The following is a 72,089-nucleotide window of genomic DNA, read 5'->3' on the forward strand; positions in this document are numbered from 1 at the left end:
TCTCCATACCGCGCACATCTCCAGCCCTTTACCTTCTGTATCACCCCATTATTTGTAGTATGTAAACTCGTTGGAGCAGGACCCTCACCCCTACTGTTTCCATCAATTGATTACTTTTGTTTCTATTTCCCTTGTCTTGTAAGCGCTGCAGAATATGTTTGCGCTATATAATAAAAGATTATTATTATAATCTATGAATTGAGTGTGTTAAATTGTGACTTACTGTTTTATTGGGCTGTATTGAAATTCTATCTACCTTGTAAGTGTTGTGCAGTGTTAACCTTGTAATTATCTGATATGCTATTTCCTAGTGTGACTATAATCACAATTATCCGCATGTAACTTTTGTAATTTCTGTAATTTCCGTATAGTTTGTGTTCCCCATGTGCCTCAAAAGCGCTATGGAATAAGTTGGTGCTGTACAAATAAAGCATATTATACGAAGAGCGAAATGGTGTTATTTCCTAGTGTGCCTATAATCACAATTATCCGCTTTAGTTAGCAGTAGTCAGGTTCGCGTAACGATACAGTGTGCGATTGCAATTGTGTTTTAAACTATTTCCTAATCTGCATAATATGCTTTTCTTTCAGTTCTTCATTTAAAATAAAGAGCTTCCTGTTTTGCAGCTCTGTAGTGTGCATTGTATTCTGCAAGCTGTGTCGCATCCACCAGCAGCGACCTCGGGATGTAATGGTTTGGGTGCCTGGTGTCTGCGTTTTTAAACCATCCACATAAGTTTACTGGCTGTATGCACTTCACTCGATTGCAGCATTTCTGAGTGAGGTTTACAGCCACCACTGTGAGCAGTAGCCCTCATTATATGCAGTTGTAGGCAATGAGGAACCAAGGTCTTGTACAATTAGTCTTTGTGGTATCTTAACTTCCCACTATATTTATCCCCTGATGAGTCCCTTTAAACAAAATATGTAATTTTGAGACATGTACTGTATGTATAGGGGCTTGTATAGATTAAGCAGCAGTAGGGCAAGTCTCCAGGTGGGGTTACACTTGTCTGGATGGGTACCCTGTGGTTAGGTGTTCTAAGGTGAATGCTAGCACTCCATCAGGGCTTATCAGGGATAGTGACTGTCCTGACATCCCTTCCATGCTTACCAGCTATCTGTGAGCACACAGTACCTGATGTTCTTCAGGCCGCGAAGGGTATGATAGGATTGTTCCTGTTACTACCATATGGCTTTTTTTGTCGATTTTTCCTAATTCCCACATCCTGGATTTGTTTGCTACATGAAGTTGAATATGGTAAGTGATTTATAGCTGGAATATCACATTATATGCTTCAATAAATATTTTACTTATGAAGAATAAAACTAAGTTTTAAAGGGACTCTACGCAATTTTTCTCATATATAACTGCTGATGGAGATACATGAGGGTCTGGTGAGCAAGGAATGAAGATGTTTTATCTTTAGTAAAGCTGTGAGTAGCCACATCACAGGGAAATTCATCTTTTAAACCTCGATGCACGCCCACCGGAAGTACTCTGCAGATAGGCCCAGGAGTGCGCATAGAAATCATAGGGCCCATAGCAAAACATAGATTTGGGCCCCTCCATGAAGAAAAAAAATACATATTAGAGGCAAAATATTCAAAACGCTAGATACAGTGGCTCAGCTCTAGGATACTTCTAAATAATGCAGTCACCATATAATAGTTAGATACAAGTTCTACACAGTGATAGTAATTACAGTGCAGTTGAACTTAGATGAACATGAAGATTTCCTGCAGGTATGACTTATCTCTGCTGCCATTACCTCAATGAATCTCGTAGTAACCCCCCATAGTACTGGTGTTCCCTCTGTGGCCCATTGTGCCCCCTCCTAGTTCTAGTACCTAAGTAGGTTCGAAAGCTCGCATTAACATCATGTATTTTTGTTAGCCATTAAAAGGTATCATATCTACAAGATTACTTAGTTTCTGTTGTAGAGAACAATCACATTTTGCTCTACTGGCTAACATGGTACCAAACTTTTTTCTTAGTATCTCCTCATTGACCCCACAAAGCATTGTTGTCCCCTCTTTGTGGTCCAGCAAGGTAGTAGAGACCCTTTCTTGTGGCTTCCCCTGAATGTCCATTAGCACAAGTTTCATTTACATTCTAGCTGCTCAGCGTGCTGCTGCATCAGTCAGTGCAGACTGCGCCTTCCTGCTCTCATTGCAGTACAGCCAAGAGAGGGCGCAGGAGCTGCCTGCACTGACTGACACAACAGCACCCCGAGCAGCTACAATGTAAGTGAAACTAGTGCTGCTAGATGTATAGTACATTTCATTTGCATAAATACATGTATATAAAACAGAACAATATATAAAATGCTTCAGCTTTCGGGCTGAAAACAGAGAAGCAATAGCTTCTAAGTTCTTGTACCACAGTTGCATGGTCTGCCTACATTGGCAGCATGCCCCTTGGTGACACTTCTTTCTCCAGTGATCTCCCTCTCTGTCCAGTCAGATGCTACATAGTAGTGTCCAATCAGGGGAATGCTATAGCTGTCAAGTATTGTTGTAGAGCATCTGATTGGACAGAGATGCAAGCACCAAATTAAGATGTCCCGCCTGCAGAGCACAGGTAGGGGGCACACACTGGAGATTGCAAGATGAATTTCTCTAAGATAAGGCTATTGTCAGCTTTATTAATGGTATCTTCGCTCTGTGCTCCCCAGTTCCTACATAGATCTGTCAGCAGTTTTGCAAGAGTAAACTGCTGCCAGAGTCCCCTTAATGTTATGTTATTTGCACCAGTGGATTGCTTCCGGTTTATTAGTGGATCATGTTTTGCATATATGTGGTTTATGCATGTGATTTATGGAATCATCTTTGGCAAGGGCCAAATTGTGATGGTTACACGAAGGGGTCAGAGCAACTACAAAACAACAAGTCTCGTGTAGTGTTGCCAGTATGCAGTGGTTATTACCTACCAAATGTAATCCAGGGGTCCAAGGAAGGATAACTGATGAATTGGTGACAGTATCATAGGCACCAAAGACTTGCTGATGTTCAAACACACTCACATATAGTATACACAAACACACATATGCACTTACCTTTTTTATGTATTTCTCTCATAAAGAGGTGCATTGGCTCTGACCAGCGGTTCTATAGAGGCATTATAGCTCTCTCCCACTTTCTTTATGACCCAACTACTGTCTGTATATAATGCAATCTGCCATCAACTAGTGAAAGGTGAATATATCTCCCATATAATGCTCATCTCTCAATAGCAACACTACATACAGTAAAAGCTGTCAGATGAACAACAGCCTGAGGAGGAGAACTGCGGCTCTGAACCAGGAGGTGTACGAGCACAAGGAGGAAGTTCTAACTCAATCTTCTGTATGCCCTTGCGTATGCTCCTTTTCAATTTGTTTAAATAGCAGAGCCTCTACTTCCTGTTATATTAGATACTAGCAGAAGATTTATCAACTTGAGGTACATGTTCCCAACTAGATACTTGTGGTACTTGCTGGAGATATTGGCACTTTCTGCCTGCTTCTTTCCTCATTCAATCATTGAACACTGTGTAGGCTGCAAAAAAAAGGCAAAAGAAGTTATAAACTGCTTCCGTCTTCTCCTCGGTGTCCTTGCCTATCTCTTACAGACAAGCACCTGACCTGCTCCTTCTAGATTACAGGAGCAGGGGCTTTAAACCTTTGCCATATATTTACAATGGTGCAGGTTTAATGCCCAGGACCAAGCACCGTATATTTACAGCGCTTGGTCCTTATCAAGTACATCCACATTCAATTCCAATTCATTGTTTTGTCTTTCGCAATTTCAAAATCATATCAAAGAAATAACTTTGTGGCATTATCACTTTACTGCATGGTCCATGGTCTCTCATACTGTATACGAACCATGAAGTCATAAATATGAATGGTATTTTAGTACGGAGGGGATAAGACACAGAATTAATGTACACATTATATTGGTAAGTGACTTCATTTTTCATTACTAGCTCTTTGCTGCACCTTAATCTGGACTAGACTGTCAAGATGAACTGCATTGAAAACTAATATCACATGCTGGAAACTTTGTCTTGTAAAAGCTACAAAATTTATGTAGAATAAGCGAAAATTAGGATAAGTGAAGGTGATTATTTGTGTTGAGTGACTATGGAAATAAATGAGCTGAGAGTGACTGACCTGATTTAAAAAAAAGATAACAGACTCTCGATTCTGACTTCCAATAAAATCAGTAGGAGTAGAAATTAGTTTCTCTAATTTGGCCTCTTTGAATAAAAATGGAGGTGGTGGCAGCCCAGTGGTCAGCACCGCTGCCCTGCAGTGGTGGGGTCCCAGGCTCAAATCCCCATCAGGTTAGATTGATACATAGAAGTCCAGCACTGCAAGACAGCAGTGCTAAGCCAACACATCTGTCCTTTCTGCTCAAAGCAGAGAGCCAATGTTTTGGCAATTTTTGCTTAAATTCGAATTGTGACGATCCAATCCAATTTACTAAAAATCAGGTTCATTTTATCGCCTGGTCGATCATGATGATTAACGCTAATGATTATTCTCAGATTTTTTTACTATGTAACAAAGGTGCTTCCTTCCTCCCTATGGCGTCGGTCAGATGGGAGTTTTTTTCATCCTCCTCCCCCTGCAGACAAGGACAACGTATATCGGCCGCACCCCTTCCTGATCCATTTTTAATTATTGCTGTCCTTTGTTTTTCCACATCTTGCTGCGGTGTGTTTGACAGCACTTGAGTAGTCTGTATCAAGGGAGCGTTGATGCAGCAGAATAATTAGTCTCACCTGTGTTCCACGGTGAGCTCCTCATAAAGTGATGGTGGATCTATCACCATTCTTCAAATCTTAGTAGTTCTTTGACAGCTTAGAAATAATTGCACGATCTTACAGAAGTGATACAGGCGTGTATTTTTTCCTTTATTTGGGCCTTTTTTGGCCAACCCTTGTTCTGTTGCCTTTTGTTGGGTGTTTGGGGGGGGGGGGGGTAAATACTTTATATAGCGCCTATGTTGTTTGGGCCGAGCATGAGCTTACCTTTTGCAGACGGTTACTATAGCGAACATGTTTTTAGAACAAGCGAAGAGGTAGACGAAAAGCCAGCGCGCCAATGTACCATGTTTGGCATTGGTCTGAGTATTAGGCCTCCTTCACATGGGTGACACCGCATGGCTGTGAGAAAATAGCAGCGATATTGCATCGCTGCACTGTATGATATCGCAGCAATACTGCGATTTTGTAGTGCTACAAAGTCACAAGTGACGCTACAAAATCACGCGACTTTGTAGCATCTGCTACTGTCAAAGTTGCACCGCATCGCATGCAAACCGCGTTTTCGTGCGATGCGATGCAACAGAGAGAAGGCTCCATAGAGAAACATGGGCTACAAAACCTAGCGTGTCGCGGGCATATCGCCGGACCTGCGAGGTTTGTGTGTCGTTTTGTAGTATGCTACAAAACATCTCATGTGTGTAGGAACCCATAGGAAACCATGGGCTTCTAATATATGCGTTTTGTAGCATCGTAGCAATGCTCCAAAATCGCACCACTTTGTCGCCTGTGTGAAGGTGGCCTTATTTTTGTAGTCTGTTTGGTAAAATGATGCATTTCTATATATGGAAAGTTCATGTCATGTTGCAAAGTTCTAACCTTTTTTTATTTCCTCTTCTCCCACAGATTTCTGGCTACTGGGTATTCCTATGCTTCGCAGCATTCGCAGTTCTTGATTGGCCGCTCTACCATTGGGGAAATCGTCAGGGAGACCTGTGACGTCCTTTGGCAGTGTCTTGTACCTTTGGTGATGGCTCCTCCCTCTCGTCAAGATTGGCTGGACATCGCCGAGGGATTTATGAGCGCTGCGCAGTTCCCAAACTGCATTGGGGCGTTGGACGGGAAGCACATTCGTGTCCTGAAGCCACCTAACTCGGGGTCTCAATATTTCAACTATCGGCAGTTCTTTTCGGTGGTCCTCCCTCCTTGCTGTTGCTGACAGTAACTATTGATTCCTGCTGGTTGATATTGGGGCCTTTGGAAGTGCTGCTGATGCTCGCATTTTCAGCACGTCCAGAATGGGTAGGCGGATGAGGGAACAGCAGCTTTCTATTCCTGCGCCCCAGGCCCTTCCTGGCTCGTCAGGTATAGCAGCCCCATTTGTCTTTGTGGCGGATGAGGCATTTGGCCTGTCTAATAATGTCATGCGGCCCTTTGCTTGCAGGAACATTGACACCAGGGGGCAGGTCTTTAATTACCGCCTCACACGTGCCCGGCGTTATGTGGAGTGTGCATTTGGTATTCTTGCTAATCGTTGGCGAGTCTTACTAAGTACCATTCAGCTGGCTCCTGAGAACGTGTCAGCGGTAATTAGGGCCTGTGTGGTTCTACATAATTTCTGCCGGCGAAATGATACAGTTTTCAATGTTCCGCATCCTTTAACCACTGCTTTTGGGGGCGAAGTTTTGGAGGAGGCTGTGCAGCATGGTAGGCCAGCACAATCTGCTGTCCTCGTCAGGGACCTCTTCACGGAGTATTTCCTATCTCCACAGTGAGCACTTCGGTGGCAGTTGGAACATGCTCGAGGACGCCGATGAGCTGGTTTCTCAAGATTGAATTTTTTTTTTAGCTGGCTGTGCCCCCTTTTTTGTAGTAGGTGATTATTGGCACATTCTCTTAGTTAGGGACTCACAAGTAATGAGGATCCTTGACGTGGATTGCGAGCTGGTACTAACTTGCCCACCTTCAGCTCCATATAGGAGACGGCCTTTCAAAATGAGGCACTCTTTTAAAACAGTTAGCTGAAGTAGGACAATGTAGTAAACCAATACCTCATTTGGGGCCCTTAGCCAAGGGAACCCCTTAACCATTTTTTTTGGTTTCGTTTCTTGAGGCAGGGGGGGGTCTTGAGGCTGCAAATATGTTCCTGTGGAGATTAGAGACTACAAACACCTAAGGGCTCAGTCACACGGGTGCATCGGCACCCGCACCCCGGCGCCGATACGTCCGTGTGACTGAGAAGACTTACCTGAAGATGGCAGTCTCTCTCCAGCACTGATGAAAGAACACATGACCAGGTTCTTCCTCCCAGCGCTGCAGAGAGACATCCGTCTTCAGGTACGGCGGTCTACTGGCTGCAGTAACACGGGCGCTGATGCGCCCGTGTGACTGAGCCCGTAACTGTGGGATTTCTCTAACTATTGTCGCATGTCCCACTGTGTTAATGTGGTAGAAATGAGTATTGAGGGTTGAAATGCTGTCCGTGACATGCAATAAAAACCACTCAATGCAAGCTATAACTATGGATCTCTGCTGGAGCCTTTGTACCGTCCAAGAGAAGTGATAAAAGCTCCCGCAAGAGTTCCAAGTTCGATCCATGAGTTGCCTAGGAGCATACTGTGTGTGTTTACTAGTCTTAAGTCTTTATTACCTTGTGCATGTGACAACAAAGATTTATTAATAAAGAAATAAAAACACATATTTGCTTGTATTTTTTGTGAAAAAACTTTTACTTAAAAATTGTCAGTGAGCCAACATGGCTCCAAACTTGTTAAAAGTGCAAAACCGGCAGGGAGCCAACATGGCTCAAATTTTTATAAAAAATTGGCAGTGAGCCAATATGGCTCAAAACAGTCTTTTCTGGGACGTCGCGAAACACGGCTCTTCAGATGAAGGACCAGCTGGCACGACGGGCAACTACGGACCCTTCTGCACCACCACAAAGATTTTCATGTTCTTGAAAGGTCCAAGGGCGATGGTGGGGATTGGGATTGTGGGGAGCTGGCTTGACGGGGGAGCGACCTCGTTTCCATTGTCGGGAAGTGATGCACTCCCCACTGATGGAGGTTGGCCAGCCTTTCATGCACTCCGTCTAAGCCACTCTGCAGAAAATCAATCTGCAGGTGGCAGAGACGGAGTTCATGGAAGAACCATGCCACCCTCTCATCAGGGGGGACATCTCTCCACACTGTGACAAAAGAGAAAGACAAGCGATCAGGCATGTGTAAATGTGTGCCTTGGTCTCCTAGTGTGTGTTAAAATTTATGTAGCCTACTCTGGAGAATGTGTGTACTACCAAAAATGTCACAAAAATGTTATCAGGATGTTACTGTGTGGAGGCCCAAGTGTGTCGTCCTTACCTGTCACAGGGCGGCCAGGGTCCAGGCTGGGTCTCTCCACCTCCACCAGAGGCTGTGGCGACATCAGGGGAAGCAGGGTCCATGGGGACCCCTCTGCAGATGTTGTTGCAGATGCAGTGGGGTCTTGAGCTGACAAGCAAAAAAATGGACTGTTAGTAAATTTGGAGGGTACATCAAAGGGTGACTACCCCAGACCTTTTTTTAGGTCACTGCAAAATTAGCAGAATTTTGTCATCGGCAGGGGTCTATGGGACTTGTAATGTTAAAATTGAGCAAGCGCAAAATCGCAATGTAGCGCAATCTCGAGATTTAGCGCCCTTGCGATTTTAACATGACAAGTCCCATAGCCCCCCGTTTAAAAAAAACGGGGTGAATTTCGCAGTTGAAAAAAAAAGGAGTGGGTAGTCACCCAAAAGCTGAGTTAGGTCTCCCACACACTTGCGATGGTGTTTTTGGGTAACCAGATTGACAATGTGACTTTTCATGTTACAAAAATGGAACGAACGCCACAGCGTTGTTGGTGCGTTGCGTTTTTAACATTAGAAAGTCCCATTGACAATCGCGTGAGGGCTTGGTCACACAAGCATTTTTGGGTCTGATCTGCAGACGTGCTTGCGATCTGCAGATCTATAGACCCAATGTATCCCAATGGGAGCAGGCACATGTCCGTTTTTTATGTGGATGCGCGATAAATTAGAGGACACAACGATTCGCAGAACGCACCTATCTGTGTTCTGCTAATCGTTGTGTTTTATATATGCGCTCAATGGGGCCGGTGGCAGCAGCGCCGACCCCATTGAGAACATATACTAAAGATCGTTCTCCTCTGTCACAGCTGTAACAGCTGTGACAGAGAAGGACAATGTTTGCCCATTCAATTCAATGGAGCCGGCAATACAGCCAGCTTCATTGAAACCAATGGGCTGCCGGCAAGCTCTGTATGAATTTTCGGGGAAGGGCATAAAATAAAAGCCCTTGCCTGAAAAGCATCCTGCAAATGTGTAAAAATTTTATAAAAAAGGATACTCACCTTTTTCGTGCAGCCAGAGTTCAGCCGCGTCTTTCCGGCAGCCCATTGCTTTCAATGGAGTCGGCTCCATTGAATTTAATGGGCGAACATCGTTCTTCTATGCCACAGCTGTTACAGCTGTGGCAGAGGATAGTGCGCAGCGCTCCTTTGATCAGGGCCCTTTTGCTAAAAACGCTGCTAGGTGCAGATTTTTCAGCGAATCGTCGACCCCTCACGCGATTTGCAGATGCGCATCCGTTATGCGATCCGCAAATCACATGAAAAAAAAACAAAACGCAATCGCAAGCGTGTGGGAGCCCTATTTTGGTCGTCAATTGAGAGTTGCAAAAAGTTGCACAGACTATTTACACTTACCGACTGCCTCCTCCTAAGTGGCTTCTGGTGGAGGTGTAGGCTCGCGTGCTGGAGAGGGATGGTGCTCCTCTCCAGAATCCACCCTGTGACCTTGTGTTGCATCTGTTGGGACAGTAACATGAACACTTTTTAATGTTGTAAACAAGTTTTTGCAACTCGTATGCAAATAAATACAGAACATTTATATAACCTTTCAAGGCGTTCTTAAGAAATAAGCCACGCCCCCTTAACCCCTTTCCTCCCCATGACGTACCGGTACATCATCGGTATAGTGCGAGATCATGAATGACCTTGTGCTATCCTGCAGCGGGAGCTGGCTTTCAGTCACAGCCGGCGTCCCACTGCAACAGCGGGGAGGAATCGTAGATGCGCCCGGCCGCTGTTAACCCCTTCCCTGCCGCGATCTAAGTAGATCGCGGCAGGGAAAGAGTTCACAAAGTTCACAGGCGTCCTGTACTGCCATAGCCTATGACCGCTATAGTAAGCGATAAGGCATGGCAGGGCAGAAGCTCTGCCATGCCTTATTACAGCAATCATAAGTTCTGTGCTGCAAGTGCCTTCAGAGGGACACAAGTGGTGTAAAAAAAAAAAAGATTAAAAATGCACTTTTTTAAATATAAGCATAAAAAAGGTAGAAAAAAAATTTTTGGTAGTGACGCGTCCGTAACAACGTGCACAAAAAGTTGAACACGCTTTTTATTTTGAACGCCAAAAAGCATTAAAAAACCCAAAATAACAGGCAAAATGCTAATTCTTCGCATTTTGCCTCCCAAAAAATGCAATTAAAGTGATCAAAAAAGACGTACATTCCACAAAATGGTAACAATAAAAACAACAGCTCGTGTCGCAAAAAAAAAGCCCTCATAGAGCTCCATACATATAAAAATCAAAAAGTTATGGCTTTTGAAAAAAGGAGACGGAAAAATACCAAACATCGCTTGGTCCTCAACGCCAAAATAGGCCATGTCATTTAAAGGGTTAAAAAACAGTGCCACCATGTAAAATTGGTTACAATTTCAGAGCACAACACCACACAGTGTGCTTACCTCCTTCACGACAATGGAGCGCCGCCTGATGGCCTCAAGCCGCTGAGGGTCCTTCAGCTTGAGGTCGCTCCACCGTTTCTGCAGCTGGATGCGGCTCCTCTCAGTCCCAAATTCCTGCACCATCGCCCTTCGGACCTTGTGCATAATCTTTTGCTTGCGCTTGTGGGGGTGCTGGTAGGGGCCATGGTGCCCATCATAATCCAGCTGGTCCATCATCTGGACCAGCAACCGTGTCTTGCGACGTCCCAGAGGTGAGGTGCGGCCAGACATCTTAACTGCACAAAGTGTGGCCACAAAATGGCGCCGCGCAGCGACTGCGGGGCGTAACGCTCAGGCGTGGGGCGGGGCACGCACAGATGACGCCAGATGCACACTTTCGGCCGCCTTGACAATACTATTTTTCGTAAAATAATTCGCACTTTCATATTAACGCTGTTTGTTCGTCCGATAGCGAAAAATTACCTACTTATAAGACCGCCTGCAGACGGCTCAGATCCGGCAGTGAAAATTCTCGCTGCCGGACCCGACCCGAGCGCCTGCAGGGACCAGCACGTACTCACCCGCGCCCGCACTGGTGGGTGAGTGACATGCTATTTCTCTTCTATTGTGCGCTAAAGTAGCGGCGCGAACATTTTGCTCATTTATAAAATACACATTGCAAAGATTTGATAAGATAACCTGTTGCCCAACGACAACCTTGTCAGCCTTTGCCATTTTATTCAAGTATTCACTTCCTAGAAGACTATGCACTCGCGTAGATGCTCGCCAGCGAAAAAACGCAGCTAGGTGCAGTATATGCCTTGGTGCACACAATTAAACGCAGAACGCAGATAGGTGCGTTCTGCGAATCATTTTGTCCTTTAACCCCTTAGTGACCACCCTATAGTGTTTTTACGTCTTTATGGTATCGCCGCGTCCGTAAAAGTCCGATCTATCAAAGTAGTGCATTATTTTTCCTGTGAACGTCATCCGAAAAAAAAAATAAAGAATGCCAGAAATACACTTTTTTAGTTACCCTGTCTTCCAGAAAAAATGCAATAAAAAGCGATCAAAAAGTTGTATGTATTCCAAATTGATACTATCGGAAACTACAGGACATCCTGCAAAAATTGAGCCCTTGCACAACTACGTCGACGGAAAAATAAAAAAGTTATTACGCGCACAAAATGACCGCAGAAAATAATTGAAAAAAATTAACTACCGTATATACCGGCGTATAAGACGACTTTTGAACCCCGAAAAATCTGCTCTGCAGTCGGGGGTCGTCTTATGCGCCGGTAATACAAAAAAAAAAAAAAGTGTGAAAAAAAAAAATTTATTACTCACCTCCCACGGCGTTCTGTCGCGCTCCGGCAGGATGTCGCTCGCTCCGGCAGGCTGTCGCTCGCTCCTCGTCCCCGCCGCAGCATAGCTTTCTGAATGCGGGGCTTGAAATCCCCGCTTCCAGAAAGCTAGTACACACGCCGGCAGCCATGACAGCATTGAATGGCTGTGATTGGCTGAAGGCGCACGTGTTAGCAATCACACCCATTCAATGATGTCATTGAATAGTGTGATTGGCTGAAGCCACGTGCGCTTTAGCCAATCACAGCCATTCAATGATGTCATGGCTGCCGGCGTGTGTACTAGCTTTCTGGAAGCGGGGATTTCAAGCCCCGCATTCAGAAAGCTATGCTGCGGCGGGGACGAGGAGCGAGCGACAGCCTGCCGGAGCGAGTGACATCCTGCCGGAGCGCGACAGAACGCCGTGGGAGGTGAGTAATAAATTTTTTTTTTTCTCCACTGTATACCGGCGTATAAGGTGACAGTTGGGGGGTCGTCTTATACGCCCCGTCGCCTTATACGCCGGTATATACGGTATCTTAAAAAAAAATACAAGTACTACAGCAAAAACAATACTATATAAGTTTGGTATCGTAGTAATCATACTGACCCATAGAATAAAAATATCAGGTCGTTTTTGTTGCAGTTTGTGCGCCGTAGAAACAGGATGCACCGAAAGATGGTGGAATGTCGTTTTTTTTCCATTTCTCTCTGCTAAGAATTTTTAAAAAGTTTTTCAGTAAATTATATGGTACAATAAATAGTGCCATTGAAAAATACAACTCGTCCTGCAAAAAACAAGCCCTCATACAGCGACGTCGATGGATAAATAAAGGGAGTAGGAAAAACAAAAATGGAAAAAAGCAAAAAAGCTCTGTCACTAAGGGGATAATTTATCGCACATCCGCATAAAGAGCGGACATGTGACCGATCCCATTGTGAACCATTGGTTCTATATATACACGCGGATCGCATGCGCAAATTGCGCGAAAAAACATCCGTCTGACCGAGGCCTATTGCTGTACCTCAGTAGTTCTTTATAGTGTTTATTATTTTGCCTTTGTATAACTGTGCTTTTTTCCCTTTTAGAGACAAGATGCACAGTTAGACTGAGCAGCACTCCTTGCGAGAGTGGATATGTTCGGAGGCATCCTGAGGAAGGCCAGAAGGAAGAGAGATGTGGAGAAGGAAGGAGGCTGCTCGTGGATTCTGGGCAAGAATGGCCTCCGTAGATTCTCTGCACCGCTATACGCCTACAGAACCTCTTGCCGGAGATTCCGCAGAAGCAAGGCAAATGCTGGTACCTCTCTAAGGGGGTTGTTTGCTGTCACAAGACATGTCTGCTGAGAGTGAAGGACGCGGCCTGGAACACGTTCCACTTTATCTTGCCTTCAGAAAATACTTTGTGACGCAGGTAAAAAACATCTCCCCATACATATGTGTTGTATCCGAGGAACCTGGGACCTTATGTCCCCCAGAGAGCAGGCGCTGCTACCCGGTGTCCCTCAGCTTGCTGCCCATATTTCCAACCCCAACTGGCTAGCCCACTTCTTTCTTCAACTACAGAAAAAAAGAGGATTTAATCAGAATGAATCAGTGTTTAATCAGAGTAAAGGAAACATTAAAGCTTAAAGTGATGATACGTAACACAAAGTGAGGTGCCTTTTTGCGATCTCCTTTAAATATCTTGATCAATGAGATAATTCGCCATGCTTTTCACAGCCAGCATAGTTTCCTCACATAGTTTCCTATGTCATGCTCAGGGAGCAGAAAACCATATTCACCTTCATCACGAAGTTCAAACACAAATGAGTATTTAATGCCTGTGTCATAGGTCCAGTCAACCGAAGAGCCGCAAACTGGATCTGGAAATAGAAATAATATGTTAATAACATATATATAAGACTAATATTTAACATCTATATGTTCATGCTTTTTCAAGCCAAAGCAATGTTTGCTTCTGCTAAAATGTGTAAAATGCCATTTAAATGTCAGACCAGCAGCCACATTATTAGTGAGTGCTATGACCAACATGGCAGCTACAGAATATGCATAAATTGGGAATGGCAGCTACAACGCTATCGTCAGGGTGGGTAGGACGTGAGCGGTCCCAGGCTCTGACTCTGTCCCAGCCTCCACTAAATTCACCCAATGTGCCGTCAGGGAGATATAGTGGCCCTGTCCGCCTGTGCTTGTCCATGTGTCCGTTGTTAAGTGGACCTTGGCAGTAACCGCGTTGGTGAGGGCGCGTACAATGTTGCGGGAGACATGGTCGTGCAGGGCTGGGACGGCACATCGGGAAAAGTAGTGGCGACTGGGAACTGAGTAGCGCGGGGCCGCCGCCGCCATCATACTTTTGAAGGACTCCGTTTCCACAACCCTATACGGCAGCATCTCCAGGCTGATAAATTTTGCTATGTGCACGTTTAACGCTTGAGCGTGCGGGTGCGTGGTGGCGTACTTGCGCTTGCGCTCAAACACTTGCGCTAGCGACGGTTGGACGGTGCGCTGAGAGACATTGGTGGATGGGGCCGAGGACAGCGGAGGTGAGGGTGTGGGTGCAGGCCAGGAGACGGTAGTGCCTGTGTCCTCAGAGCGGGGTTGGATCTCAGTGGCAGGTTGGGGCACAGGGGGAGAGGCAGCGGTGCAAACCGGAGGCGTTGAACGGCCTTCGTCCCACCTTGTGGGGTGCTTGGCCATCATATGTCTGCGCATGCTGGTGGTGGTGAGGCTGGTGGTGGTGGCTCCCTGGCTGATCTTGGCGCAACAAAGGTTGCACGCCACTGTTCGTCGGTCGTCTGCACTCACAGTGAAAAACTGCCAGACCTTTGAGCACCTCGGCCTCTGCAGGGTGGCATGGCACGAGGGGGCGCTTTGGGAAACAGTTGGTGGATTATTCGGTCTGGCCCTGCCTCTACCCCTGGCCACCGCACTGCCTCTTGCAACCTGCCCTGCTGCTGCCCTTGCCTCCCCCTCTGAAGACCTGTCCTCAGTAGGCGTAGCAAACCAGGTGGGGTCAGTCACCTCATCGTCCTGCTGCTCTTCCTCAGAATCCTCGGTGCGCTCCTCCCTCGGACTTAATGCCCTTACTACTACCTCACTGATAGACAACTGTGTCTCATCGTCATCGGCCTCCTCACCCACTGAAAGGTCTTGAGACAGTTGCCGGAAGTCCCCAGCTTCATCCCCCGGACCCCGGGAACTTTGCAATGGTTGGGCATCAGTCACGATAAACTCCTCTGGTGGGAGAGGAACCACTGCTGCCCAATCTGAGCAGGGGCCCGAGAACAGTTCCTGGGAGTCTGCCCGCTCCTCAGAATGTCTCATTTTCATGGAGTGAGGAGACTGGGAGGAAGGAGGAGCAGCAGCCAGAGGATTCTGAGTTGCAGCAGTGGACGGCGCAGAACTCTGGGTGGACGATAGCTTGCTCGAAGCACTTTCTGCCATCCACGACAGGACCTGCTCACACTGCTCATTTTCTAATAAGGGTCTACCGCGTGGACCCATTAAATGTGCTATGAATGTGGGGACGCCAGAAACGTGCCTCTCTCCTAATCCCGCAGCAGTCGGCTGCGCTACACCAGGATCAGGAGCTCGGCCTGTGCCCACACCCGAACTAGGGCCTCCGCGTCCTCGGCCGCGCCCACGTCCTCTAGGCCTACCCCTACCCCTCAGCATGCTGTATTACCAGGAATGCAGAAAGACAACACTGTAATTAAATGTGCTGCTTATTGGCCTGTGGTTTGAGGCTGAGTTCGCTTAGGGAACGCCAGGAAATAATTTTGCGCAAGCCTGCTGTAACACTTAGCTGGCTGCGTATTTATTTGGAGAAATTTTACCCCCAGCACACACGGACCCAGAACACTGAGCACAGTGACAGGCAGGCCAAATAGATTTTTTTCTAATCTTTTTTTGCACAAGGACCACTGCGTATATTCAATCTATATATGTCTTCTGGCCCTGCCTACACAATTCTGTCCCTGATATGTGTGACGGAACTGCAGTGGTGCACTGTCTGTTATTAAGTGCAACAGAGCGGTGATTTCAGAGCCAGGAAATAATTTTGCGCAAGCCTGCTGTAACACTTAGCTGGCTGCGTATTTATTTGGAGAAATTTTACCCCCAGCACACACGGACCCAGAACACTGAGCAGAGTGACAGGCAGGCCAAATAGATTTTTTTCTAATCTTTTTTTGCACAAGGACCACTGCGTATATTCAATCTATAATATATGTCTTCTGGCCCTGCCTACACAATTCTGTCCCTGTAGTGTTACTGCAGGGCGCAATGCTCTGCACGGCCGATATAGCAAAAAAAAAAAAAAGTGCAACACTGCTAACAGCAGCCTCCACACTGCTGCACACTGTTAGATGTGGCCCTAAGAAGGACCGTTGGGGTTCTTGAAGCCTACACTAACTCCTAACACTCTCCCTGCCTAACCACCACTTCTGTCCCTGTAGTATTACTGCAGGGCGCAATGCTCTGCACGGCCGATATAGCAAAAAAAAAACAAAGTGCAACACTGCTAACAGCAGCCTCCACACTACTGCACACTGTTAGATGTGGCCCTAAGAAGGACCGTTGGGGTTCTTGAAGCCTACACTAACTCCTAACGCTCTCCCTACAGCAGCTCCAACACTAGCACTGTCCCTCAGCTATCTCACAACGCATCTGAGGCGAGCTGCAGGAGGTGACGATTTTTATACTCGGGTGACACCTGATCTCCCCAGCCACTCACAGCAGGGGGGTGGTATAGGGCTTGAACGACACAGGGGGAAGTTGTAATGCCTTCCCTGTCTTTCAATTGGCCAGAAAAGCGCGCTAACGTCTCAGAGAGGAAACTGAAAGTAACTCGAACATCGCGTGGTACTCGTTACGAGTAACGAGCATCTCGAACACGCTAATACTCGAACGAGTATCAAGCTCGGACGAGTACGTTCGCTCATCTCTAACTATGACACATAGAATTAGTGACTATATCGATATCATCCTTCAAGGAACAGAATGAGAAGTGGAAAACCCTCATTGGCCTCTGGGTGAGATACATTGATGACATTTTCGTTCTATGGTCAGGAACTGTCACTGAGTTCCAGAAATTTGTTGATCTTCTCAATCTTTTTTTTATGGCGGAAATCTATTTATGTAACATCACATTCTTGGATGTGACTGTCTCTAAAACAAAGCCAGGATGTATTCAAACAACAATTTTCCAAAAACCCACCACCACCAACAACCTCCTCCATTGGAACAGCCGCACCCTGTTTCTTGAAAGAGGGGCATATCAAGGGGACAGTTTATCCATGCCAAGGGGAACTGCTCCAAAGAATTAGACTTTGACAACAAAGCAGAAGAAATGACCAAAAGATTCTTGAATAGAGGTTATCCAATGGATACCTTTACAAGTGCCAGGAGATCGGCAAACGACAGAAACAGAAGTGACTTGTTGACAGTCAAACCCAGACCTGAGGAGAAACAGGTCATCAGGATTGTGGGTACATATGATGAGCAATCTGGAAATGTCAGAAAAATAATAGAAAAGTATTGTAACATCTTGCTAACAGACAAAGATCTCGCTAAATGCCTTAGTGACAGCCCATCTATTACATTTTGGAGGGACAGGAACCCTAGAGACCAGGTCCATAGTCACCTTACACCGGGACCTTTGCCTGAAACATGGCTGACTCCAAACCCAGTGAAAGGTACCTATCCCTGCTCCAACTGTAGTAGGTATATGAAAAGGGCCCCTACGTTTTAAAGTTCCAAGACCAACAGAACATACAATATCAGGGATTTTATAAATTGCAAAACAGCAGGAGTGATATACCTGGCCACTTGTCCATGCCCTATGGACTATGTGGGCACAACTATGAATCAGCTGAGAAGAAGAATCCTTGCCCACGGAGGCAATATTAATAGAGGTGAGCACAGTAGTTTGGCAACACATGTAGAGGAACACTACAACAGTGACCTCAGTGTTCTTACCTTTTAAGGAATGGAATAAGTAGATTGAATGGAAGAAGGGGGGCGTGGGGAACATTGTGTACTCTATCTGTCACCGCTTCGCAGAGCTCTTTTTCACACACGCTATTCCCATGCATCACAAGAGAACTTGCTGATCTCTCAATCATGACTCTCCTGTCTTCTGATAGGAGGAAAGAGGACAAGCCCCCAAGTCTGGGAAGGAGGGGCTATCGGCATGTAAAGGCCCGCTTTTCCTGTTCACACAGCACTACGCACTGACAAAAAAGCCATATATCACGGCTGGTTGTCTTTATTACATTGTTACATCTAAAAGCATCCTGATGACACAGCCGGGCACAGAGGTCCAGCTCTAGAAACACGTTGATGCACTGAGAAGAAGAGTTTAGATAGTTAGTCTTTTCACAACCTCTACTAGACAGTGAGATTAGAATTAGCCGGCCATCAGGTACCATCAACTAGGCAGCTACAATGTGGCCAATCAGTTTAGTCAGCGGCGGTCATCGTGACCTCACTAGAAAGAAAGATTCCACCACCTAGATTTATCAATTAAGTTAGCAAGGGTCTCTCCACTGTGAGTAGTCTTTTAGTGTGTTATAGGCTTTATCTGCTGAACAGGGAACAGCTGGAATTGTGTGCTGTTCTGTATCATCACTGGGACAGCTATACTGCGATTATCCGTTCTGTTCAAGCATTGCTACTATCAAACTCATTACTTCTGCTCTGCATTATCAGAGAGACAGGAGGCTAACATGGGCTATTACGTGTTTCCTCGAAAATAAGACACTGTCTTATATTATTTTTTGCCCCAAAGGAGGCACATTGTCTTATTTTCAGGGGGAGGGGAAGGGGGTGCTTATACTCACCTGGTCCACGGCGTCCCGGTGCATCGCGCTGCTGGTCTCCAGCGGTGATGCGGCAGTCTGCTGTGTCCTCCGCGCTGAGGAATACCCTGCCTCCAGCAAAGCGAGCGCTGTGAGTGGATTGAGCGTCAGCCAATCACAGCTGGCGCTCGATCATTCACAGCCATTTAGTGATGTCATTCACAAATCCAGCCCCTTTAACGGTAGTTTCCTAAGACTGTTGGCCACTGTGCTTAATGGTTGGAAGCCATACTCATTGGTCACAATATGGTAGAGTGATCATAAGTTAGAACCTTGTTTTGCTAACATGAAATGATCCATTAGAGGTAAGGGCATAGCTAAAGGGTAGGGTGCTAGAGTTCAGCTTCGGGCTCCGCCCACTGCAACTTTACCGCACAGTTCATGGCATTAATTATCTATATATGTATGACACTTTTTATAACATGACATGATTAGATGCTCTGCTCACTTATCCACAAAATAGTAACTACAGAATTCTTCTCACAAATAAAATTCTGCCTTTGTGTCCTGTAAAGTAATAATGTCCTGCTTTTGCTCCACAGTAATACTGTAGTGCCCCTATGTGTGATGTAGTAACAAATGGTGGTCCTTCTGTCCTCTGTCTCCCCCTAAAGTAATAGTGCTCCTTTTGTGTCCCCAGAAAGTAACACTCATCTCACACATCATAGTGTCTTCAGTCCCAACTTCCTTGCATTCACTCACGCAGTGCTGCTGGCTGAGCGGTCCGTCATCTCCCTGCAGTCTCTACTGTTCTTAGTAAAATATGAGCTATGGGGAGAAGTCGGACTACTCAGCCAGCAGCACTGTGTTAGTGAAGGACAGAAAGTTGTGACTAAATACAGTTGCTGGGCCTGGGAGCTGCAGTGGTTCATGGGAATGGCGCTGGCTAACACATTAGTAAGGGAGACCTCAGGGCCCCCTGGCTAAGGGGCTGGGTCATAGCTACAACCCCTGCGACCCCTATAGCTACGGCACTGATCAGAGTGACACCTTTCCAAATGTATGTCTTTGTGGATGGATGTTAAAGGGGCAAAGAAAATTCAATATGACTAAATCCCATTTCATCAGACAGCAATTAGGAATCAGTTGATGATCATTGATATCCAACGTGTATGAGAAGCATAAAGGGGATGTCCAGCTCTATTTAGGATAGGTGATGAATAGCAAATTGGTGGGTGTTTGCTTCCCAAGACCCCTGACAATCAGTTGTTTACCAGACCACTTTGCAGTGCACACAGGTGGAAGCACACAGCTCCATACACTTTGCAGTGACCCAGCATGGTATTGCAGGTACAGTGAATTGAAGTGAATGATGATGACCTATCCTGAGGAATATGAAAAAGCTCATGTAACAGCATACTAACAGGCTCCGGACTTTATTCAGCTGTGCAGAATGTTGTGAAGTGTAAGAGCTTAAAGGGGTTGTCCCGAGGCAGCAAGTGGGTCTGTACACTTCTGCATGGCCATAATAATGCACTTTGTAATGTACATTGTGCATTAATTATGAGCCATGCAGAAGTTATAAAAAGTTTTATACTTACCTGTTCCGTTGCTGGCGTCCTCGTCTCCATGGTGCCGACTAATTTTCGCCCTCCGATGGCCAAATTAGCCGCGCTTGCGCAGTCCGGGTCTTCTGCAGTCTTCTATGGGGCTCCGTGTAGCTCCGTGTAGCTCCGCCCCGTCACGTGCCGATTCCAGCCAATCAGGAGGCTGGAATCGGCAATGGACCGCACAGAAGAGCTGCGGTCCACGGAGGAAGAGGCCATCTTCAGCGGTGAGTAGAGAAGTCACCGGAGCGCGGGGATTCAGGTAAGCGCTCCGGTGAGCTTTCTTTACCTCCCTGCATCGGGGTTGTCTCGCGCCGAACGGGGGGGGGGGGTTGAAAAAAAAAAAAACCCGTTTCGGCGCGGGACAACCCCTTTAAGCCTTGTGCTCTTCTTCCTACATCATTCTTTGTCTCTTATCGCAGTTGTACTTTGTACTGTGAGACTTTTGTGAATATTCATCTTCTTTATATTCATGTTTCATAGACAACATAAACTTACATATTGTGGTGTAGATAGGCCCATATGTGTAGGTGGTGTTGTACAGACTTTGAAGTGCTTTCACTGCAGACTCTGCCATTTCTTCCTGTTAAAGATATAACATGAAAGTTTGAGAAATATTGGGACAGATTTACGGATGCTGTTTGATATCACTGTGAATAAGGAAGCACAGGCCTCTCACTAGCCAAACCAGAAACCTACTGTTACATCCAAGCAGTGCACTAAAGCACCATGCCTCAATACGGATGCCAGATGGTGTCCTATTTAAAACCACAACAACTGTCATCATGTGTTGCAAGGATCAATTGCACCTCCCCAGGCTGAACACCAGTCCCTTACTAATCAGGGAAAGTGAGGAACCCCTCTGTAGAAGTGGGTGATTGTCCTGATAAGGTCTGCCCCACTGTCTTCACCTGGGACCTGGCTATACCTGATTAGGAACCTGGAGATAAGTACAGAACACAAGAGATGACACTGTTGACGCACACTGAACACAGAACACGACTGTTCACACCTCATGTCTGGCCACTAGAGATGAGCGAACGTACTCGTCCGAGCTTGATACTCGTTCGAGTATTAGCGTGTTCGAGATGCTCGTTACTCGAGACGAGTACCACGCGATGTTCGAGTTACTTTCACTTTCATCTCTTTGATGTTAGCGCGCTTTTCTGGCCAATAGAAAGACAGGGAAGGCGTTACAACATCCCCCTGCGACGTTCAAGCCCTATACCACCCCCCTGCAGTGAGTGGCTGGCGAGATCAGGTGTCACCCGAGTATATAAATCGGCCCCTCCCGCGGCTCGCCACAGATGCATTCTGACAGAGATCAGGGACAGTGCTGCTGGTGCCGGAGCTGCTATAGGGAGAGCGTTAGGAGTTATTTTAGGCTTCAAGAACCCCAACGGTCCTTCTTAGGGCCACAACTAACCGTGTGCAGTAGTGTGGAGGCTGCTTTTTGCAGTGTTGCACATTTTTTTTATTTTGTATATCGGCCGTGCAGAGCATTGCGTCCTGCAGTAATTTTACATTGTCCAGGGCCAGTAGTGGTGAGGCAGGGACAGAAGACATATTTAGTGTATATAGGCAGTGGGCCTTTTCAAAAACATTTGGGAAAAAAAATCTATTTGGGCTGCCTGTGACCGTCCTCAGTGTACTGGGTCTCTGCTGGGGGTAGTTGTCCTAATTCATACGCAGCCAGCTAAGCGTTACAGCAGGCTTGCGCAAAATTCTTTCCTGCCTCTGTGTTGCCTCTTACATCACCGCTGTATTCCTGTCCACAAGTGTACTGGGTCTCTGCTGGGGGTAGTTGTCCTAATTCATACGCAGCCAGCTAAGTGTCACAGCAGGCTTGCGCAAAATTCTTTCCTGCCTCTGTGTTGCCTCTTACATCACCGCTGTATTCCTGTCCACAAGTGTACTGGGTCTCTGCTGGGGGTAGTTGTCCTAATTCATACGCAGCCAGCTAAGTGTTACAGCAGGCTTGCGCAAAATTCTTTCCTGCCTCTGTGTTGCCTCTTACATCACCGCTGTATTCCTGTCCACAAGTGTACTGGGTCTCTGCTGGGGGTAGTTGTCCTAATTCATACGCAGCCAGCTAAGTGTTACAGCAGGCTTGCGCAAAATTCTTTCCTGCTTCTGCTGTGCGTTCCGTAAGCGAAGTCAGCCTCCAACCGCAGGCCAATAAGCGGCACATTTAATTACAGCGTTCTGTTTCTGCACTACTCGTAATACAGCATGCTGAGGGGTAGGGGTAGGCCTAGAGGACGTGGACGCGGGCAAGGACGCGGAGGCCCAAGTCAGGGTGTGGGCACAGGCCGAGCCTGTGCGGTGGCCAGGGGTAGAGGCAGGGCCAGACCGAATAATCCACCAACTGTTTCCCAAAGCGCCCCCTTGCGCCATGCCACCCTGCAGAGGCCAAGGTGCTCTAAGGTATGGCAGTTTTTCACAGAGACGCCTGACGACCGACGAACAGTGGTGTGCAACCTTTGTCGCGCCAAGATCAGCTGGGGACCCACCACCACCAGCATGCGCAGGCATATGATGGCCAAGCACCCCACAAGGTGGGACGAAGGCCGTTCACCGCCTCCGGTTTGCACCACTGCCTCTCCCCCTGTGCCCCAACCTGCCACTGAGATCCAACCCCCCTCTGAGGACACAGGCACGAGTGCCTACCGGCCTGCACCCACACCCTCACCTCCGCTGTCCTCGGCCCCATCCAGCAATGTCTCTCAGCGCAGCGTCCAGACGTCGCTAGCGCAACTGTTTGAGCGAAAGCGCAAGTACGCCGCCACGCACCCGCACGCTCAAGCGTTAAACGTGCACATAGCCAAATTGATCAGCCTGGAGATGCTGCTGTATAGGCTTGTGGAAACGGAGGCTTTCAAAAGCATGATGGCTTCTCGGTTCCCAGTCGCCACTACTTTTCCCGATGTACCGTCCCAGCCCTGCACGACCACGTCTCCCGCAACATTGTACGCGCCCTCACCAACGCGGTTACTGCCAAGGTCCACTTAACAACGGACACGTGGACAAGCACAGGCGGGCAGGGCCACTATATCTCCCTGACGGCACATTGGGTGAATTTAGTGGAGGCTGGGACAGAGTCAGAGCCTGGGACCGCTCACGTCCTACCCACCCCCAGAATTGCGGGCCCCAGCTCGATGCTGGTATCTGCGGCGGTGTATGCTTCCTCCACTAAACCACACTCCTCCTCCTCCAACGCAACCTCTGTCTCGCAATCAAAATGTGTCAGCAGCAGCACGTCGCCAGCAGTCGGTGTCGCGCGGCGTGGCAGCACAGCGGTGGGCAAGCGTCAGCAGGCCGTGCTGAAACTACTCAGCTTAGGAGAGAAGAGGCACTCGGCCCACGAACTGCTGCAGGGTCTGACAGAGCAGACCGACCGCTGGCGTGCGCCGCTGAGCCTCCAACCGAGCATGGTCGTGTGTGACAACGGCCGTAACCTGGTGGCAGCTCTGCAGCTCGGCAGCCTCACGCACGTGCCATGCCTGGCCCACGTCTTTAATTTGGTGGTTCAGCGCTTTCTGAAAAGCTACCCACACTTGTCATACCTGCTCGGAAAGGTGCGCCGGCTCTGCGCACATTTCCGCAAGTCCAAGACGGACGCTGCCACCCTGCGCACCCTGCAACATCGGTTTAATCTGCCAGTGCACCGACTGCTGTGCGACGTGCCCACACGGTGGAACTCTACGCTCCACATGTTGGCCAGACTCTGTGAGCAGCGTAGAGCTATAGTGGAATACCAACTCCAACATGGGCGGCGCAGTGGGAGTCAGCCTCCTCAATTCTTTATAGAAGAGTGGGCCTGGTTGGCAGCCATCTGCCAGGTCCTTGGAAACTTTGAGGAGTCTACCCAGATGGTGAGGGGGATGCTGCAATCATTAGCATCACCATTCCTCTGCTATGCCTCTTGAGAAGTTCCCTGCAAAGCATAAAGGCAGATGCTTTGCGCTTGGAAACAGATGCGGGGGAAGACAGTATGTCGCTGGATAGTCAGAGCACCCTCATGTCTATATCTCAGCGCGTTGAGGAGGAGGGGGAGGAGCATGAGGAGGAGGGGGAAGAGACAGCTTGGCCCACTGCTAAAGGGTACCCATGCTGCTTGCCTGTCATCCTTTCAGTGTGTATGACCGGAGAAGGAGGAGGAGGATCCTGAAAGTGATCTTCCTAGTGAGGACAGCCATGTGTTGCATACAGGTACCCTGGCACACATGGCTGACTTCATGTTAGGATGCCTTTCTTGAGACCCTCGCGTTACACGCATTCTGGCCACTACGGATTACTGGGTGTACACACTGCTCGACCCACGGTATACGGAGAACCTTTCCACTCTCATACCTGAAGAGGAAAGGGGTTCGAGAGTGATGCTATACCACAGGACCCTGGCGGACAAACTGATGGTAACATTTCCATCCGACAGCGCTATTGGCAGAAGGTGCAGTTCTGAGTGCCAGGTAGCAGGGGAGGCGCAGAGATCAGGCAGCATGTACAGCGCAGGCAGGGGAACATTCTCCAAGGCTTTTGCCAGCTTTCTGGCTCCCCAGCAAGACTGTGTCACCGCTCCCCAGTCAAGGCTGAGTCGGCGGGAGCACTGTAAAAGGATGGTGAGGGAGTACGTAGCCGATCGCACGACCGTCCTCCGTGACGCCTCTGCCCCCTACAACTACTGGGTGTCGAAGCTGGACACGTGGCCTGAACTCGCGCTGTATGCCCTGGAGGTGCTTGCTTGTCCTGCGGCTAGTGTCTTGTCAGAGAGGGTGTTTAGTGCGGCTGGGGGAATCATCACGGATAAGCGTACCTGCCTGTCAACCGACAGTGCCGACAGGCTTACACTCATCAAGATGAACAAAGCCTGGATTTCCCCAGACTTCTCTTCTCCACCAGCGGACAGCAGCGATACCTAAGCAATACGTAGGCTGCACCCGCGGATTGAAGCATCGTTCTCTATCACCATCAAAAATGGGGACCTTTTTGCTTCATCAATCTGTGTATTCTATTCATCCTCCTCCTCCTGCTCCTCCTGCTGAAACCTCACGTAATCACGCCGAACGGGCAATTTTTCTTAGGCCCACAAGGCTCAGTCATATAATTTTTGTAAACAATTTTTATACGTTTCAATGCTCATTAAAGCGTTGAAACTTTTACCTGAACCAATTTTTATTTCAACTGGGCTGCCTCCAGGCCTAGTTACCAATTAAGCCACATTAACCAAAGCGATTAATAGGTTTCACCTGCCCTCTTGGTTGGGCATGGGCAATTTTTCTGAGGTACATTAGTACTGTTGGTACACCAATTTTTTGGGGCCCTCGCCTACAGTGTAATCCAATTAATTTTTTGCCCACCTGCATTAACGCTGACGTTACATCAGCTGTGATGGGCAATGCAATGGGATGTATTTATATACCGCCGGTGGCTTCCTGGCACCCACCCATGCTACATTTAATCGGACGTTACCTCAGCTGTAATGGGCACTGCAATGGGATACATTTATGTACAGCCGGTGGGTTCCAGGGAGCTGTGGGTGCACACGGACTTCCCATTGCGGAGTTGTACCTGCCTGTGACTATTTATAAAAAACCGCGGTCTGACTGGGGCATGCAGACACCTTGACAGAATGAATAGTGTGTGGCACATAGGTTCCCCATTGCTATGCCCACGTGTGCAGCTCCTGATGGCGGTGGCACAGGATTATATTTCTCATTGCTTCTGTACAGCATTGTGGGCTATCGCCCCGCCCCTTTTAAAGAGGGTCGCTGCCTAGCCGTGCCAACCCTCTGCAGTGTGTGCCTGCGGTTCCTCCTCATGGCAGACGCACTTTTAAATAGACATGAGGGTGCTGTGGCATGAGTGCAGCTGAAGGCTGCGCAGGGACACTTTGGTGTGCGCTGTGGACACTGGGTCGTGCGGGGGGGTTGGGCAGCATGTAACCCAGGAGAAGTGGCAGCGGAGTGTCATGCAGGCAGTGATTGTGCTTTGTTGGAGGTAGTGTGGTGCTTAGCTAAGGTATGCATTGCTAATGAGGGCTTTTCAGAAGTAAAAGTTGTTGGGAGGGGGGGGGGCACTCTTGCCGCTATTGTGGCTTAATAGTGGGACCTGGGAACTTGAGATGCAGCTCAACATGTAGCCCCTCGCCTGCCCTATCCGTTGCTGTGTCGTGCCCATCACTTTCTTGAATTGTCCAGATTTTCACAAATGAAAACCTTAGCGAGCATCGGCGATATACAAAAATGCTCGGGTCGCGCATTGACTTCAATGGGGTTCATTACTCGAAGAGAACCCTCGAGCATCGCGATAATTTCGTCCCGAGTAACGAGCACCCGAGCATTTTGGTGCTCGCTCATCTCTATTGGCCACCTGCAGAGACATACAGAACACATTGCTGTTCACACCAACAAACAAGGTCATGCATACTACACAGAACAGGACTGCGCATAGATCACATGTCTGGCCATCAGCACAGACATACGGAACAAGTCACTATTCACACCAAGACACAAGGTCATGCACACCACACAGAACGAGATTGCACACACCCCACATGTCTGGCCACCTGTACAGACATACAAGACAATTTCCTGTTCACACAAGACACATACGGATATGTTTACCACATAGAACAGGAACCCCACCCAGAACTCACATGCATGCAGATAGTAAACCATTGTTAGACCAAGTGTCCTCACATCAAGGGGATAGAGAGTCAGCCACCGTGCTGAACATACAGGGAACAGTGTCAGGCGTCACCTACCTGACACACTCATAAGCCATCAGATGTCTGAAAGCTGCACCCGTCAAAGGCAAGCGAAGAGGGGGTCTGCATATGATGCAGACGGGGACTACAGATGTCCAGACTGTCTTCAGGGAAGGTGAAGGACACGCAACAGACTAGACATGCACAACACAGCTCAGAGTGGGATTAACACAGAGTGCATCAAAAGAGTAAAACAGTAAAGCACTAAAATGACCAGCATCTTCTACCAAGAGATGCTAGTATTTATGTGCAGCAGACAAGAGGGGATTGGCTGGAGAAACACCACAAACCAGACAGCTGAATGAACCCTCACCTGTGAAGCTGTGCTCATGGAAACCTGTAGAACCCCAGGTCCCAGATGCACAACCTCACAGTACCTCCCCTTTAAAAAAGGGACCTCTGTAACTCCTCTAAACTAAACACATGTAGAGGATTTATCTAAAAAGGCCCTGACACCAAGGCAGAGATGGCAAATGGGAAGGAGTAACAAATTGTGCACCTTTAAATAGAACATCTGCACCTTACGCAATCGGCCTCAGTCACTGAAGTCTGCAAAGAGAGTGCACAGTCCAGAGGGAAAAGAGATGGAAATCCCTCCTACTGACATAGCGTGCACAGGACTTACCCGAACGGGCCTGATGCGGATGCCAGTCAATTAGTAGAGGGAATAAAACTCAGGTACATACCACACAGGGGTCTGCAGCAAACGGTAAGGCCAGTCATTATGTTACGTCCATGTGGTGCACTAAAGCACCAAGCCTCAGTATGGATGCAAGATGGTTTCCTAATAAAACTGCAAACACCACTCATAGTATTTACACTGACAAACTACACTTCTCCAGGCAAAGATGGCAAGACATATGTCCCTTACTAATTAGGAAAAGTGGGGAACACATGCCTAAAAGCAGGGTGATTGTCCCAATAAGAACAGCCCGACTGTCTTTATCTGGGACCTGGATATCCCTGATTAGGAACACAGAATATGACTGTTCACACTTCATGTCTGCCCACCTGCACAGACATACAAAACACATCCAAGCAGTGCACTAAAGCACCATGCCTCAATACGGATGCCAGATGGTGTCCTATTTAAAACCACAACAACTGTCATCATGTGTTGCAAGGATCAATTGCACCTCCCCAGGCTGAACACCAGTCCCTTACTAATCAGGGAAAGTGAGGAACCCCTCTGTAGAAGTGGGTGATTGTCCTGATAAGGTCTGCCCAACTGTCTTCACCTGGGACCTGGCTATACCTGATTAGGAACCTGGAGATAAGTACAGAACACAAGAGATGACACTGTTGATGCACACTGAACACAGAACACGACTGTTCACACCTCATGTCTGGCCACCCGCACAGACATACAGAACACGTTGCTGTTCTCACCAACATACCAGGTCATGCACACCACACAGAACAGGACTTCGCATAGAGCACATCTGGCCACCTAAACAGACATATGCAACAAGTCGCTGTTCACACCAACACGCAAGGTCATTGAGAACTCACATGCATACAGATAGTAAACTATAGCTAGTCCAATTGTCCTCACATCAAGGGGATAGTCAGCCACCATGCTGAGATACAGGGAACAGTGTCAGGCATCACCCATCTGACACACACACAAGACATCAGATGTCTGGAGGCTGCACCTGTCAATGGGAAGGGAAGAGCGGATCTGCACATGCAACAGACAAGGACTACAGGTGTCCAGACCGTCCTCAGGGAAAATGAGAGACACACAGACTAGACATGCACAACACAGCTCAGAGTGGGATTGACACAGAGTGCATCAACAGAGTAAAGCACTAAAATGACCAGCATCTTCTACCAAGAGATGCTGGTGTTTATATGCAGCAGACAAGAGGGGATTGGTTGGAAAAACCCACACCCAGCCCGCTCAATAAACCCTCACCTGTGAAGCTGTGCTCATGGAAACCTGTAGAACCACAGGTCCGAGATGCACAACCTAACACCTACTGCACACTGATGAGGGGCAAACCCCCCCAAACACCGGAAACTAGCATAAATTATTCCAGAAATCCATGCTAGTTTATAGCTGTCGTGGATTTCTGTGTTGGCACACAGAGGAGCCGTGATGAGATTAATATATGAAGAGGCGTGCACCGCTTGATAAATTAGTCATATCATGCCCCGGCAAAAATTATATTCACATAGGTGTAAGCGCATTTTTGCACTGTGCATTTGCACAATGGGCGTTGCGTTATTGTGTACACCTGTGCGTGCTAGATTTCATTTTTTGTGAGTGCATGTAATGTGTATTTTCACGGACAATAAAACACGCAAACATGTTTCTATTAATTTCTATGGGAAATTAACCCCTTAGTGACCAGCCCATTGCCTTTTTACGTCCTGGCCTGCTGGACTTAATTCCCAGAGGATGTAAAAACATGCCTCCTCTGGGAATGATAGCCCTGCAGGCTCAGGACGTGATAGCTCTATGCTGTTGGTTACCGGAGGTAGCCGACAGCATGGAGCTGTCATCCAGGGCCGCGGGACCCCACCCCCGGTCACGCGATCGCATTAAAGTTAACGAAAAGTGTAAAAAAAAAATAAAAAAGTTTGTTTCATTTCCCCTCATGGATCATATCCATGAAGGGAGATGAAATTAGGTACCTAAACCCCCAGATTTTTTTTGCGGATGTTGCCCGCCTTCTGTGCACACATCCATTGCCAAAATGGCGGACGCAGGCGCAAAAGCCGCTGTTTGGTGGGGTAATTAAAAATCTCCCCACACCTGGCTACTAAATGTAGCCAAGAGCCTTGAGATTTCATGGGGTGCCATGGTACGCGTTTCCCAGTCACGTGATCACCGTTATCCAATGGATAACGGCGATCACGTAAAAGTAATAAAAAGCTCAATTTTCACCTCCCATCACGGATCAGATCCATGAGGGGAGGTGAAATTACTCAAATAAGGCCACCGGCGATGTCCCCTGACAGGATCCTTATTCGTGGACCTTCTACTCTAAATTGCATTAATTCCTGAAAAGAAACTGTGGGGTCAAAATACTCCTGACCCCCTCAGTGAATACATTAAGGGGTGTAGTTTTTAAAATGGGGTCATTTGTGGGGGTATCTATCATTCTGACACATATGAGCCTTTGCAATCTTGGTTTGCTGTAGGAAAACAAAATGTTCCTCAAAATGTTGATAATTAATGTTCAATTTGTATGTCCCCTAAATGGTTAAAAAAAAAAACGAAAGTTTTTCAAACGTGCATTCAGAATAAAGTGAACAGATGGATATATATATATATATATATATATATATATTTGTACAGTATGTTTACACATATTTGAGATATTGCAGTTGAAAATGTGAAAAAATGACAATTTTTTTTCAATATTTTCCCATTTTTGGCATTTGTAATAAATATACACAAATTCTATGGGTCTATTTTTACCACCTAAATGAGATACAATATGTGGCAAAAAAACAATGTCAGAATCACTTGGATATGCAAAGCCTTACGGAGTTATGATATGTTAAAGTGACAGATTTCCAAAATTTCCAAAATTTGGCTCCGTCACTAAGGCGCAAACAGGCTTCGTCACTAAGGGGTTAAGAAAAATGATTTTAATATGTGCTATGTTTATGCGCAATAGGCACGAATATAGAACAGAATATGCTATGCATTTTTTTTTCTCGTTGCATTCAATACTCTATGTTTTTATGTATTTTTTTGTAATACATTAAATATATATCCCTTTATACAACTATGTTTTTTTTGGGTGAATTCTATCCAAATACGTGTCTTGTTGGATTTTTTTAAAGACTTTTTCTTTTCTGTTGCTTTGACCAAAAAACACCATTCTTGGATCTGTCCTACGGCTCTCCTATTACCTCTGGATGCCCATGTGCACAGACTTGTATCTTTTTGTAGACTTGGACTTCAGGTGTGCTGACAGTCTTCCTGTTGGACTGTAAGTTACCTTTATCATTTATCTAATACCAATTATTTGTATCTACTACCATTTGGACAAGGCGCTATCCCATTAATTTTTCTTATACCGGGATCAGCCGTACATTCACTTGAACTCTACAAGCATTTTAGAATGCTGCGGCACAGTTCAGAATGCTTTAGCAGCTCTGTTTATTTCACTACCCCAAAATATACAGTCACTTAGTTGCATTGCAGGCCTCCTTAGTTATCTACAGTTTCTCAATACTTCTCTGGCCTCCTTGAAATATAGACTCCTAATTATTATTAGGCCTCTTGTGATTCCCTGGGCATTCAACACATCACACAATGTTTTTAAGATCACAGTTGAGGTGGGGGTAATCTCTTACAGGGCTTAAACATATGGGAGTGAAAATCATGGCCACATAACCGGACGGAACCATTGATTTCAATGGTTTCATTTTCAACATTGGGATTCTTGGGCGAAAAACAATAAGACTTGCCTTATCTTTCTCGCATGTAGTTTTTCTATGTACGAGAAAGATAGAGCAGGAATGGTCAAAGAAATCCTGGGTTCTTGCGCTGAGACGCCCCATAGCGAAGAGCGTATTAGCGCATACGCCCATGTGTTTATGTTCTCAATAACACACATCTGGCAGTACAGAGCCAGCAAGAAGACCAAACTGTTTCTAATGAGCAGCAGTGAGAACTTGAAGAGAGCAGGCCAATAATGAGTAGTACCTGAGTGAAGGGAGATGCTGAAGCTGCTGCCTGTCTGTTTTCTGTACAGGCAGCAGCTTCAGTTGCATATTTCATTGTTCCTCTCAGCTACATAGCTCTCCCCACAAAGCTGCTACTCTACTCCCCACCTGCAGTTTATCTTTCCCCTTCCTCACACAGACCTCCTGCCACCCTGTTTCTCTTCCCATAACCCCATTCCTTGCCAGAGCGCCTGTTACCCAGTGTACCCCAACCACTCCCTTCTACGAACCCCTTAGAACTCGTAGGACCCCTATGCCCCCAAGAAATCCTCCGACAACTTGACTCTCCTCCATCACAGAGCCTCTACCATCTTCTATTCTCTCTACCTCCTCCCCCACAAAGCCCCTTACTTTTTGTCCCTCTTTTCCCCTCCTCCCCAAACTTATGTCTATCAAGAAGCCCCATTGTCAAAAGTACTCATTATCAATAGTGCCATCCAGAGTGTATCAGGAGAGTCATCTAAATTTTATTACAAGCCCTTAGTGTAGCACAATCTGCCAATGCAACCCTCAGAGCAAAAATGGTTGTGCAGCCCTGGTCTATAATGTGATTATCATCTACATTGCTCACTAGTCGTTCCCAAGTTTGTACCTACCAGTTTCTCATGATTTGGTGTCTTTTCACTTGTATATCCATAGGGATATAATAGTAATTGTGAGAATGAGTGGAAACTTATGTAAGCCTTCAAAGAGGAAAGGCTATCACGAATGTATCTAGTAACAGCTTGTGTTTCCGGTGCAGATTCCGGGGCGGTCCCAGCATAGCCTTCACTACAAGGCTCATCATCGCGGTAAATACCTGCACAAGAAAGATGCATATGAGGGATATTCTGCTATAACTCTACCTTTATGCTCTAAAATGAGCCTCTTTCATTAAAGCTTATCTCTTCATTATCTTGGAAACATTCCCGGTAAGAATAAAGTACGGCGGATATTCAATACAATATTTATCAGGCTGCTATTTATTATTTCTCTTTATTATTATATGCATTAAATTGGGATGCTGGTCTGGTTTTCTTTACGGACTTTGAAATACACTGCAGTTAACTCACCATCCCATGATATATTGAAATTCCTGTTAAGATCTGTACCAAAACATTTATTATTAGGGGTTGGAGCACGATTCTTTCTCCACATGCGATCCTGTAGATGTTACAAAACATGAGCATCACTTTACATACAAGATGGGTCTGCAGAGCAATTTTCTTAAATTGTAAGGCCCAATGTTCCCGTGTGGATTTGATTTATTAACCCTTTGCAATCCAATTTTAAATTCAGGGTTTCCTAGGGGGCGTTCTCTTTCTGCCATTATACAATCGCGCCATCTGCTGGCTAGAGCCAGTACTGTGTTATTGGACATGCTGGAGAGGCCCCTGACAACAGAGCGGCCAGTAATCTACAGTAAGAATACCCTGCTGGACGTCTTCTGACATCGGAGCTGCACAGCCTTTAATCAGAATGTATTTAGTCGTTAGACAGTGGATTGGAAAGGGTTAAATCCGCGCGGATCTCCTATGCGGGAGAACTGCAGCTCTAGCCACCCATAGGAAACAATGGGGCATCCACAACTGAATTAAACCCTTGATTTGATTTTTAGGTGCTTTGTGGATGCCACGCCTGAATCTTAAATCACAGCATGCTCCATTTTATCACGGATGTGGCTCTATTCATCTCTATGGGAGATGAAAACACACAATCCGCGATCACCTGCAAGCCATTAAAAAAAAATCATTTTTAAGATGATCCACAGTGCATTTGCTGTGGATATCCACCTTGAAAATCTGCGCATGCGGTGGACATTGGGCCTAAAAGTTGAAGGTGGAAATATTCCAATCACTATCTAATGTCTATTAGTCATTCGATTGATCTTCAGATATTCTACATTTTATCTCTTTTACATTATCTATTTGCAGTAATTGTTGATATTTCCAATACTCACACTTGTCCAAGTCCAAACATAGCCATCAATATTAAATACAGGCAAGACATGAAATATCAAACTGTCCAAGAGCTTCGTCATTTCTTTGTCCTTTCCATATGTTTTTACTGCCTGGTTAGGATATAAAAGAATTATAGTCATTTTTAATTTACAGCATGATATCTAATAATATTACTAAACACAACTGGTTTCTAAAGAGTTTTATAGCTTGAATGATACTTGAGAGAAATAACAAGAACAGAAAGAAAGCTTTCACATGCCTTGCAATGTACTGAGAAATGGTGAAATGCTAACATTTTTCTTTATTTCAGATGTTTCTAAGATGTTACCTTAGCTATGAACCACTGACAGAATGCAGGAGAGATCCATTCCCGAGCATGGATTCCACATTCTACAAAGACTCCTTTCTTGGCAGATTCTTGATTTCCAATCTTCATAAAATGGAAGGACTGATGTCAGTATAGCATAGTACATAAAGTATGAAGGTTATATAATAAGTTCTTCTCACTACAACAACCCCTATTCATATGCTCATTCCAGTTCAATGATATAAATCAAATAAATCAATAATTAAAAACTTGCAGACATTGATGCAACCATTTAGGTTTCAAAAGCTTAAATGATCATTGAACGTTCAATCAACTTTGCATAAATCAACAGTACATGTAAATATTAGAAATAGTAATATGTTTCCCCATTTATCAGGCAGGTTCCTGCCTTACGGCTACTGTCACAACTACACTGCTCAGTACTTCTCTTGGATGCCTTGCATGATGTTGCTGCTTCTCTATACATGAGAAGTAGGTATAGTGGAGCAGGATCTCCCCTCCTCTGTGTGTGCTGTGTATGGAATACATCATAGCAGCTAGTCTAGATCCATATTTTTTAAAGTATAGTAGGTCGGTGCAGGGCATCTGGAGCTCTAAATCTGAAAAATTTAGTGACCTGAAAGATTAAGTATGTTTTAACTTACAGTTGTGCACAGTTTCATACAAATCAGCTTATTATTCTCCCTACAGTTTAGGATGAAGTCTGTTCCTTTTGTAGGAAAACTAACATTACCATTTTGGACAAGCAGAACTCGTTCTAATTCAAACTGCTTTTGCTATGGTTTTAAGGCCAAGATTCTTGATTTTAAAATGACCCAGAGGCATTCAGTATCTCTAACAAAACAGGAGTTACAGCAGCTTGAAGTGGGGTCAGAAATATTGAATTTACAGCTGTCACTTTTTAGTCAGGGCTCAGTCACATGGGCACATCGGCACCCGTACACAGGCGCCGATGCGCCCGTGTGACTGAGCCCTCACTGCAGGAAGAAGACGCCCGTACCTGAAGACGGACGTCTCTCTGCAGGGCCGATGAAAGAACACATGACCGGCAACGAAGCCGGTCACATGTTCTTCCTCCCGGCGCTGCAGAGAGACATCCGTCTTGAGGTATGTCCATCCTCTTCCTGCAGTAACACGGGCTGCCGATGCACCCATGTGACTGAGCCCTCAGTGTGTGAAGCAAAGAAAAAGCGGAGGAGGGATGAGCAGGCAGCAGTGAAGATTTGTTATTCTCTTGTATCTCCCTCTGTCCCACGGAAGGAGTGACATTAACTTTTCTTTATGTTATCACCCCCAACAATCAGAGGGCATATTTGCTCTCTCACTGTCACATATGGAGTCTTTTCCCCAGAATAGGAGTGAAAAGATGAAGACTTTCTCATCTAATCACTCTTCTACATCATTACTGAGCATTGGGTCTAAACATTTTTACAAACGTTTATTTCCCTGTATACAAGGCTTTACATATTGAAAAAATAAAAAGAACAAAAGAAATGCACATAATTGGTACCACCACATCTATAACACCCATACTATAAAATATTACATAATTTATCCCCTGTAGTAAAACTCCTATTTATGACATAATCAATGCTCCTGCCAAATTTCATGTTTCTACGACATCGGGAAGTGAGAGTATTAGATTACGCACGTAAAATTTGAGCGCTTAATCTTTTGCGCTAGAATTGAATAATCGAGTTGGGACCCATTAATGTTTCATATTTATGACATAATCAATGCTCGTGCCAAATTTCATGTTTCTACGACATCGGGAAGTGAGAGCAAATTTATCTATCAAAAAACTAATTTAAATTGCCATGTAGTAGGTGAAAGCAGATGCGTACCTTCAGAACAAGCATGGGCCGCCCTTCATATGTCTCTCCAATCTGAACTATAGAAGCCAAATTTGGGTTTTTTATCGCGACCGAATAAGCCCAGACAGCAATCTAATGAACCAAGAGACATAATGTATATAAATGTACTTCTTTGAATTACTCTTAGATGACTGACTCTGATTGGAGATGTTACTGACCTCTTTCCATTCACGGTAGCGGGAGAAGACCTTCCTGTCTTTACTTCCTTTGTTAAACTGATTCTCAATAGCTTTTTGTAAATCATGAAAAACTATCCTAATGGAAAACAGAATATAGCGGAAATGTAACAATAACACATAATGACATATATGAAGTAATGTAGATAAATGTTTAGAAAGATATGGATAATGCTACAGTATGTTTACACTAGCATCATGGCTTCCATCTATAGCATAAGCCATATCTACTATACAATAAATACAAATTATGAGCGATGGATTCTACTGACAGCGGAGTCCATTGGAGTTTAATCAAGGTTTCCTTTATTTTATGGTGCGGATAGCCTTGCATGCTGCATTATTCCTGCTAGCAGAAGTGTTGTAACTCTCTCAACACCAATTTGAGAAACCCTAGCAGACCTATTAGATCATTCCCTGTGCACCCAATCTAAGCCCAGAAGGACAGCGTTATTTTGTCTTCCCCATGCTACCTATAACTTAATATCAGAAGAGCTTAGTCAAGCCTTTAACCACTTTCTCTGAAAACTACATATCTCATGATGCTTTGGCTTGTATCATATAGGAAAGTGTGAAAATATATATAGATCATTGCAAGATATGAGCAGGTGACAGGAGATCCACCAATAATGGAATGCAGTGGAATTTGCTATGGAATTTACAGTACAAGCCATGTGGATGAAAGTTCTAAAATCTCTGGCACATGGAGTGGAATATTTCTGCATGCAGTCTGCAGTGTTTTAGACAATAGTGACCCCCTCTGTAGCTCCATTTAGTTATAGTGTCCCTCTTTCGTGTTCCTATTCACTAATAGACAGCAAGCAGCATCTCCCGACTCTCACACTCTTGCTGTGAGAAGTTCCAGCCATTGCTATGCTGAGCATACCCTGGCTCGTCCCTCTTCTCCTGTTTACATATATTTGCCTCCCAGCAAGGCCTCATGGCTTCCGACAGGTTAATTATGTTTTTTACTGCAATTAACATGGCTGTAAAAAATAATTACTGGCACCAGCTTATGCTGGGAATTACTGGGCTGGGTCGCAAACGCTAGTCATATCACAGACATATCTCTAATGCACAGTGGCCTAATAATGACCATTACATGAGACCCTACATTAAAGGAGTCTGTAGGCTGGAGCTCGCTTCTTTGAGTCCTTGATTTGCAATGTGCATGATATAGTTTGCATTACACAACCAAACTAAGATCAGTGCAGTAGGCGGAGGAGCAGAGGGGAATGCAGGGGATGTACGATCATCAGTCTGCAGAATTGGGAGTGTTCAGTGGAAATGTCATATACAAATTATATGTAATCTATTAATAGGTGAAAGTATGCTTTAATAAATATATTTGATAGGCCGCCTGCAGACTGCAAGAATTCTCGCTGCAGGACCCGACCCGAGCGCCTGCAGAGAGCAGTGCGGGCCCTCACCTCTCCCGCGGCCCCGGCTCTTTCATGTGCATGCGCAGAGCGGAACCGCGGCCATCTGCATAGGCCACGTTTGTTAACGCAATCCCATGCAGGCTTCCAGCGGCGGAAATCCCGCTGCTGAATTTCTGCCCGTCTGCAGGCGGCCTTAATTGTAATTATTACACGCAATAATTCAAATATTTTGATTATTATGTTCTATCAAGCAATAGGCCGCCAGCAGACTGCCAGGTCGGATCCCGCTGTGAGAATACGTCTCATGCCTCGGTGTTGACCTTATACTCATTCAGGCATCTTCTCTCTGCACTGCGATGTGCTGCCTGGCGCACAGCCACATGTGCGCAGTGGAGAGCCAGCGCAATAGGGGCTCGCACAGAAATAGGACATGCCGCGATTTGTTTACCGTGTGAGTTTTCACGCGGCCAAATCGCTACTGTCTGCATAGATCCTATGGCAGCGTGCATGGGCGGAAATTCTGCTGGAAATCCTGCCACGTGTGCAGGAGGCCACAATCTCCCTATTTATATTGTTTTGCCATGAAACACAGAGAAGGGATCTACAGTGCATGGAGTGGAGCACAATGATGATGTAATCACGTATAAGTAAGTACCTACCTGTACACGATTCTCTCCCTCTCTAAGAGCTCTACAATCACTTCAGATTGTTGTGCATCAGCATGAAAATGCACATTTGTTTTGGGGGTCACATAATGACTGTACTTGGGTTTCCAGAAGTCAAGCTGTAAAAGTAAACATAGCAAGAAATAGATGGATTTTGTTTGCAATATGTTTGATAAAATTACTAAAGGATTTAACCCTTTCATAAACTGCAAAAATAGCATCTAGGGATCTATCTAAGGCTGCTGACACATTTATATGTCCTGTAATACGGATGCGTATCAAGGCCTGACCATGAGTTTCCTAACCCGAACTTAGAGCATTATAGATCTCTGTGATGCTTGGAGTTTGGGTCGGCATACCCACCTTCAGCCCGCAACACTCATCTGTATAATGGACGCATAATCATGGTCGTAATATGCTTGTGTGTCACCGGCCTTAGAATCAACTTGTTTCACCTCTACCACATCACAGCTTTTAAATGGTATGTGCATCCTTATCCTGGATAAGGATATAGCACTAGTGAGGCCTCAACATCTATTAACCACGTCCCACTATATGACAGATATTTACATCCTGCTGCATTAGGGGTATGTATGAAGAGAAATCGGGGGGCAACCTCTCTTCATACAGCGCAGGCGCCGGCTGTTTATTACAGCCGACACCCGACAGCAATAGCCGCGATCAGCCGCGCAGCTCATCGGTGCTATAAACCCTTTAAATGCTGCTGTCAATTCTAATAGCAGCATTAAAATCCCACAAACGATGTATACCCCCCTCCCCCGCGAAGATATTGCAGGGAGCCGTGTGGGTGTCATGGCGGCTGGGGGCCTTCTGAAATACCGTCCCCATGGGGTAGCTTGATAGACTGCCTGCCGATCACAGTAGGATGTAATTCTATGGGATTACATCATACTGCAGGAGTGATCAAAGCATCGCAGGTTGTTGTGGCCTGTGGGGATAAAATAAAAAGTTAAAATCAGTACAATAAAGTTTCACTAAATATTTTTTTAAAAAGTAATAAAACTTAAAAAACGCCCCCTTTTGCCATATTTACAATAAAAGAATCTAAATAATAAAACAAAAATATATATTTGGCATCGCTGTGTCTACAAAAGTCTGATCATTATTTACCCCGTGAACGTGATCCGGAAAAAAAAATAAAGAACGCCAGAAATGCACTTTTTTGGTCACCCTGTCTCCCAGACAAAATGCAATAAAAAGCGATCAAAAAATTGTATGTATTTCATAATGGTACCAAACCAATGCAAACTACAGGACGTCTTGCAAAAAATGAGCCCTCACACAACTATGTAGATGGAAAAATAAAAAGGTTTTTGATGGCGGCAGAAAATAAAAAAAATTAAATCTTTGTGAAAAAAAAAAATAACAAGTTGTACAGCAAAAAAACCTATATAATTTTGGTATAATAGTAATCATACTGACCCATATCATGTCATTTTCATTGCAGTAAAAACAACAAATTTGCCGGAACGTTGTTTCTTTTTTCATTCTAATCCATTTAGAATTTTTTTTTACATTTTTCAGCACATTATATGGTACATTAAATAGTAACATTGAAAAATACGACTCGTCCTGCAAAAAACAAGCCTTCATACAGCGACATTGATTGATAAATAAAGGAGTTGCGATTTTTTAAAGGGGGCTGGAAAAAACGAAAATGGGAAAAAAAAGGTCCGCGTCATTAAGGGCTTAATCATAAGAATGATGGACGACTATTGTACATATTTTAAAATTATGTTAAAGATTGTAATGCGCATTTCTAAAATGCACACGATCCTCTACAAACACAGCGCATATGTATACAGATACAATACCATGAAATAGTATTGGCCTTGTCAATGGACTGAGGCTTTTCCCTGGGGCAAGGACCAGCTTTAATGCTAGAGGAATGGAACACTGACCCCCATAACCCTGACACACATTAAACTCCATTAAACTATCACCTGATCATTACATCAGCATCAAACAACTTACCTTCATTGTTTTGTCCAAGTATTTAATGAATTCCACCTCCCGGTCATTTTTAGGAGTAACTTTAAATACTTTCTCACTGCAAAAGGATAAATGTACATTAAAATGAGAAACATGAAGGATGCGGTATTGTGATTATTAAGAGGACAACAGATCAGTCACTCAATAAAAAGCCTCATGCATAGAAGAAAACAGTACTTGTCAAACCGCCGACCACGTAGAGCGCAGAGGCTGACTGTGATATAACACAGAAGTAGAAACAGCTTCATGTTGTCCACTGGCTTCTTCTAACTTCTCCCCCTCTTATATCTTCTTCCACCAAACTACATGTGATCACCGCATTATCTTCCGTTATTCTAAATGCTAGATTTTATTACTTGATAACATTTTTTACAGAAGCAACCGAAGTCCCAATCAACAACCAACTCAATATCTCTACTCTAAAACATAAGACTATTGCCCCCTAAAATAAGAAAATCACTCGTAAAGGTGTGATCTGGTTCATCAATAGTAGGTCTGCCTAAAGGGGTTGTCCTGTTCTAAGGGCCTCATGTAGAGCAGAGTGTTCAGGCAGCAGTCTTAAAGGGGTTGTCCCGCGCCGAAACGGGGTTTTTTTTTTTTTTAAACCCCCCCCCCCCGTTCGGCGCGAGACAACCCCGCTGCAGGGGTTAAAAAAACAACCCGCACAGCGCTTACCTGAATCCCGGCGGTCCGGCGTCTTCATACTCACCTGCTGAAGATGGCCGCCGGGATCCTCTGTCTCCATGGACCGCAGGGCTTCTGTGCGGTCCATTGCCGATTCCAGCCTCCTGATTGGCTGGAATCGGCACGTGACGGGGCGGAGCTACACGGAGCTACACGGAGCCCCATTCAGAAAAGAAGAAGACCCGGACTGCGCAAGCGCGGCTAATTTGGCCATCGGAGGGCGAAAATTAGTCGGCACCATGGAGACGAGGACGCCAGCAACGGAGCAGGTAAGTATAAAACTTTTTATAACTTCTGTATGGCTCATAATTAATGCACAATGTACATTACAAAGTGCATTATTATGGCCATGCAGAAGTGTATAGACCCACTTGCTGCCTCGGGACAACCCCTTTAACACTCTGCATAACTGTCAGTGAAACCCTCCTTGCAAGTGTAGTTGACTGCTAACCTGAAAAAAAGCTGCAAAGGGCCTGAATTTAAAGATTTTGATCATTTGCAAAGCCATGGATCTGTTGTCAGTACAACGTCCTGTTCACATCTCAACATACAGGATTGCCACATACAAATATGCCCGTATTTCTAAATGAAATAAAAGTCTAAAAGAACTTGGAATCATTTACATAAATTTTGCATAGATTTTTGCTATTCAATAAAATGTGAAAAAAGCAAAGAATTACCACTAGAGGGCATAATTGTGACAATTACAAACAATTATGGCCAAGATATTTGGAAAAGAGAAAATAGTTTGTTTGTTTTTTTTAATTTGCTTTCTTAAATATAACAACATTACACAATAAAAGAAAATATTGTGGTTGAAAGGAATTTTGGGTAGAGCGATCCAGATTGTTCTCTAACATTGCAGACTGATACATCTGTATGTAGAGGCAACAAGTAGGCTGGAAACACATATGCAATTTTTTGTGGATGTTTTTGAGGCAGTTTCTTTTTAGCTAAAGAAGTGAAATCAAAGAGAAGTTAAACTATAAAAAAAAGACTGCTACGTCTCAGCTCTTTTGTGTCCAGATTTGTGTTTGACTTAAAAAAAATGTGTCAAAACCTGCCTAAATTTTGAATGCTTGATTCCATCCAGAGGTGGATTTACACGAGCGTGTTTATGTGCGTGCATACCTGTGCACAAAAACATGCGTCTATTACAAAATTTACAACCACTGCATTTCCTATGGTGTTTCACATGTCCGTGTTTTACAGGCATGTGCCTGTAAAGATAGGACATGTGTGCACCATAGGTCCTGCATGCATTGCCTTCAATGAGGCCGCGGCTGCTGCCCGTGGTTCCATTGAAGGCAATGGTCTGCCGACACCCCTAAAGTGATTTTCAGGGAAGAGCTTCAAATATAAGCTCTTCCATGAAAAAATCATCCTTTTCAGTGTAAGAATAAATAAATAAAATATATATATACTTACCTGTCCATCGCTGCTGTGTCCCCGCATGAAATAAACCGCGGCATGTTCTAAATGCTGCAGGAATACGCACGTACGGCTTCTATTGTAGTCAATGGAAGCCGGCCGTCATGCTATACTTCAGCCATAGCACAGCGGAAGTATTGTGTGACTACACGGCCCTGCCCACTGCCAGCCACGTCATCTGACACTGCCGTCGCGCCATGCTCTGTACTGCGCATGCGCGCCAGCCCTCCATGCGGGACGTGTACGGAGGATCCGGAGTGGTATGTATGGGGGTTTTGGGGGTTGCGCCGTGGTGGACTTCGCTGCGATATTCCGCGGGCGGAGCCCGTAATGGCCGTGGGCATGAGCCCTTTCTCTGGTTTCTTAATTCAGGTTTGCTCAGTTTTTTTTTTTTTTCTTTGGGTCTTAGTGTCCTTTTGCTGTTTGTCGGGGCCAGTGTTTCAGATAGGGTTTCAATTAGGGATATTTTTAATGATACTCAAGGAAAACTGGTGTTAGGGTCAACATTAATGATAGAATAGGGGAAATCTTAGGGAAAGTTTAGATTCAGTTATTGTCAGATTGTTATTATCAGTTCACCACCATCCATCTAACACCCACAATCTGTCTGTTCCATTATCTGATCACTATCACTATCACCAGTTTGTGCCATCATCTGATTACCATCACCGTTCTGTTGAGTTCCTATTCTTGCATTTTTCTTAACTACTTGTGTTGATACATGCTTCATATTATTGCAAATTGGACTGTCGTATTGTCACATTATTCAACTCTATTGTAAATATTGTGGGTATCTGTATACTGAGAGACAACATTAGTATCTAGGAAAGGTGACTGCTATAGGTGAAGTCCTGCTCCATCATCTTCTGTCCAGCCGGCATCATCAGTTTTGATCAAATATTAGTACAAAGAAATAATAAAGAACCATCATGATCTAGTCTGAGTCATGAAAATAAGTGTAATTTTCTGCTCATCGCCCTCCCGTTTAGACAATGTTTTGTGATGTTTATATATCCCATATGCTGTCCTCTTAGTCAGCGGATTCCATTACATTCATGCCATTAGAGGTTAGTTGAAGTTTATGTACTTGATGAATTTTTGTAGCTTTCTTTGTTAAAGGGAATCAGTCAATAGGATGTTGTTGCCCTTTCTAAAGGGCAGCATAAAGTCATAACAGAAAACCGGATTCCAGTGCTTGATCACTCATGAAGATGTTGAAGTTTTCTGCCGGCGGAGTGGAGAATCGTCCGTACCTGCAGTGCGGTCGTCTTATACTGCAGAAAGACGGGCACATCGCCGCCCGGATGTGCCCGTGTGACTGAGCCCGTAGGCTGCTTTCACATTTGCATTGGGGATTCTGTTTTCCTGCTTCGTTATGGAAGCAGAAAGGAGGAATCCTCTGGCTAAACAGTTTCATCTTATGACGGAACTAAACAGCACCAAATTGACCCAATAGACTATAATGCAGTCCATTCAGTCACTGGATGAAAAGCGCTGCATGCAGGACATTTTCTTCGGGCATTTTGTGCCAGATCTGCAGCGGAACATCTGAACAGAGGAGTCAGCACAGATGTGAAAGCAGCTTTAGCTGAGCACGACCGAAACACACAGTGTAGTCATTGCATTCTGTGTCCCTCTGTTTTCTCTGAATTCATAATATACAATTAAAACACATCCACACAATTAAAGGCGCATTTACACGCAATGATTATCACTCAAAATTCCTTTAAACAAACAAATTAGTGCGATAATCGTTACGTGTAAATGCGAAGCCATCACGCGCTATTCTTTCACTTGTCATTTATCACTGAGTTTCAGCCTGCATAAAAATACTCATTAGTTTGCATTTTGTTTGGTTAAAATGATACTTGTTCAGTAGAGATGAGCGAACGTGTTCTTCCGAGCTTGATATTCGTGCGAATATTAGGGTGTTCGGGATGTTCGTTATTCGTAACGAACACCATGCGGTGTTCTGGTTACTTTCACTTCCTTCCCTGAGACGTTAGCGCGCTTTTCTGGCCAATTGAAAGACAGGGAAGGCATTACAACTTCCCCCTGCGTCGTTCAAGCCCTATACCACCCCCCTGCAGTGAGTGGCTGGGGAGATCAGATGTCACCCGAATATAAAAGTCGGCCCCTCCCGCGGCTCGCCTCAGATGCCTTGTGAGTTAGATGAGGGACAGTGCTGCTGGTACCGGAGCTGCTGTAGGGAGAGAAATAGCAGTTAGTGTAGGCTTCAAGAACCCCAAAGGTCCTTATTAGGGCCAGTAATACCTGTGTGTTGGCTGCTGTTAGCAGTGCCTTTTTTTTTTCTTTCTCAAAATCGCCTCTGCAGAGCGTTGCACCCGGCATTAGGGACAGAAGTGTTGGATAGGCAGGGAGAGTGTTAGGAGTGAGTGTAGCCTTCAAGAACCTCAACGGTCCTTTCTAGGGCCATATTTAAGCGTGTGCAGTACTGTGCTGGCTGCTGTTAGCAGTGCTGCATATTTTTTTTTCTCTCAAAATCGCCTCTGCAGAGCATTGCACCCTCCATTGATACTACAGGGAAAGAATTGTGTAGGCAGGGCCACAACACAGTTATTATTCATAGAATATACGCAGTGGGTCCTTTTGGTGTAAAAAAAGGGAAACGAAATCTATTTGTCCTGCCTCTGTCCGTCCTAAGGGCTGTGGACACGTGTGAGCTGCGTGTACAATGTTAAAAAATCAGACGCACCCAGCTACGGTTTACTGCTGGCTTCGCCATTTGCTTTCCTTAATTGGGAAAAAAATACCTGCTCTGCCAGAGTTAATAACTCTGCTACCCTCAAGTTCTGTGACACATTAGCAGGGACACAGCACAGTTATTAAACTTCTCATGTTCATTGAATATACGCAGTGGGTCCTTTTGGTGTAAAAAAAGGGAAACGAAATCTATTTGTCCTGCCTCTGTCCGTCCTAAGGGCTGTGGACACGTGTGAGCTGCGTGTACAACGTTAAAAAATCAGACGCACCCAGCTACGGTTTACTGCTGGCTTCGCCATTTGCTTTCCTTAATTGGGAAAAAAATACCTGCTCTGTCAGAGTTAATAACTCTGCTACCCTCAAGTTCTGTGACACATTAACAGGGACACAGCACAGTTATTAAACTTCTCATGTTCATTGAATATACACAGTGGGTCCTTTTGGTGTAAAAAAAGGGAAACAAAATCTATTTGTCCTGCCTCTGTCCGTCCTAAGGGCTGTGGACACGTGTGAGCTGCGTGTACAACGTTAAAAAATCAGACGCACCCAGCTACGGTTTACTGCTGGCTTCGCCATTTGCTTTCCTTAATTGGGAAAAAAATACCTGCTCTGCCAGAGTTAATAACTCTGCTACCCTCAAGTTCTGTGACACATTAGCAGGGACACAGCACAGTTATTAAACTTCTTATGTTCATTGAATATACGCAGTGGGTCCTTTTGGTGTAAAAAAAGGGAAACGAAATCTATTTGTCCTGCCTCTGTCCGTCCTAAGGGCTGTGGACACGTGTGAGCTGCGTGTACAACGTTAAAAAATCAGACGCACCCAGCTACGGTTTACTGCTGGCTTCGCCATTTGCTTTCCTTAATCTGGAAAAAAATACCTGCTCTGTCAGAGTTAATAACTCTGCTACCCTCAAGTTCTGTGACACATTAGCAGGGACACAGCACAGTTATTAAACTTAGATTATTCATTCAATAGAGGCAGTGGGGCCTTTCGTTTTCAAAAAAGGGAAAAAATTATATTTGGCCTGCAGTCTTGCGCCAATTTATTTCCTGCCTGTGAAATCAAATCACTGGTAATACAGCATGCTGAGGGGTAGGGGTAGGCCTAGAGGACATGGACGCGGCCGAGGACGCGGAGGGCCAAGTCAGGGTGTGGGCACAGGCCGAGCTCCTGATCCAGGTGTGTCGCAGCCGACTGCTGCGCGATTAGGAGAGAGGCACGTTTCTGGCGTCCCCACATTCATCGCCCAATTAATGGGTCCACGCGGGAGACGGTTATTAGAAAATGAGCAGTGTGAGCAGGTCCTGTCCTGGATGGCAGAAAGTGCTTCGAGCAACCTATCGTCCACCCGCAGTTCTGCGCCGTCCACTGCTGCAAATCAGAATCCTCTGTCTGCTGCTCCTCCTTCCTCCCAGCCTCCTCACTCCACTACAATGACACCTGCTCAGGAGCGGGAACACTCCCAGGAACTGTTCTCGGGCCCCTGCTTAGATTGGGCAGGAGTGGTTCCTCTCCCACCAGAGGAGTTTATCGTCACTGATGCCCAACCATTCGAAAGTTCCCGGGGTCCGGGGGAAGAGGCTGGGGACTTCCGCCAACTGTCTCAAGAACTTTCTGTGTGTGAGGAGGACGATGATGATGAGACACAGTTGTCTTGCAGTGAGGTAGTAGTAAGGGCAGTAAGTCCGAGGGAGCAGCGCACAGAGGATTCGGAGGAAGAGCAGCAGGACGATGAGGTGACTGACCCCACCTGGTGTGCAACGCCTACACAGGACAGGTCTTCAGAGGGGGAGGCACGGGCAGCAGCAGGGCAGGTTGCAAGAGGCAGTGCGGTGGCCAGGGGTAGAGGCAAGGCCAGACCGAATAATCCACCAACTGTTTCCCAAAGCGCACCCTCGGGCCATGCCACCCTGCAGAGGCCGAGGTGCTCTAAGGTCTGGCAGTTTTTCACAGAGACGCCTGACGACCGACGAACAGTGGTGTGCAACCTTTGTCGCGCAAAGCTTAGCCGGGGAGCCAACACCTACAGCCTCACCACCACCAGCATGCGCAGACATATGATGGCCAAGCACCCCACAAGGTGGGACGAAGGCCGTTCACCGCCTCTGGTTTGCACCCCTGCCTCTCCCCCTGTGCCCCAACCTGCCACTGAGATGCAACCCCCCTCTCAGGACACGGGCACTACCGCCTCATGGCCTGCACCCACACCCTCACCTCCGCTGTCCTCGGCCCCATCCACCAGTGTAGTTCAGCGCACCGTCCAGCCGTCGCTTGCGCAACTGTTGGAGCGCAAGCGCAAGTACGCCGCCACGCACCCGCACGCTCAAACGTTAACCGTCCGCATAGCAAAATTCATCAGCCTTGAGATGCTGCCGTATAGGGTTGTGGAAACGGAGTCCTTCAAAAGTATCATGGAGGCGGCGGCCCCGCGCTACTCAGTTCCCAGTCGCCAGTACTTTTCCCGATGTGCCGTCCCAGCCCTGCACGACCACGTCTCCCGCAACATTGTACGCGCCCTCACCAATGCGGTTACTGCCACGGTCCACTTAACAACGGACACGTGGACAAGCACAGGCGGGCAGGGCCACTACATCTCCCTGACGGCACATTGGGTGAATTTAGTGGAGGCTTCCTCCACTAAAGCACCCTCCTCCTCCTCCTCCGCAACCTCTGTCTCGCAATCAAGATGTGTTAGCAGCAGCATGTCGCCAGCAGTCGGTGTCGCGCGGTGTGGCAGCACAGCGGTGGGCAAGCGTCAGCAGGCCGTGCTGAAACTACTCAGCTTAGGAGATAAGAGGCACACGGCCCACGAACTGCTGCAGGGTCTGACACAGCAGACCGACCGCTGGCTTGCGCCGCTGAGCCTCCAACCGGGCATGGTCGTGTGTGACAACGGCCGTAACCTGGTGGCGGCTCTGCAGCTCGGCAGCCTCACGCACGTGCCATGCCTGGCCCACGTCTTTAATTTGGTGGTTCAGCGCTTTCTGAAAAGCTACCCACGCTTGTCAGACCTGCTCGTAAAGGCGCGCCGGCTGTGCGCACATTTCCGCAAGTCCCACACGGACGCTGCCACCCTGCGCACCCTGCAACATCGCTTTAAGCTGCCAGTGCACCGACTGTTGTGCGACGTGCCCACACGGTGGAACTCTACGCTCCACATGTTGGCCAGGCTCTATGAACAGCGTAGAGCAATAGTCGAATTCCAACTCCAACATGGGCGGCGCAGTGGGAGTCAGCCTCCTCAATTCTTTTCAGAAGAGTGGGCCTGGTTGGCAGACATCTGCCATGTCCTTGGTAATTTTGAGGAGTCTACCCAGGTGGTGAGCGGCGATGCTGCAATCATTAGCGTCACCATTCCTCTGCTATGCATCTTGAGAAATTCCCTGCAAAGCATAAAGGCAGCTGCTTTGCGCTCGGAAACGGGGGCGGTGGAAGATAGTATGTTGCTGGATAGTCAGAGCACCCTCCTGTCTATTTCTCAGCGCGTACAGGAGGAGGAGGAGGAGCATGAGGAGGATGAGGGGGAGGGGGAAGAGACAGCTTGGCCCGCTGCTGACGGTACACCGGCTGATTGCCTGTCATCCTTTCAGCGTGTATGGCCTGAGGAGGAGGAGGAGGAGGATCCTGAAAGTGATCTTCCTAGTGAAGACAGCCATGTGTTGCGTACAGGTACCCTGGCACACATGGCTGACTTCATGTTAGGATGCCTTTCTCGTGACCCTCGCGTTGCACGCATTCTGGCCACAACGGATTACTGGGTGTACACACTGCTCGACCCACGCTATAAGGAGAACCTTCCCAGTCTCATTCCCGAAGAGGAAAGGGGTTCGAGAGTGTTGCTATACCACAGGACCCTTGCGGACAAGCTGATGGTAAAATTCCCAGCCGACAGCGCTAGTGGCAGAAGGCACAGTACCGAGGGCAAGGTAGCAGGGGAGGTGCGGAGATCGAGCAGCATGTACATCCCAGGCAGTGCAACAGTCTTTAAGGGCCTGGACAGCTTTATGGCTCCCCACCAAGACTGTGTCACTGCTCCCCAGTCAAGGCTGAGTCGGCGGGAGCACTGTAAAAGGATGGTGAGGGAGTACGTAGCCGATCGCACGACCGTCCTCCGTGACGCCTCTGCCACCTACAACTACTGGGTGTCGAAGCTGGACACGTGGCCTGAACTAGCGCTGTATGCCCTGGAGGTGCTTGCTTGTCCTGCGGCTAGCGTCTTGTCGGAAAGGGTGTTTAGTGCGGCTGGGGGAATCATCACAGATAAGCGTACCCGCTTGTCAACCGACAGTGTCGACAGGCTAACACTCATCAAGATGAACAAAGCCTGGATTTCCCCAGACTTCTCTTCTCCACCAGCGGACAGCAAGGATACGTAAGCAATACGTAGGCTGCACCCGCGGATGGAAGCTACGTTCTCTCTCACCATCCAAAACGGGGACATTTCTGCTTCATCAATCTGTGTCTAATATTCCTCCTCCTCCTCCTGCTCCTCCTCCTGAAACCTCACGTAATCACGCTGAACGGGCAATTTTTCTTAGGGCCACAAGGCTCACTCAAATAATTTTTCTGAACAATTTTTAAAAGTTTCAATGCGCTTAAAAGCGTTGGAACTTTAACTTGAACCAATTTTTCGTTACACTGGGCTGCCTCCAGGCCTAGTTACCACTTAAGCCACATTAACCAAAGCGATTAATGGGTTTCACCTGCCCTCTTGGCTGGCCATGGCCAATTTTTTGGATGTACATTAGTACTGTTGATACAGCAATTTTTGTGGGCCCTCGCCTACAGTGTAATCAAATGAATTTTTAGCCCACCTGCATTACAGCTGACGTTACCTCAGCTGTGTTGGGCAATGCAATGGGATATTTCTATGTACCGCCGGTGGCTTCCTGGCACCCACCCATGCTGTAGGTGCACACGGAGTTTTTACTACATCTGTACACTTGAAAAGAACCCCAGTCAGACTGGGGCATGCAGTGTGGGCCGAAGCCCACCTGCATTAAGCACGACATTACTACCTCAGCTGTGTTGGGCAATGCAATGGGATATTTTTGTGTACCACCGGTGGGTTCCAGGGAGCCACCCATGCTGTAGGTGCACACGGAGTTTTTACTACATCTGTACACTTGAAAAGAACCCCAGTCAGACTGGGGCATGCAGTGTGGGCCGAAGCCCACCTGCATTAAGCACGACATTACTACCTCAGCTGTGTTGGGCAATGCAATGGGATATTTCTATGTACCGCCGGTGGCTTCCTGGCACCCACCCATGCTGTGGGTCCACAGGGAATTATAAATGCATCTGTTTCCACTTGTAAAGAACCCCAGTCTGACTGGGGCATACAGTGTGGGCCGAAGCCCACCTGTATTATGCACGACATTACTACCTCAGCTGTGTTGGGCAATGCAATGGGATATTTTTGTGTACCGCCGGTGGGTTCCAGGGAGCCACCCATGCTGTGGGTCCACAGGGACTTCACAGTAGGGAGTTGTACCTGCCTGTGTCTATGAATTAAAAACCACGGTCTGACTGGGGCATGCAGACACCTTGACAGAATGAATAGTGTGTGGCACATAGGTTCCCCATTGCTATGCCCACATGTGCAGCTCCTGATGGCAGTGGCACAGGATTCTATTTCTCATTGCTTCTGTACAGCATTGTGGGCTATCGCCCCGCCACTTTTAAAGAAGGTCGCTGCCTAGCCGTGCCAACCTCTGCAGTGTGTGCCTGCGGTCCCTCGTCATGGCAGACGCAATTCTAAATAGACATGAGCGTGGTGTGGCATGAGGGCAGCTGAAGGCTGCGCAGGGACACTTTGGTGTGCGCTGTGGGGGGGAGGGGGGCGGTTGGGCAGCATGTAACCCAGGAGAAGTGTCAGTGGAGTGTCATGCAGGCAGTGATTGTGCTTTGTTGGAGGTAGTGTGGTGCTTAGCAAAGGTATGCCATGCTAATGAGGGCTTTTCAGAAGTAAAAGTTGTTGGGAGGGGGGGGGGCACTCTTGCCGGTATTGTGGCTTAATAGTGGGACCTGTGAACTTGAGATGCAGCCCAACATGTAGCCCCTCGCCTGCCCTATTCGTTGCTGTGTTGTTCCCATCACTTTCTTGAATTGCCCAGATTTTCACACATGAAAACCTTAGCGAGCATCGGCGAAATACAAAAATGCTCCGGTCGCCCATTGACTTCAATGGGGTTCGTTATTCGAAATGAACCCTCGAACATCGCGGGAAGTTCGTTTCGAATAACGAACACCCGAGCATTTTGGTGTTCGCTCATCTCTATTGTTCAGTTCTTTGAAAAAGACTAAAGGCCCTTTTACAATGGACAATTACACTGTGCAACACAATTTTTGTAACAGATAAGCAGATAGGCGGTTCATAATAACATTAGTGTGCTCAATTCAGATATGATATCTGTTTTTTCTGCCACATAAGGTTTTCCAATTATGGAGAATAATGTAATCCAATTGCCATTGTATTGTATTTTTTGGAAATATGCTGATACAATAAATCCAGTAGGCTCACCATTAACCTTGCTTAATAAAAAGAATAACAAAAATGATTGCACAACTATTTTGCAATCACTGTTACACACTGCATGCTGACTGAACATTATAAGGGTAGGTTTATGTAACATATAGGGTATGTTTCCATGTGGCCTAAACGCTACTGATCATCCACCAGTAAGTTGTAATTAATGAGCTGTGTTTTTACAATAACCCCAATAACATTTATGTAGCGAGAGTATAGGCGGACCCCTGTAACATGTCTGTAGCAAGCGTATAGGCGGACCCCAGTAACATTTATGTAGCAAGAGTATAGGCGGACCCCAGTAACATTTATGTAGCAAGAGTATAGGCGGACCCCAGTAACATTTCTGCAGCAAGAGTATAGGTGGACCCCTGTAACATGTCTGTAGCAAGAGTATAGGCGGACCCCAATAACATTTATGTAGCAAGAGTATAGGCGGACCCCAGTAACATTTCTGTAGCAAGAGGATAGGTGGCCCCCAGTAACATTTCTGTAGCAAGCGTATAGGTGGACCCCAGTAATATTTATCTAGCAAGAATATAGGCTTACCAAGGGTTACCAAGAGTGTAGGCAAGGCCGGAAAAATTAGTTAGATAATAGTATACGCAAGGGCCTGAAAAATTGGTGTACCCAGAGTACAAGTATAGCCCTGAAAAATTGCTCAACCTTGAGGGCAGGTGAAACCCATAAACTTTTTTTTAAAGATACAGCTTGCTGTTGCTTAATTTGTAACAGAGCCTGGAGGCAGCCCTGTGAAAAAATTGGTTTCTGAAAAATACTTTTGAAACTTTGAAAAATTGTAAAGAACTTTTAGACAGAGCCTTTTGGGCTACAGAAAAATTGGGAGTTCAGCGTGATGACATGCTGTTTTAGGAGAAGGACTAGGAGGAGGAGGAGCAATAATATCTAAGAGTGATTGACAAAGCCAATTCCCCCTTTTTTGTGGTGATAAAGGATGCATTTTTTTCCTGTTGCAGCGAAAAAGAATCATTAGGTACTGCTGCTTTCCGCCGCTGGAGAAGAGAAGTCTGGGGAAATCCAGGCTTTGTTCATCTTTATGAGTGTAAGCATGTCGGCACTAGCAGTTGACAGGCGGGTACGCTTATCCGTGATGATTCCCCCAGCTGCACTAAACACCCTCTCTGACAAGACGCTAGTGGCAGGGCAGGCCAACACCTCCAGGTCGTACAGTGCAAGTTTGTGCCACGTGTCCAGCTTTGACACCCAATAGTTGTATGGAGCAGAGGCATCACGGAGGACAGTTGTATGATTGGCTATGTACTCCATCACCATCTTTTTACAGTGCTCCCTCCGACTCAGCCTTGACTGGGGAGTGGTGACACAGTTTTGCTGGGGAGCCATAAAGCTGGCAAAGGCCTTCGAGAGTGTTCCCCTGCCTGCACAGGACATGCTGCCTGATCCCCGCGCCTCCTCTGCTACTTTGCCCTCGGAACTGCGTCTTCTGCCACTAGCGCTATCAGATGGGAACTTCAGCATCACTTTTTCCACCAGGGCCCTGTGGTATTGCATCACTCTCGAACCCCTTTCCTCTTCGAAAATGAGAGTGTAAAGGTTCTCCTTATATCGTGGGTCTAGAAGGGTGTGCACCCAGTAATCTGTGTTGGCCAGAATGCATCTAACGCGAGGGTCACAGGAAAGACAGCCTAACAGGAAGTCAGCCATGTGTGCCAGGGTACCTGTACGCAACACATCGATGTCCTCACTAGGAAGATGACTTTCAGGATCCTCCTCCTCTTCAGCCCATACACGCTGAACTGATGAGAGGCAAGCAGCATGGGTACCCTCTGCAGTGTGGCCAGCTGTCTCTTCCCCCTCCTCCTTCTCCTTCTCCCCCTCCTCCTCCTCCTCCAAAACGCGCTGAGATATAGACATGAGGGAGGTCTGGCTATCAAGCGACATACTGTCATCCCCTGTCTCCTGTTCCAACCGCAAAGTGTCAGCCTTTGTGCTTAGCAGCGAACTTCTCAGCAGGCAAACCAGCTGGATGGTAGCACTAATGATGGCCGCATCGCCGCTCACCATCTGGGTAGACTCCTCAAAGTTTCCAAGGACCTGGCAGATATCTGCCATCCATGCCCACTCCTCAGTAAAGAATTGCGGAGGCTGACTACCACTACACCCTCCATGTTGCAGCTGGTATTCCACTATTGCTCTACGTTGCTCGTACAGCCTGGCCAACATGTGCAGCGTAGAATTCTAGTGTGTGGGCACGTCACACAGCAGTCAGTGCTCTGGCAGCTGAAATCGATGTTGCAGGGTCCTCAGGGTGGCAGCGTCTGTGGTGGAAATGTGCGCATACGCAGCGCACCTTGCCACGCAAGTCAGGCAAGTGCGGGTAGTTTTTCAGAAACCGATGAACCACCAGATTGAAGACGTGGGCCAGGCATGGCACGTGTGTGAGGTTGCCGAGCTGCAGAGCCGCCACCAGATTACGGCCATTGTCACACACGACCATGCCCAGTTGAAGGCTCAGCGGTGAAAGCCAGAGGTCGGTCTGCTCTGTCAGACCCTGCAACAGCTCGGGGGCCGTGTGCCTCTTGTCACCTAAGCTGATAAGTTTCAGCACGGCTTGCTGACGCTTGCCCACCACTGTGTTGCTACGCGCTACCGACTGCTCATGACGTGCTCACACTTCTTAATTGAGAGGTAGACGGGGCAGAGGAGGAGGAGGGGGAGGGTTTGGAGGAGGTGGCAAAAAAAGCTGCAGATGCCAGCACTGAGGTAGGGCCCACTATTCTGGGTGTGCGTAGGACGTGAGCGGTCCCAGACTCTGACTCGGTCCCAGCCTCCACCAAATTCACCCAATGTGCCGTCAGGGAGATATTGTGGCCCTGCCCGCCAGTACTTGTCCACGTGTCTGTGGTTAAGTGCATCTTCCCAGTAATCGCGTTGGTGAGGGCATGATTTATGTTGCGGGAGACGTGCTGGTGTAGAGTGGGGATGGCACACCCGGAAAAATAATGGTGACTGGGGACCGAATAGCGCGGAACCGCCGCCACCATCATGTTTTTGAAAGCCTCCGTTTCCACAAGCCTGTACGGCAGCATCTCCAGGCTGATTAATTTGGCAATCTGCACATTTAATGCTTGTGCATGTTGGTGGGTGGCGGCGTATTTCCACTTTTGCGCCAACACATGTGTTAGCGACAGCTGAACGCTGCACTGAGAGACATTGCTGGATGGAGTGGAGGACGGTGAAGGTGAGGGTGTGGGTGCAAGCCGGGAGGCACTAGTGCCTGCGTCCTGGGAGGGGTATTGGACCTGTGTGGCAGGTTGTGGCACAGGGCAAGAGGGAGCGGTGTGCCCCGGAGGTGGTGAATGTCCTTCGTCCCACCTTGTGGGGTGCTTGGCCATCATATGCCTGCGAATGCTGGTGGTGGTCAAGCTGGTAGTGGTGGCTCCCCAGCTGATCTTGGTGCGACACAGGTTGCACACCACTGTTCGTCGGTCGTCCGCGCTCTCACTAAAAAACATCCACACCTTTGAACACCTAGCCCTCTGCACGGAGGCATGCCGCAAGGGGGTGTTTTGGGAAACAGTTGGGAGATTATTCGCTCTGGCCCTGCCTCTACCCCTGGCCACTCCGCTGCCTCTTCCAACCTGTTCTGCTGCTTCACTTGCCTTCCCCTCTGAAGCCCTGTCCTCAGTAGGCTTAGCAAACCAGGTGGGGTGAGTCACCTCATCGTCCAGCAGCTCTTACTCCAAATCCTCTGTGCGCTCCTCCCTCGGACTTACTGCCCTTACTACTACCTCACTGACAGACAACTCTGTCTCATCATCCTCATCCACAAAAAGCTCTTGAGACAGTTGCCAGAAGTCTCCAGCCTCATCACCTGGACTCCGGGAACTTTCCGAAGGTTGGGCATCAGTCACGACAAACTCCTCAGGTGAGAGAGGAACCGTTTTTTCCCACTCATGGCAGGGACTTGAGAACAGTTACTGGGAGTCTGCCTGCTCAGAATATGTCATTTTCATGGAGTGAGGAGGCTGGGAGGAAGAAGGAGCAGCCAGAGGATTCAGTGTTGCAGTACCTAGGCTGGGAGTAGTGGACTGCGTAGAAGACTGGGTGGTCGATACGTTGCTGGACGCGTTTTCTGCCATCAACGACAGGACCTGCTCTGTTTGTAATAAAGGTCTACCACGCGGACCCGAAAATTGTGATATAAAGCTGGGGAGGCCAGAAACTTAACTCTCTCCTAATCCCTCAGCAGCCGGCTGTGATTCACCACGCCCAGGAACTCGGCCTGTGCCCATACCCTCACTTGGACGCCCTCGTCCTTGTCCTTGACCCTTTCCCGTACTCCTCATCATAGCGGATTAAGAATAGAGCAGGGCCCAAATAAATTACCCCACTGTACAGCCCTGACAACTGTGGCTAATTTACCGCACATAGAGACTTGTAGATAGCAGAGGATCTATGCTGTGACTTGAAAAAATTAACCCGCTGTCTTGCGCTGATACCTAGGGGTAATTTACCGCTCACAGAGACTTGCAGATAAGAGAAACTGTGTGGAGTGGGAGAAGACTCTAAAGCCAGTAGATAGTGCTGGTAACTGCAGCTATCTCAACCCCACCAAGGAAAGAGTATTTTGAGATGCTCTGCGCAGTGGCAGAGCTGAAATACTTTGCAGTGGCCCAGGAAATATTACAGTACTGTTTAGCGGTGAGACCTCTGTCTAATTAGAATAGAATTATATAACTGAACTACTTTGCAGTAGGCTAGGAAATGTTAGAGTGCAGTTTCACAGTGAGAGCTGGTTGTACGGTACTGCAGGCTGAGAACGCTATAACTGCAAGGCTGGGAACAGGCCTAGATGCGTAATACAAAAGTTGGTGCACTACTGCTCCCAGCCAGCCACAACTATAATGCACACGGTGAGACGTAGCCCTAAGAAGGACCGTTGGGGTTCTTGCACAGAGGATCAGGAGTCCTGTAAAACGTTCCCTATATAGGCAGGTCTGTCCCTAAACTCTGAGTAATACACTGCAGACTGAGAACGCTATAGCTGAAATGGCCTGCACAGCCTGAGATGCTTAAAAGAAATAATTGGTGCACTACTGCTCCCAGTAGGCCACAACTGTAATGCACACGGTGAGATGTAGCCCTAAGAAGGACCGTTGGGGTTCTTGAAGACAGGATCCTACTCTAACACTTTCCCTATATCAGCAGAAGCACTTTCCCTAACCTCTGCCAGCATGCGCCTGAGGCGAGCCGCGGGCGGGACCAGTTTAAGTACTCAGCGGTCACCTGATCTCTCCAGCCACTCACTACTGTGGGGTGGGATAGGGCTGGCACGTCACAGCAGGAAGTGGTAATGCCTTCCCTGCATGTTTATTGGCTAGAAAATGTTGCTAAATATGCGGGGAAGGAAATGGAATTGACTCGTGGTGTTCGTCTCGAATAACGAGCATTTCAAGTACCCTAATACTCGAACGAGCATCAAGCTTGGACGAGTGTGCTTGCTCATCTCTAGTACTAACGCAAACTACAGGACGTCGCGCAAGAAACAAGCCCTTGCACAAATATGTGAATGCAAAAAATAAAAAAGAGCACAGAAGATGACAGCAGAAAATAATTTAAAAAAAGTTAAATGCCTTGAAAGAAAATAAAAGTACTACAGCAAAAAAAAAAACTACATCAGTTTGGTATCGTAATAATCGTACTGACCCATAGAATAAAATTATCAGGTCATTTTTGTTGCAGTTTGTGGTCCGTAGAAACAAGACGCACCAAAAGATGGTGGAATGTCGTTTTTTTATTTTTACTCACTTAGGACTTTTTAAAAGTTTCTCAGTACATTTTATGGTACATTAAATAGCAACATTGAAGAATACAACTCGTCCCGAAAAAAAAGGCCCTCATGCAGCAACGTCGATGGATAAATAAAGGAGTTACGATTTTTAAAAAAAAACAAAAAAAACTTGGTCACTAAGGGGTTAAATAACTTGAAAATGAGACGTGCTGCTATTATTCCGTTCTACCAGTGTAATCAGCAGGTTTTAATTTTACAGAAACATTTCAATTACTTTCTGTTAAGAAAATTAGAAAAAAAATTAGTTGCACAGTGTTTTTGTTCTGAAAATTGGGCCCAACATTTGTATTCCTGAAAACTGCAAACCAAATGCAAATATTCTGGTCATGCGGTGTTGTTTTCTGAGTCAGGGGGGAATTTTCAGTAGACCTGCATATCATATTTTGTGAATTCACATGACCTGATAAATGAAACCATCATCTGTTCTAGTGAGACCAAAAGTCTCTTAGAAACCGTAGTCAGTAACCTTACCATTTACGCAGTTAGCTTTGTCAAGCTCTCTCAGTTCCGGCACATATTATTTGGTATGGTTTCAGGTTCCCAGATTTCAGCACTCAGACTTACCGACAGAGACTTTGGTTTCTTCATGTTTGTGGTATATCCGGTTTGGTGCCATTTCTGAACCAGCCTCTGAATACAATATTTAGTCGATGGTTTTGTACCTGATTACTTGTTGGCGAAGGCCTCTTGCGTCTCCTTAATTGATCTGCATCACACATAGTCTTCCACAATAAATATTCGCTGTTGCTGGAGAAACACCATGGGCCAGAATTATGAAAGCCGTCTAAGGGTACATTCAAACTGAGGGCTTAGTCACACGGGCACATTCAGGTGCCGATGCGCCCGTCTGCCTGCAGGATAAGACGGCCGCACTGCAAGTATGGACTATTCTCTGCACCTCCGGCAGAAATAACACATGACCAGCTCCATTGCCGTTCATGTGTTCTTTCTTCCGATGCTGTGGAGAGTCGTCCGCACTGCAGGTGTAACCGTCTTGTTTGTGCAGGAAGACGGGCGCATCGGCGCCCGGATGCGCCCGTGTGACTGAGCCCTTAGCAGAAATGCAGATTTTCCGCAGCAGAAAATTCCACAGCAAAATCTGCAGCATTTCCGCTTCAAAAACATAGTCAAAATCCACACAATTGAGTTGCATTTTGAGTAACTGCAAATTAGCTTTAGATCTGTAGCTGATTTAGGCCTGCGGCTCCTCTCACCACACATTTAGCAGCCCCTCACTGCAATACAAAGCAGTCCTCATATCTCTAATCCGACAACCGCTACCAAGCGCCATGTTCACCAGTCAGATAATGTGCAAGTGGGCGCATCAGCTGATCAGCGACCGCAGTACTGCAGTACTTAATAGCAGTTGCCTTGTGAGGGCTGCGGACTGAGAAGTGGAGGAGCAGCTGGACGAAATCAGCTGCATATCTGCAGCTAATTTTGAGTCAAATTCCGCACCATTTGTACAGATGTTGAGACAAAAATGCTGCAGATTTTTCCTGATCTTTAACTGCGGAACCCTAAAAAAAAAATCTCCCATAGCAACCAATAACAATGTATATATTATACTGCAGTGGTAAACTGAAAGCTGCACTGTGATTGGTTGTTACAGGCAATAAAGACATTTCTTTTCAGACAGCTTTCACAAGAGAGTGATGCCAGGATCGAAGGCAGGCTACTTTTTCGTTGCCCACCCTGTATAATATATGGGATTTTGGGTATATTTGTTCGCATTTGGGTACATTAAATAAATTTGGGAAGGAAGAAGAGAAAAAGGGGATAGCATAAAAATAATGACAGAATTGATTATGCAAAATAGTGCATAAGCTGATCAAAATCGTCATATAAAAGATTAAGAAATATGAAAATTAACTAGCACAGTTTCCTGGCCTTTTCAAGCACTGGATGTAAATCTGGGTAATTGTTCATCACATGGGCCAGACAAGGTGCATGTGTGAGATTTCCGAGGCCAAGGGCTACCAGCAGGAAGGCCCCGTTGTCACACATGAACGTGCCATTTGTTGACCAAATTTAATTCTTGCTTGAGAGGAAGGGGAATGAATGACAATTGACATTTATAGTTAGATTATGATCGTAAAAGCAGATGCAGTTTTATGTATGGCCATGTAAATCTGTGAACAGAATGTAGATGGCTTGATTAAATGTTCTTGTATATGATGGTACAAACAGAAAAAGTGACAAATCTGACCTGAATACTGTTTGTGGTTTCCTGCATGTTTTGCAATTATTTTACTAGATCAGGTTGTCATAGGGTAATTATTCAGGATGTGCTTGGAGATATATTTGACAGACATCAATTTTTCTTTACAGGCCTCCTTAATCTCAGGCAGCACAAGGCCATGTATTCCTGTGCTACACACATTGAACGTAGAGGATTATTTAATACTCAGATTATAAGACCATTTATCAGAGCCTTCAGACATCAGATCAGCGGGAAAGCAAGAAAATAAATAAATAAGTGCAAACGTATTCCAGCAAGTGTATCATTGCAATGTCTCACTAAACAACAACAAATAAAACTGTGGTATAAGGACCCCCCAAATTTCTGTGGGCATTACATCAGTTTAAGGCATGGCAGTGATGATCAATTAGTGGAATAACATGGGAATACAGCCACACATATGGGGAAAGCTGTGCTCCTCCCAAAAATTGGTCAAAATAGCGTACAGTGGTGTAGGGGTCAATTGTAGGACAGGGGTGTCACAGAAAACAAAAGAAGACCTACATAGGGTCTTCTAGATTAAAAAATTGCACCAAGGAAGACAGCAGGTGTACTACTTATTTTAAAAGCAATGACATAAATTTTACAAGAAGAAATTCTGCATGATCAACACAACACTCAAGCACGGGCCTACTCCAAGGAACAGCTGCAGAGCTACCAAATATTTCGCTACGCAAGACAGCAGGTGTGGTGCTTGCTTTAAAGTTTGCAAAGAAAGAAATTTTACCAGGTAAACAGAACAGCCAAGCATGGACCTTCTCCAAGAAAAAACTGTAGAGCTACTGCTGTCTCTTGTGCTTTAGAAAGTGTTTGTTTTTGGAGCAGCAGGAGTAGGAAACATGACGGAAGCAGGAGAGCTACAGCAATTCCACCACCAGCAGAAACAATACCTTGAGGTCAGAGTGCTCTCCTCATGGAAACATGAGAGCTGTAGCTCAGTATTTCTATATTGACATATTTGTAATTTGGAGGAAGTAGAAGGAGGAAATATGGCAGAAGCAAGAGAAGGAGAGACGCACCCCCACCTGCACCACCAGTAGCACCTTGAGGCCGTAGTGTGGTCTTTGATATAAATCTATGCTCAGTCATATGTTAGTAAAAATTGCCAATGTGTTAACTAATTAGTGGAATCTGCCATGGGGTGAACTCAGGTGAAATTCACGTCTGCTTCATTTTAATAAACATCAGGCGATTCACAGTGTCTGTGGAGCAGCAGATGCGTCTGTCAGCTATCACACCCCAAGCTTTGCTGAAAACAATTTTTGATAGCACACCGAGAGCAGGGCATGCGAGCACCTCTAAAACATGTTGTACAAGCACTAGCCATTAAAGGGGTTGTCCCGCGGCCGCAAGTGGGTCTATACACTTCTGTATGGCCATATTAATGCACTTTGTAATGTACATTGTGCATTAATTATGAGCCATACAGAAGTTATCAAAAGTTTTATACTTACCTGCTCCGTTGCTGGCGTCCTCATCTCCATGGTGCCGACTAATTTTCGGCCTCTAATGGCCAAATTAGCCGCGCTTGCTCAGTCCGGGTCTTCTGCTGTCTTCAATGGGGCCGCTCGTGCAGAATGCCGGCTCCGTGTAGCTCCGCCCCGTCACGTGCCGATTCCAGCCAATCAGGAGGCTGGAATCGGCAATGGACCGCACAGAAGCCCTGCGGTCCACAGAGAGAGAGGATCCCGGCGGCCATCTTCAGCAGGTGAGTATGAAGACGCCGGACCGCCGGGATTCGGGTAAGTACTACCCGGTTTGTTTTTTTAACCCCTGCATCGGGGTTGTCTCGCGCCGAACGGGGGGGGGGGGGGGGGGGGGTTAAAAAAAAAAACGTTTCGGCGCGGGACAACCCCTTTAATTCAGCCTGGGCACCCAGAAGTCAAAGAAGCTACTGCACATCAAATTGGGAGCTGACATACTCTTGGACAATTGTAGATAAGTGCTGCCTGTGACTATCAGTCCTACAGCTATGCTTTTGCTGCAGGCTGCGACGGGCTGAAAAAACTATGCCACACTTCTGTTAGACGCTCCCTGCCACCTGTGGTAGTGCTGCTGCGGCAGCTTCCTGCTTGCCCTCCATGAGCTGCGGAGCTGTGTTCCATTGCTTAACAGTCTATCCTGGTAGCGCCGTATTTTGCTTTCCCTCTCCATTGCCGGAATGAGACTTGTCATTTTCGCCTTGTACAGGGGGTCAAGGATCTGATGTTTTGATGTGGACTATGCGATAGTCATTCTGCAAGCACTGTAGTATAAAAACACTTATATGCCTTAAAGTGCCTAAGAGTGATGGTCCACATTCCTCAGGGTAAGGCCTGTCCTCTGTCTGATCCCGCCATCCACGCAGAATAGCTGTGGTTAGTGTTGGACGGAAGGAACGTTGCATAGCCCTCCTTCTGGTCCTATATTATACCTCTCCTTTTTCTCCTTTTCTTCCTCCTTGATACTTCTCCCATGAGTTGAGAAACATTAGGAGAAGGCGCCCCCTTTCTTTACCCAAAGCCACCCTCCCTGCGATATTGAGTAATGGTGGACTAGCCAAGCAGTTTGGAATCCCTTCATCCTCCTCCTCCTCTTGTGACAACAACAAGTCATTATCTCTGAGGCCCTGCAGCATCTGTAACAGCAGGCAGACAAAAGTGATAGTCATACTAATCAGTGCTTTATCACAACTGAACATTTTGGTCGCTTCCTCAAAGCAGGCTAAAACGGCACTCATGTCTCATCTGCAGCCACTTCACAGTCATCAAGTGACCGACCTCCATACAACGCCTTCTAATGAAATTCACCATCTGGTACTCCGTGATCGCTCTCTGCTGCTGGCTTAGCCTCTGCAACGTATGCAATGTGGAATTCCACTATGTAGGCACATCACAGATGAGACGGTTGGCTGGTAGCCTGAAGTGTTGCTTCACCTCCGCCAGTTGAGAGGCGGCTGGGTGTGCATGTTGAAAGTGCGAGCATATTTTCCTGGTCTTTTCCAGAACTGGATGTAAAAATGGATAATTATTTACTACCAGGTTCATCATATGGTCCAGGAAAGGTACATGTGTGAGATTGCCAAGGACAAGGGCTGCCAGCAGGTTGGCCCAATTGTCACACATGAACTTCAGATTGTGTGGGGTCAGCCATGTGCTAGCCTGGGCCTGCAGAACCATGGCGGTGCGGGACGAGGAAGTGTTTTTGGGCAAAGAAATGGCAGCTAGGCATCTAGTACTGTGGGCTAGCACAAAGCAACATGTTACGGAAGGCATCTGTGTCCAGTAGCCTTTTGCTTCAGTGGTTGCCGCTTGAAGAGCAAACTTAGCCCATCCTCTACCTCCTCCACTACAACCAGCAACAAGTCCATCTACACTTTGCTTTACTCATGTTTTCTGTTTATTTCTTTGTTTTCATTTTTTTTTTTGGGGGGGGGGGGGTCACTTTGTAGTGTAGTTTTATGTAACTTTGTGTTTACAGAAAACCACTGCTAGCTGCTTTAGGCCTGCAGATAATTCGTAATGACTGGATGGGTGACTTTGATCAACATCTGAGGTTGCTGACACACACTGTGTGTATTTGCTGTTACCCTGTTTGGTTTTCTTTCTGTTTTATATGAACAAAAAAGCACCAACTAAATAAGCTGTAATCCACAGAGAAAGGACACAGAGTATAGCTTGTATCTTTGTGAGCTATCCCTTTTTGGTGCCATGTAATTGAATTCCCCGAACCCCACTGCTAGCTGCGAAAAGTGTGCTGCTATATATATTGACAGCAACAGAAATATACCCTCTCCCAATATAAAAGCAATGTTTCATGTAGGCAAATAAACGTGATACAGCAACATTCTTTGCTCGCTCCAATAGAACTCTGTTTAAGTTCTCTGCTGGTTAACAAGCTTTCACACCCAGCAACAATATATCCTCTGATTAGTATCTGTTCCTATTAACAACAGACCACATATTAAATAGGCATATAAACATGATGCATCTTCTTTCTCTCTTCCCTCCAATATAACTCTAGTATACAAGCTTTCATGCCAGCAGGAATATATCCTATGTAGACTATCTGTCCCCATTACCAACAGACCACGTGTTATATAGCTATATGAACATGGTGCAGCTTCTCTGTCCTGTGTTCAACTGTAAAATGGCTGCTGGTTACTCTGTACCTATGTTATATAGGTAGGCTAGGTCTAATGATGCAGACGTCCAAGGAAACTACTGTCCATATGCAAGTTAGAGGACACATTTGGTGACATTAGCAAGGCCCCCTGGGTGCTGGTGGGCTGCATGCTGAACTCTGCAGCAGGCATTATGGGAAGTTTGATTTTCATGCGATTTTCCCCAAAAATTGGTTTGGATTAACTCGATTTGATCTTGCTAAAATTGGGTCAATTTTATTGCCGGGCCAATTAAGAGCAACAATAAGTCTGGGTGATGTTAGACTGGCCGACGGAAAGGCCAGAGGGGCCGAATAAGAATTTAACATAACAATCCACAACAAACACCAATACAGCAGTAAGAAGTTAACGCTCTACCAGTTAAAACAACTGACCACACATTTATGTCATGTTGACATGTCAAAAAAGTACTTGATCTTGCTAGTACTTTTAGTACTTTTGTGAAGTTGAGCAACTAGTACTTTGAATGATCAGTGCACACTGTGCCAGGACACTTAAAAAAAAAATATTAGAATATCCATGTATACACAAATTTCATTAATTTCCTGAATACGAAATGTGCTTCAAGTTTGCAGTTTATTGTATTTGCCAACATAGTAGTGCATATTTTTTAGTATTTCAAAGGGTTTGCGAAGTTTGGACAACGATTATCCATTACCGCATTCCATTGACATAACTGATCACTATCAGCTAGCGGCACAGGGAGTTTTCCTGCAAAGCAATTACAAACAGGCTGGTGGTAGGGTGTTAATGTTACTCTATGTAACTCTAGTCTAGAGTAGTGAAGGGACTAATACCAAAAATGATAATCCTAACATTCTCGGTGGTCTAGAGTGCTGAAGAGGTTAAAGTGTACCTGAGCTTTTAACAGGTTACAAAGTTCTGATTTTCAAATAGTCTTCCCTATTTTTCTGTTGCTCTGCTGTTTGCAATACACTTTCAGGCAGGAGTTATGTAGCAAGCCTAGCATTCTGCCAGTAGTTGACTGTCCTGTACTTCCTTTCCTCTCACTGCTTATGCTGCATTGCTCTGTCTCTGGTCCAATCAGCAGTAAGGCAATATCTGAGTGTCCACCCCCCTGCTTTCCCTGGATGATTCAGGCATTCACAGACATTGTGGCCAAATAGTTAGTAAACCCAATTTAATGAACACACACATATGCTGTAATAGCAGGAGAAGAAGAGAATGTAGATTGCTGATGCTATGTCTGCAGATCTGTCAGCCTGTGAGTGCATAGGAGCAGTCTGTGATGGTAGCCCCTCCCCTACGTACTAGCATCCCAGTTACTACAGGAGTTCAATTCCTAACAACAGGCAGTGGATTGCAGAGGGGCTGGAAGGGAGTTGCAGCTACTTCAAACTTGATTTCCATTGTTAAAACAACCAAATGTTTAATGAAAGTTTATTACAAGATTGATGAGACCTGCATAGGCTACTGCATGAGCATAAGTTTTCCGAAAAGTTAGTGCCTCTTTAAATAGCAGCACCTGTATTGAAGACTGCACAACTCAATGGTTTCTGCCTTCCTCTTGCTCCTCAATTCTTATACACAGCTTTAGACTGATTTGCACACAGACACTGAAGCATCAGCTATCAGCCAATCACAGGGTAGCTTAGACAATAATAAAGGCTCTGCAATTGACTGATGATATGATGTAGTGTCTGTGCAATGAGAAACCCAATGAGATTGTGAGCCAGAATGAGACTGTGAAAGCAGAATTAACTGCATAGACCATATATTTTCCCCTAGGATGTAGCTAAATTTTGACTCTTATGTAAACTATGTAAATAAGTGAAAAAAATGCTTACAGATTTACATAAGTGTAAACTGTGCCATATAAGGAAGACTGTTAATGCATTAACTGTTCCTACGAGAAACAGCTGGAATAGATAAATGGTATAAATGAAGTCATTTATTTTAATAATTGTCCAAACCAAATGCATGTCTTCTTTTATAATCTTCATCTTCACGTTTTAATGTTCTCTAATGTAAGTGTGGGTTGTTATGTTACATGAAAATGATCATAAATCACTTTCACGTGTTCATCACCTACCTAGTTACAGGGACAATAGGAATAATTTCTGTTGAATGTAGCTCAAAAATTCCATTTAATTGAAGTAGAGCAGCAGTTAACTTGGTAATTTTGACTTGCGATTATTATATGTGCATAAAAATACTATTTGTATTTTTTAATATGTGGTTTTTGAACTGTGATTAATATCTGTATTGATTCACAGTTACTGAGAGGCCTGGGTGACAGACAAACACACACCAATACTCGTGAAAAAAAGAGTATCCCCAGCACAGCTAAATAGGAGGATAATAGCCAATTAGCTGAGAGCACTGGCGAGGATTAACTGATGGAAAGTACACAGCACTGGGGAGGAACATAAACAGCTAAAGGCTATTCATACAGGAGGAGCAGAGCGACGCCTGAGTCTCCCTGGAATAGCTGGCATAATATTATCCTGCCTTGATCTCCAAAAGTTAAAGAGATAGTCTGAGTTAATTTATTTTTTAATTCCTGCTCCTCATATATAAAAACGATAAAAGATCCTATAGTCGCCTCTCGCAGCTCCCAGCAGCTTCAGTACCTCAGCTCCATGCCCTGCACCAGGTCAAGCTGCAGTCAGTCTTGTACGGAACGTAACAGGCTACTGCAGCCAATCACAGACCTCAGAGTTGGAGCATGAATTTAAAAAACCTAACTCAGAAAACTGTTAACTCTCCAATCCTATGTTCTCATCCCAAGCACCGTGGAATATTGTACCAAGCAAAAGGATTTGTAGCATTATCACTAGAGATGAGCGAACGTACTCGTCCGAGCTTGATACTCGTTCGAGTATTAGCGTGTTCGAGATGCTTGTTACTAGAGGCGAGCACCACGCGATGTTCGAGTTACTTTCACTTTCATCTCTGAGACGTTAGAGCGCTTTTCTGGCCAATAGAAAGACAGGGAAGGCATTGCAACTTCCCCCTGCGACGTTCAAGCCCCATACCACCCCCCTGCAGGGAGTGGCTGGCGAGATCAGGTGTCACCCGAGTATATAAATCGGCCCCTCCCGCGGCTCGCCACAGATGCATTCTGACAGAGATCAGGGAAAGTGCTGCAGATGCCGGAGCTGCTATAGGGAGAGTGTTAGGATTGATTTTTGGCTTCAAGAGCCCCAACGGTCCTTCTTAGGGCCACATCTGACCTGTGCAGTACTGTTGAGGCTGCTTTTTGCAGTGTTGCACATTTTTTTTTTATTTTTGCATATCGGCCGTGCAGAGCATTGCGTCCAGAGCATTGTGTCCTGCAGTAATTTTACATAGTCCAGGGCCAGTAGTGGTGGTGAGGCAGGGACAGTGAAAGACATATACAGTCTATATAGGCAGTGGGCTTTTCCAAAAAAATTTTGGAAAAAAAATCTATTTGGGCTGCCTGTGACCGTCCTGACTGTACTGTGTCTCTGCTGGGGGTAGTTGTCCTAATTCATACGCAGCCAGCTAAGTGTTACAGCAGGCTTGCGCAAAATTCTTTCCTGGCTCTGCATTGCCTCTTACATCAACGCTGTCATCCTGTCCAGAGTGAAACAGTCTGCAGTAATTTTACATAGTCCAGGGCCAGTAGTGGTGGTGAGGCAGGGACAGTGAAAGGCATATACAGTCTATATAGGCAGTGGGCTTTTCCAAAAAAATTTGGGAAAAAAAATCTATTGGGCTGCCTGTGACCGTCCTGACTGTACTGCGTCTCTGCTGGGGGTAGTTGTCCTAATTCATACGCAGCCAGCTAAGTGTTACAGCAGGCTTGCGCAAAATTCTTTCCTGGCTCTGCTGTGCGTTCCGTAAGCGAAGTCAGCCTCCAACCACAGGCCAATAAGTGGCACATTTAATTACAGCATTCTGTTTCTGCACTACTGGTAATACAGCATGCTGAGGGGTAGGGGTAGGCCTAGAGGACGTGGACGCGGGCGAGGACGCGGAGGCCCAAGTCAGGGTGTGGGCACAGGCCGAGCTCCTGATCCAGGTGTATCGCAGCCGACTGCTGCGGGATTAGGAGAGAGGCACGTTTCTGGCGTCCCCACATTCATCTCACAATTAATGGGTTCACGCGGTAGACCTTTATTAGAAAATGAGCAGTGTGAGCAGGTCCTGTCATGGATGGCAGAAAGTGCATCCAACAATCTATCGACCACCCAGAGTTCTGCGCCGTCCACTGCTGCAACTCTGAATCCTCTGGCTGCTGCTCCTCCTTCCTCCCAGCCTCCTCACTCCATTACAATGACACATTCTGAGGAGCAGACAGACTCCCAGGAACTGTTCTCGGGCCCCTGCCCAGAATGAGCAGCAATGGTTCCGAATCCTCTCCCACTGGAGGCGTTTGTCGTGACCGATGCCCAACCTTTGGAAAGTTCCCGGGGTCCGGGGGATGAGGCTGGGGACTTCCGGCAACTGTCTCAAGAGCTTTCAGTGGGTGAGGAGGACGATGACGATGAGACACAGTTGTCTATCACTCAGGTAGTAGTAATTGGAGTAAGTCCGAGGGAGGAAGAGCAGCAGGACGATGAGGTGACTGACCCCACCTGGTTTGCTACGCCTACTGAGGACAGGTCTTCAGAGGGGGAGGCAAGTGCAGCAGCAGGGCAGGTTAGAAGAGGCAGTGCGGTGGCCAGGGGTAGAGGCAGGACCAGACCGAATAATCCACCAAATGTTTCCCAAAGCGCCCCCTTGCGCCATGCCACCCTGCAGAGGCCGAGGTGCTCAAAGGTCTGGCAGTTTTTCACTGAGAGTGCAGACGACCGACGAACAGTGGTGTGCAACCTTTGTCGCGCCAAGATCAGCCGGGGAGCCACCACCATCAGCCTCACCACCACCAGCATGCGCAGACATATGATGGCCAAGCACCCCACAAGGTGGGACGAAGGCCGTTCACCACCTCCGGTTTGCACCGCTGCCTCTCCCCCTGTGCCCCAACCTGCCACTGAGATCCAACCCCCCTCTCAGGACACAGGCACTACCGTCTCCTGGCCTGCACCCACACCCTCACCTCCGCTGTCCTCAGCCCCATCCACCAATGTCTCTCAGCGCACCGCCCAGCCGTCGCTAGCGCAAGTGTTGGAGCGCAAGCGCAAGTACGCTGCCACACACCCGCACGCTCAAGCATTAAACGTGCACATAGCCAAATTTATCAGCCTGGAGATGCTGCCGTACAGGGTTGTGGAAACGGAGGCTTTCAAAGGTATGATGGTGGCGGCGGCCCCGCTCTACTCAGTTCCCAGTCGCCACTACTTTTCCCGATGTGCCGTCCCAGCCCTGCACGACCACGTCTCCCACAACATTGTACGCGCCCTCACCAACGCGGTTACTGCCAAGGTCCATTTAACAACGGACACGTGGACAAGCACAGGCGGGCAGGGCCACTATATCTCCGTGACGGCACATTGGGTGAATTTAGTGGAGGCTGGGACAGAGTCAGAGCCTGGGACCGCTCACGTCCTACCCACCCCCAGAATTGCGGGCCACAGCTCGGTGGTGGTATCTGCGGAGGTGTATGCTTCCTCCACTAAACCACCCTCCTCCTTCTCCTCCTACGCAACCTCTGTCTCGCAATCAAGATGTGTCAGCAGCAGCACGTCGCCAGCAGTCGGTGTCGCGCGGCACGGCAGCACAGCGGTGGGCAAGCGTCAGCAGGCCGTGCTGAAACTGCTCAGCTTAGGCGAGAAGAGGCACACGGCCCACGAACTGCTGCAGGGTCTGACAGAGCAGACCGACCGCTGGCTTGCGCCGCTGAGCCTCCAACCGGGCATGGTCGTGTGCGACAACGGCCGTAACCTGGTGGCGGCTCTGCAGCTCGGCAGCCTCACGCACTTGCCAAGCCTGGCCCACGTCTTTAATTTGGTGGTTCAGCGCTTTCTGAAAAGCTACCCACGCTTGTCAGACCTGCTCGGAAAGGTGCGCCGGTTCTGCGCACATTTCCGCAAGTCCCACACGGACGCTGCCACCCTGCACACCCTGCAACATCGGTTTCATCTGCCAGTGCACCGACTGCTGTGCGACGTGCCCACACGGTGGAACTCTACGCTCCACACGTTTGCCAGACTCTATGAGCAGCGTAGAGCTATAGTGGAATACCAACTCCAACATGGGCGGCGCAGTGTGAGTCAGCCTCCTCAATTCTTTACAGAAGAGTGGGCCTGGTTGGCAGACATCTGCCAGGTCCTTGGAAACTTTAAGGAGTCTACCCAGATGGTGAGCGGCGATGCTGCAATCATTAGCGTCACCATTCCTCTGCTATGCCTCTTGAGAAGTTCCCTGCAAAGCATGAAGGCAGACGCTTTGCGCTCGGAAACAGAGGCGGGGGAAGACAGTATGTCGCTGGATAGTCAGAGCACCCTCCTGTCTATATCTCAGCGCATTGAGGAGGAGGAGGAGGAGCATGAGGAGGATGAGGAGGAGGGGGAAGAGACAGCTTGGCCCACTGCTCAGGGTACCCATGCTGCTTGCCTGTCATCCTTTCAGCGTGTATGGCCTGAGGAGGAGGAGGAGGAGGAGGATCCTGAAAGTGATCTTCCTAGTGAGGACAGCCATGTGTTGCGTACAGGCACCATGGCACACATGGCTGACTTCATGTTAGGATGCCTTTGTCGTGACCCTCGCGTTACACGCATTCTGGCCACTACGGATTACTGGGTGTAAACACTGCTCGACCCACGGTATAAGGAGAACCTTTCCACTCTCATACCCGAAGAGGAAAGGGGTTCGAGAGTGATGCTATACCACCGGACCCTGGCGGACAAGCTGATGGTAAAATTCCCATCCGACAGCGCTAGTGGCAGAAGGCGCAGTTCCGAGGGCCAGGTAGCAGGGGAGGCGCGGAGATCAGGCAGCATGTACAGCACAGGCAGGGGAACACTCTCTAAGGCCTTTGACAGCTTTCTGGCTCCCCAGCAAGACTGTGTCACCGCTCCCCAGTCAAAGCTGAGTCGGCAGGAGCACTGTAAAAGGATGGTGAGGGAGTACGTAGCCGATCGCACGACCGTCCTCGGTGACGCCTCTGCCCCCTACAACTACTGGGTGTCGAAGCTGGACACATGGCCTGAACTAGCGCTGTATGCCCTGGAGGTGCTTGCTTGTCCTGCGGCTAGCGTCTTGTCAGAGAGGGTGTTTAGTGCGGCTGGGGGAATCATCACAGATAAGCGTACCCGCCTGTCAACCGACAGTGCCGACAGGCTTACACTCATCAAGATGAACAAAGCCTGGATTTCCCCAGACTTCTCTTCTCCACCAGCGGACAACAGCGATACCTAAACAATACATAGGCTGCACCCGCGGATGGAAGCATTGTTCTCTATCACCATCAAAAACGTGGACCTTTTAGCTTCATCAATCTGTGTATAAAATATATCCTCCTCCTCCTGCTCCTCCTCCTGAAACCTGACGTAATCACGCCGAACGGGCAATTTTTCTTAGGCCCACAAGGCTCAGTCATATAATTTTTCTAAACAATTTTTATACGTTTCAATGCTCATTAAAGCGTTGAAACTTGCACCTGAACCAATTTTTATTTTAACTGGGCTGCCTCCAGGCCTAGTTACAAATTAAGCCACATTAACCAAAGCAATTAATGGGTTTCACCTGCCCTCTTGGTTGGGCATGGGCAATTTTTCTGAGGTACATTAGTACTGTTGGTACACCAATTTTTTGGGGGCCCTCGCCTACAGTGTAATCCAATAAATTTTTGGCCCACCTGCATTAAAGCTGACGTTACATCAGCTGTGCTGGGCACTGCAATGGGACATATTTATGTACCGCCGGTGGCTTCCTGGCACCCACCCATGCTGTCGGTCCACACGGAGTTGTAACTGCATGTGTCCAGTTATAAAGAACCCCAGTCTGACTGGGGCATGCAGTGTGGGCCGAAGCCCACCTGCATTAAACATGACATTACCTCAGCTGTGATAGGCACTGCAATGGGATATATTTATGTACCGCCGGTGGCTTCCTGGCACCCACCCATGCTGTCGATCCACAGGGACATCACAATAGGGAATTGTACCTGCCTGTGTCTATGAATTAAAAACCCCGGTCAGGTTGGGGCATGCAGTGTGGGCCAAAGCCCACCTGCATTTAATATGACGTTAGCTCTGCTGTCCAGGGCACTGCAATGGGATACATTTATGTACAGCCGGTGGGTTCCAGGGAGCCACCCATGCTGTTGGTCCACACGGAGTTGTAACTGCATGTGTCCACTTCTAAAGAACCCCAATCTGACTGGGGCATGCAGTGTTGGCCGAAGCCCACCTGCATTAAACATGACATTACCTCAGCTGTGATGGGCAATGCAATGGGATATATTTATGTACCGCTGGTGGCTTCCTGGCACCCACCCA

General features: G+C 46.8%; 1 protein-coding gene across 1 annotated transcript; it reads right to left on the bottom strand.

Annotated features, from left to right (window-relative positions):
* Positions 1-13,454: 13,454 nt before the first annotated feature.
* LOC136610362 (mast cell carboxypeptidase A-like) lies at positions 13,455-40,400 on the bottom strand. Its single transcript, XM_066589597.1, is given in 12 exon segments — positions 13,455-13,614; positions 13,617-13,730; positions 20,774-20,858; positions 32,327-32,529; positions 32,783-32,873; positions 33,670-33,780; positions 33,999-34,100; positions 35,843-35,944; positions 36,031-36,127; positions 38,090-38,214; positions 40,091-40,166; positions 40,286-40,400. Coding segments are annotated over 12 exon segments (1,248 nt in total). The 5' UTR covers positions 40,357-40,400; the 3' UTR covers positions 13,455-13,543.
* Positions 40,401-72,089: the final 31,689 nt, after the last annotated feature.

The sequence above is a fragment of the Eleutherodactylus coqui genome, chromosome 1, assembly GCF_035609145.1.
Source record: "Eleutherodactylus coqui strain aEleCoq1 chromosome 1, aEleCoq1.hap1, whole genome shotgun sequence".
Taxonomy (NCBI): domain Eukaryota; kingdom Metazoa; phylum Chordata; class Amphibia; order Anura; family Eleutherodactylidae; genus Eleutherodactylus; species Eleutherodactylus coqui.